The sequence below is a fragment of the Sorex araneus genome, chromosome 1, assembly GCF_027595985.1.
Source record: "Sorex araneus isolate mSorAra2 chromosome 1, mSorAra2.pri, whole genome shotgun sequence".
Lineage (NCBI taxonomy): Eukaryota > Metazoa > Chordata > Mammalia > Eulipotyphla > Soricidae > Sorex > Sorex araneus.
In genome coordinates, this window is record NC_073302.1 from 36343270 (window position 1) to 36401893 (window position 58624).

The following is a 58624-nucleotide window of genomic DNA, read 5'->3' on the forward strand; positions in this document are numbered from 1 at the left end:
GGGATCATATTTGGAGGTGCTGGGGTGGGGAGGGGCTACTCCCTGCATGGTGCTCAGCAGTCTCTCCCAGTATTGCTGAGAGGATTGTGCGGTACTGGGGAGTAAACCCAGGCCTCCTGCATGCAGTCTGCATTCTAGGTGTTAGACTGTCCCGGACCCCATTGAAGTCTTGTTCATGGACAAAATTCTTGAGGCAAAGGAAAGGGGTGAAAGGTGATACAAGTCTGGGAACTAATTTAGGTGTGTGGTTTTTGTTTTTATTTATTTATTGATTGCTTTTTGGGTCACACCTGGCAATGCACAGGAGTCATTCCCGGCTCATGCACTTAGGAATTATCCCTGGCGGTGCTCAAGGGACCATATGGGATGCTGGGATTCGAACCCAGGTCGGCCGCGTGCAAGGCAAACGCCCTACCCGCTGTGCTATCACTCCAGCGCCCTGTTTTTTTGTTTTTTTTTTTTTTTAATTTTGGGAGCTATACCCTTTGGTCCTCAGGGATCACTCCTGGTGATAATCCTATGAGGATTGAATCAGGGATTGAATTTAGGTCAGCTGTGTGTCCTAACTGCTGTACTGTCTCTCAGGCCCCCTAAGCTCTGAGAGCTCGTAGGAGTTTTGGGTGAGAGGAAGAAGTGGAGACTCATACACATCAGGCTCGAGACACGCTGAGCATGTCAGGACAGCTCTGGGAGAGGGGAAGGTCCTGGGTGCTGGAGCAATGGCACAGTGGGCAAGGCATTTGCTTTGCAGCAGCCCATATAGTCCCCCGAGTTCAGAGCCAGGACTAACCCCTGAGCATTGCTGGGTGTGGTCCAAAAACCTGAAGGGAAAAAAACAAAACAAAACAGGAAGGGGCTGAAGCGATAGCACAGCGGGTAGGGCATTTGCCTTGCACGCGGCCGACCCGGCTTCAATTCCCAGCATCCCATATGGTCTCCCAAGCACCGCCAGGAGTAATTCCTGAGTGCAAAGCCAGCAATAACCCCTGCGCATCGCCAGGTGTAATCCAGAAAGCCAAAACAAAACCAAAAACAAACAAACAAAAAAACCAGGAAAGTTCCTGAAGGGTCTCGGGAAGTGGAAAGTAGCAGCCAGGGAGCAGAAGTTGGGAAATGATTCTTCTCTAGGGGTCTGTCTTCCAGGAGCCCTACATTTTCTCTGCAGGCCTCCTTATTGTCTCCTGGGGGAGTTATGAAATTTCTCAGCAGGGATAGACATGGGAAAGGAAACTAGACTGACTTACTCTAAGCCTAGCGCTTTTCAGGACACGAAGGGGTGTCTGTGCTCAGTGGGGAACTAGAACAGGACGACATCATTTGCTTTTTTTTTTTTTTTTTTTTTTTTGCTTTTTGGGTCTCACCCGGCGATGCACAGGGGTTACTCCTGGCTTTGCACTCAGGAGTTACTCCTGGCGGTGCTCAGGGGACCACATGGGATGCTGGGGATCGAACCTGGGTCGGCCGCGTGCAAGGCAAACGCCCTACCCGCTGTGCTATCGCTCCAGCCCCTGCTTTTTTTTTTTTTTTTTTCTTTTTGGGTCACACCTGGCGATGCACAAGGGTTACTCCTGGCTCTACACTCAGGAATTACTCCTGGCGGTGCTCAGAGGACCATATGGGATGCTGGGAATCGAACTCGGGTTGGCGGCGTGCAAGCCAAACGCCCTACCTTTCTGTGCTATCACTCCAACCCCCATCATTTGCTTATTTTGTGTGTGGTTTCGGTGCTGCACTTGAAAGCTCTCAGGGATTACTCCTGGCTCTGTGCTCATGGATTGCTGCTGAACTCAGGGAACCACATGGGGTGCTGGGGGGGTGGGGGGATCCAATCCAGGTCAGTCACATGTGAGGCAAGTGCCTTACCTACTGGACGATCTTTCCAACCCGGGAGGTGACCCTTTGGGCTGGAAGTTTCAGCTTAAACATTGACACTCCTTCAGACCCATCTGATTACCCATTTAAAGGAGGTTCCAATGCTAGGGAGATGGCACAGGTGTTAAGGTGCTGCTCTGACAGTAGAAATAACATCTGTACCTCTATATTTATTGCAGCACTGTTCACAATAGCCAAAATATGGAAACAACCCGAGTGCCCTAAAATAGATGACTGGTTAAAGAAACTTTGGTACATCTACACAATGGAATACTATGCAGCTGTTAGGAGAGATGAAGTCATGAAATTTGCTTATAAATGGATAAACATGGAGAGTATCATGCTAAGTGAAATGAGTCAGAAAGAGAGGGACAGACATAGAGGGACTGCACTCATTTGTGGAGTGTAGGGTAGCATCACATAAGGCTGACACCCAAGGACAGTAGATACAAGGGCCAATGGGGTTTGCCCCATCGCTGGAAGCCTGCTTCATGAGCAGAGGGGAGAAGGCAGATGGAATAGAGAAGGGATCACTAAGAAAATGATGGCTGGAGGAACAAGTTGGTATGGGAGATGCATGCCGACAGTAGATAATGGACCAAACATGATGACCTCTCAGTGTCTGTGTTGCAAGCTATAATGTCCAAAAGGAGAGAGAGAGTATGGGGAATATTGTCTGCCACGGAGGCAGGGGGAGGGTGGGAAAGGGGGGGTATACCGGGGATATTGGTGGTGGGGAATGTGCACTGGTGGAGGGATGGGTGTTTGATCATTGTGAGATTGTAACCCAAACATGAAAGCTTGTAACTATCTCAATAAATTAAAAAAAAAAGTGCTGCTCTGTACATGCCAGGCCAGGGTCCCTCCCCCAGTGCTACATAAGGTCCCCTGCGCACTGCCAGGAGTCATCCCTGAGTATAGAGCCAAGAGTAAGCCCTGAGCACCACTCATGTGGCTTGAAACAACACAAAAGTAGATTCGTATGTGGATCTCTTGTTTTCTCCATTGTCCTTGATTTTCTTCTCCATGATATTACGTACATGTGTGACTAGGGTGTTCTTGTTTTGTTTTGTTCAACTGCAAACTGTATTTTACTATATACCCCAAGTATGGGCAAGGGACCACATATTTGCTGTTCCCTCCTGACCCGGTCCCTGGCCCACAAGAGACTTTCAGGAATGACTTACTGAATTTGTTGGGCAGCAGTTGTAAAATGGGGGTAGAAAAAAAAAAAGTATCTGCCAAGTCAGAACTGTTCCATTGAGAAAGTATGAGTGAGCTTTGCCCCACCTCTCCACACCCCCGCCCTGTGTGATGGATGGGCTTTTTCTCTCTGGAGACGGGTCACCGTGATACGTATGTCACACAGCTGACAACACGGAGGGAACAGGAGAGGGTGTGCCTAGAAATGAAACAACTGAGAATCTGGAGAGACGCAGAAACTTCCGGGCCACTGGACGCCCAGGCGGCTCCTTGGCAGCTGGGTCCAGAGAGCTTGGGGGAAGTCAGCACTTCACTTCTTCCTCAATGGAACTTTCCAGAAAGCAGGTTTCAAGAGCCAGTCAGGGAGTGGCCATGTTTACCCAGGAGGCTGACTGTGGCCTGAGAAGTACAGGCTTGTAGCCGGTTATGTGTCATCTTGGCCATCTGTCCTTGGCTGAAGTGCTGGCTCCTTCCAAAGCTGCTTGCTCTGGCACCTTTCACTGTGAGGAAGTCCTGGGCTTGCCGCTTGCGATATGGCCCTGCTGGACACAGTCACAGCACCAGTCACCATTGCTGCCTGAGACCCAGTTCATGCACCGGCTGGTTCCTGATCTGGAGGAGGCCAGAGTCTAGAGAGAATAACAGTCACAGGGAGAGGAAGCCCCCATTCAGGGTGATGAGTTAAAGAAGGGGGTCCGATGGGAACCCTGAGAAGGCTGTCGGGGGAAATTAGAGCCAGTTCAGAGAGGAAGTGACTTTGACACTGACGGACTTGCAAACGGTGGCCGGGGAGAGCTCAGTCTGAAGGGTCAGAGGTCTGGGGGGCGTGGAGGAGTGGCGGCGCTTGCCTTGTCCTCAGCCCACCATGCTTTGACTCCCTGGTGCCACAGGTGTGGTCCCCTGAGTACCACCAGGAGTGATCCCGGGCCGCAGAGCAGCAGTGAGCCCTGAGCATGACCAGGTGTGGCCCCGCACACAAAACACGGTGGCACATGCTCTGGGAGCCAGCGTGCAGTCTCCCGAGAGAGCAGCCTCTGGTTTCCTTGGAACGGGGAAAGCACCCAGTCCAGCACACCCAGGGGGATGCAGTCTCCTCTCCTGTGCTTGCTCCCTCCAGGGCTCCAGGCACGACCTTTCAGAACCCAACACTGGGACCCCCAGGGGTCATTTCTGAACTTGAGTATCGACTTTTATTATGAAAAAAAATAATAACGTGGCAGAATTTCTCCTGGATCCCAAGCAAGGTTGAATCATCAGGGGCCCCCTGAAGGGGGCTAGGTGAGCCCAGCCTCCCCGAAAATAGAGTCCCAGCAACTGAAAACCCCACACTCCACAATTGCTGCTGCTATGATCCTGGCCAAACTCCACTGCTCGGATGAGCCTCATCCAGAAATTAATCTGATGACAAACTTAGATATGCGGGTTTTGTGACTGAAATCTCCAGGCTTTCAGAGTCAGGGATGGGCTACCTCCACGCTCCCCACCCCCCACCGCCCGCCATCTCCTTGTACCTCTGGAAGCCCCCGTCAGTCACACAACATGCCCCAAAGCAATCATCCAGTTAAAACTTAACTCCAGGGGCTAGAGAGATAGCACAGCGGGTAGGGCGTTTGCCTTGCACGAGGTCCACCTGGGTTTGATTCCCAGCATCCCATATGGTCCCCTGAGAACCACCAGGGGTAATTCCTGAATGCAGAGCCAGGAGTAACCCCTGTGCATCGCCAGGTGTGACCCAAAAAGCAAAACAAAAACAAAAAAACTTAATTTCAGCTCTATCACCCCGCTAAAAAATCCAGACTTCCTTGAGCAACAACTCAAAGTCTACAACACTGATAAACCAGGAGTAGCATAGGCAGACTGGATGGGATGTTATGTAAAAGGCAGCTAATCTCGATTAACAAAATAGAAAGACAGAAGGCTTAACCTGTAACACCAGTAATCTTTCATACAAGGGCTTAATGACTCCATGGTGAGATACAACAATCTTCACTAATTTTCTTCTAAGGAAACATTTTTTTAATCATCTTTTTAGCAAATTATTGATAGCAAGCAATATAAAATAAATTATTGAGGGCCTTCTATGGGGGGGAGACTTAGGGAGTGGTTGGGAAATTTTGAAATAATGGTAGTGGGATCTGGGCTAGAGCGATAGCACAGCAGGTAGGCCGTTTGCCTTGCACGCGGCCAACCCGGGTTCGATTTCTCTGCTCCTCTCAGAGAGCCCAGCAAACTACGAGAGTATCCGCCCGCAAGGCAGAGGCTGGCAAGCTCCCCGTGGCGTATTTGATACGCCAAAAACAGTAATAACAAGTCTCACAACAAAGATGTTACTGGTAGTGGGATTGGTGTTGGTATATTCAATGTCTGTAACTAAACTGATTTTTTTTTTCTTTTTGGGTCACACCCGGCGATGCACAGGGGTTATTCCTGACTCATACACTCAGGAATTACTCCTGGTGGTGCTTAGGGGACCATATTGGATGCTGGGAATCGAACCTGGATCAGCAGCATGCAAGGCACATGCCCTACCCGCTGTGCTATCGCTCCAGCCCCTAAACTGATGTCTTAATAAAGGTATAAAACACAGAAAATAGGGGGCTGGAGCAATAGCACAGCGGGTAGGGTGTTTGCCTTGCACACAGCGAACCCGTGTTCGAATCCCAGCATCCCATATGGTCCCCTGAGCACCGCCAGGGGTAATTCTTGAGTGCAAAGCCAGGAGTAACCCCTGTGCATTGCCAGGCATGACCCAAAAAGAAAAAAAAATCCACGGAAAATAAAAATTAAAAAAATAATAAACTACCTCCCTTAGAACACCAGATCTATCCTCGGTGGCCTCCAGGCCGACTTCCACAGGTTTCTCCTCATTTTAAGGACTTCCCTGGGCCTTTGACTGGGCTGTGTGTGTGTGTGTCCTCCCTCAGGACACATCCTAGTTTCTGACACCTGCTTCTGGGCCTTCCCCTCCATTTCTTCAGGGCAGCAGGCCAAAGCACTTCCTGCCACGTTGTCTCTGAGCACCTGTCTTCCACTGCCCCTCCCGCTAATCCTCACCCCCGCCCCCACAGTTTTTACACACTGTGATTTAGAGTTGTTCATGATGCAGTTTGTTACAGGCATTCAATATTCCAACCCCAACCCCACAAGCTTGTCACCTTCCCTCCACCACTGTCTCCACTTTCCCAGCCACCCCTCAAGCCTGCCCCCCCCAGAGCAGGGCCACAGTCATTTATTTTATATTGCTTGTAACTACTAAACAGCTAGTGAAATGATCAAAAAAAATACTTCAGTAAAAGAAAATTTGTGAAAATTGTTGTATCTCACAACGAGGACAGTCAGGTTGTTGTCTGAGGGTTCACCAAGATGTTGTTGCAGATCAAGTCTTCTGTGTTAATGTTTTCACTGGTCAAGATTGGTCGGCTTCTGTGTTTTTTTTTTTTCTTTTTGGGTCACACCTGGAGATGCACAGGGATTACTCCTGGCTCATGCACTCAGGAATTACTGCTGGCAGTGCTCAGGGGACCATATGGGATGCTGAGAATCGAACCTGGGTCAGCGGCGTGCAAAGCAAACGCCCTACCCGCTGTGTTATCACTCCAGCCCCTTGGTCAGCTTCTGGGTTACATTCCCATGCAATCTGGTGTGCTCCTACTGGGATGTCAGTATTATAGAGTTTGGAGATGTCGCTCCAGAAAATCCAGAATATTTAACTGGGCATTCTGGCAGCAGGCATGAATGTTGGGGTACGAAGGTGGCTGCCAGGACTCTTTGGGTAGGGCGGGAACTTGGCCCACCCCATCCCAGAATCGCCCCAGAGGTCTCTGGAAGGACCAGGTGTGGGGAAAATTTTTGTGGCTTTTTGATCTCTTTTGACATTTATTTAGGAGTCTCTAGATCAGGCCTGGTAGATGACCTTACATGGCCAGGGTGGTGAGATGTGGGAGTGGCTGCAGGGGCTTTCAGAGAAGTTCCGGGAGGTGGGGTGTCCTCCACCTTTTCCACTCGCAGATGACCTCTTGCTCTCAGCTTCAGACCTGCCTCCTTGTCCCAGAAGCAGCTTCACCTGCTGTTTATGCCAACACGCCCCAAACCGACCCTTCTATCTTCCTCCTCTCTGTTGTTGGTACTTGGTTGACAATTCTGAATGATCTGCCGGAAAAGTGATTTTATTTTGCTCTCCCCCCTTCAAACTGTTGCTTCTCAATTTTGTGTGCAAGCACCGAAGAGAGGCAGTGTGTGTGTGTGGGGGGGGGGGGGGGGGAGGGAGAGGGCCTTCTAATCATCCAGGGCTTTCTGGATGGCATTGAACAAGTTAGTGGAACTTTTTATGCTTGTTTTGGGGGCATACCCACCAGTGCTAAGTCCTGGATCTGTGATCACTCTTGGCTCTGCGCTCGGTGATCACTCCTGGCAGTGCTCAGGGAACTATATGGGGTGCTGGGGATTGAATCCGGGTAGGGCATAAGCAAAGCAAATGCGTTAACTCGCTGCATTCTCTGTAGCCCAGAAACCTCTTTACTTTTCTTTCTATCTTTTCTTTTCTTTAACAGTTGGAAAGCTACCGCTTACTGAAAGCTTCCCACAAAGCCAGCTACTGTGTCGGGTTTTTCTACACACCACCTCCCGGATCTTATACTTCCCGGTTGGGGAGATAAAGGAAACTCTGAGGAACGCAGTCTTCTGGATCCCGGGTTGCTGCCGGCTAGGCTTGAAGTCCCCGTAGGACCAGTTTCTCCTGCCGCTCCCCCTGCCACGGCTGCCACCTGTCTGCCTCCTTCCGGACGTTGGCAAGCAGGTGTGCTCTCGGGGACCCGAAGAGCCCCCGGCGCGCGGACGCCGCGGCCCCAGCCCGCGCCCAGCTCCGTAGGATCCGCTTCCCGGTCCGTCTCCGGGCGCCCCGCGGAGACTCCGCCCCCTGCTCCCATTGGCTGGCGAGAGCGAGGCGCGGCGCGCGGATTGGCTGCGCGGCCGGGTGACGTGGCGGGGCCGGCGTGTGAGTGTCGCGGCGCTGCGGGCCCCCGGGGCAGAGGTGGCGGCGGCGGGCGGGGGAGCCGAGTCAGACGCTGCAGAGCCGGAGCGCGAGCCGCCACGATGCCGTTAGAACTGGAGCTGTGTCCCGGGCGCTGGGTGGGCGGGCGGCACCCGTGCTTCATCATCGCCGAGATCGGCCAGAACCACCAGGGCGATCTGGACGTGGCCAAGCGCATGATCCGCATGGCCAAGGTGAGAGGAGAGTGCTGGAAACGGAAGAAGGCTGGAGCGCCCCGGGGTGCCTGTGGGTGGTGGTGGAAGGGTGCGGGGAAAGGGCCACTCTGGGGCGGGGCCCAAAGCGGAGTGGGCGTGGCCTCTCATGGGGGCGGGCCTGGAAATGCTAAGTGGGCGTGGCATCTCGTGTGGGCGGAGCCTGGAGGACCGTTGGGTGGGCGGGGCCTCGTCTAGGGACAGGGCCAGTAAAGCGGGATGGGCGGGGCCGGCGGGGCCTCGTATGGGCCTCGGGGCGGAGCCACCTTCCTCCGCGCGCGCTTTCCCCCCATTCACTCGGGCGTCCCACTTGCCACATTCTTTCCTGAATCCTAAGGAATCTCATCTTCGCACCGCCACCCCCCTGACTTTTGGCATGATCCCAAACTGCCTCTTAACCCAACCTCCTTCGTCCCCTCCTGGCGATTGATTGATTGATTGATTGATTGATTGATCGGATCTCCTTCTGCCCAACCCCTTCGTGGCTCCCTGCTGCCCGTGGAATAGAGTGGAAACCCTTTAGCATAAACTTATCCTAATGACCTGGCCCTACTTAATGCTTTTTACATCCCTGACGTCTTCCAGTGACGACCTGGACTTATTTCCAGGTATTGCCGGAAGCGCTTGGAACTCCGTGTGACAGGTTATATTCCTTGTGTTTGGAGTAGGAAATGATGAAAATGCCAGAATTCGAGGAATGCAAATCCCTCCTCCTGCTTACCAGCTGTGTGAACATGGCCTGGGCTACTGAGTCTCTGTGAGCCTCGTTTCCTCATTTGAAGACTAAGCTTAATAATTGTAGTTCCTGTTTCATCAAATTGTGAGGATCCAGTTAAATCACTTTTCCTTTCTTTGGTTTTTGGCAGCGTTCAGGGGTTACACCTGGCTATACACTCAGGAATTAGTCCTCACGGTGCTGGGGGACCGTATGGGATGCAGGGATGGAACCTGGGTGGGCTGCATGCAAGGCAGGTACCCTAACCACTGTCGGATCACTCCCACCCCTGAAATCACTCTAATTTTAAAGTTCTTAACCCAGCCTCCTTCACCCCCCTTCTGGTGATTGATTGATTGATTGATTGATTGATCAGATTTACTTCTGCCTGACATGCAACACCTCAGATTCAGTTAATGTTAGCTATTAGTGATTAGATGTGGATGAATATTCTTCTTCCTGCTTTTGATAAATCACCCCTGCTCAGGTCTACTTGGGGCTAACCCCCATCCCCATCCCCACCCCATAAGCTCTAGGCTCCAGTAACTTCCCATAGAACTACATTGTCATGATCTCTCTGTTAAACTGTGAGCCCCTAAGATGGGGGTAATTATGTTCTTCATGTCACCCCCAGATCCCAGCACAAAACCTGTGCCTTGATATTGTTTGGTGATTGCTCATTCCATGTTTTTCTTTCTTTCCCTGTTAGTGCTGTTTCTCCAACTCCATTACACGAAATTGGTTTTTTTCTTACTTATTTTTGGATGAACTGGATTTGTGAAGGGCACAGTGGGTAGGGCATTTGCCTTGCACGTGGCCTACCTGAGTTTGATTCCTCCGTTCCTCTCGGAGAGCCTTGCAAGCTACCGAGAGTATCCCGCCCGCACGGCAGAGCCTGACAAGCTACCCGTGGCGTATTCAATATGCCAAAAACAGTAACAACAGGGGCTGGAGCAATAGCACAGTGGGTAGGGCGTTTTTCCTTGCGTGCGGCCGACCCGGGTTCAATTCCCAGCATCCCATATGGTCCCCTGGGCACCACCAGGGGTGATTCCTGAGTGCAGAGCCAGGAGTAACCTCTGTGCATTGCCGGGTATGACCCAAAAACAAAAAAACAAAAACCAAAAAAAACAGTAACAACAAGTCTCAAAAAGGAGTTGTTACTGGTGCCCGCTCGAGCAAATCAATGAGCAACAGGATGACAGTGACATTGATACTGAATCATGAAAATAATGTTTTTTTTGGGATAGGGGGTTGGGTTTGGCAGTACTCAGTGACTATTCCTGAGCCAGGAGTAATTCTTAGTGGTGCTCAGTGCTCTGAGATCCCGATTTGGTCATTGGTACCACATGGTCCCCAGAATCTCACCAGTTAAGCCCTGGAGGCCCTGTAACTGCTGAATGTGGCCTTGGAGACCCCCTTGGAGTCCCCCCACTAGAGTGGCCCAGGTTAGTTCTGGACCCACAAGGCCCAAGAAGCACTGCATCCTCACACCCTGGCAGTGAATTGCCTGTTGACTGATTGTCCCCAGGAAGGATCCCCAGGCCTCCTGAGCACCTCTTAGGGACCCTCTACCCCTGAATTGACCCACCAGAGTCACGATTACTGGGAGAGAGTGGAAGAGCACATGCCTTGTATTCTCAAGACCCTAAGTTCATTCCTTGATAGATACCGTGTTCTCTCTGCCCCGCCACTGCCACACGTAACCTTGATGTCCCAACTCTCCCCTGCCACCACCAAGCCCCACTGGGCGGGGGGGTGACCCATTTTAAGGAGTGATACCAATTACTAACTTTTTAATTTTTTTTTTTTTTTTTTTGCTTTTTGGGTCACACCCAGTGATGCTCAGGGCTTATTCCTCACTCTGCACACAGGAATCACTCCTGGCAATGCTGGGGACCATGTGGGAGGCCAGGGATCGAACCCGGGTCAGCCTCATGTAAGGCTCTATCCTCTGTACTATCGCTCCGGCCCCTGCTAACAATTTTTTTTTTTTTTTTTTGCTTTTTGGGTCACACCTGGCGATGCACAGGGGTTACTCCTGGCTCTGCACTCAGGAATTACCCCTGGCTGTGCTCAGGGGACCATATGGGATGCTGGGATTTGAACCCGGGTCAGCCGCGTGCAAGGCAAACACCCTACCCGCTGTGCTATCTCTCCAGCCCCCCTGCTAACAATTTTTGAGTGCTTGCTGTTTTCTCAAGTGCTGCATGGAGTGGCTTTAAAATGCACCATCTCATTGAATGCCTGCGTGGCCACAAGGGTAGGTGAGGTAGGTTTCTTCTGAGCGGCTCACAGCAGTCAGGAAAACGCTGGCACATCATACCCAAGTCCAGAGCTCTCGGAGTTTTGCTTTTTGCCCCAGGACCTCTTCATGGTGCCTGTCGAAAAGCACCATATAAGGGCTCTGCCATCCATATAGTCCCCTGATCCCTACCCGCTGTGCTATTGCCCCAGCCCATGTAAAAATATTATTTAATGTATTGATTTTGCTGGGCTGGAGCAATAGTGCAGCAGGTAGGGCATTTGCCTTGCACGCAGATGACCCAGGTTCGATTCCTCTGCCCCTCTCACTGAGCCTGGCAGCTACTGAGAATATTGCGCCTGCACGGCAGAGCCTGGCAAGGTACCTGTGGCATATTCAATATGCCAAAAACAGTAACAACAAGTCTCACAATGGAGACGTTATTGGTGCCCGCTCGAGCAAATCGATGACAGTGATGATGACCGTGATTGATTTTGGTGGGGCTCAAACCCGGGGCCCGACCCTGGCCTGGCCTTTTTGTTTTGCGTCTTGAAAGGGTAGAACAGAGGGACAGCATCCCCCAGCCCTGCCCCCCCCACATCCCCAAACCATTTTTCCCTTTAAGACCCCCTTGCTTCTCCTGCTCTCCCTCTTTCTTCTTCGGCGGTTCTTCACACTTCCCCTGCCCGTCGGCGTCTTCAGAGAGACACGCTCACTGCTGTGCCCCCCACCCCACCCCATTTCTCTCCCGCCCCGTGTTGCAGGAGTGCGGCGCCGACTGTGCCAAGTTTCAGAAGAGTGAGCTGGAGCACAAGTTCAACCGGAAGGCCCTGGAGCGGCCCTACACGTCCAAGCACTCCTGGGGCAAGACCTACGGGGAGCACAAGCGGCACCTGGAGTTCAGCCACGCCCAGTACAAGGAGCTGCAGAGCTACGCCCAGGAGGTGGGCATCTTCTTCACCGCCTCGGGCATGGACGAGGTGAGCCCTCCCCTCCCTCTGCGGCCGCTGCTTCCTCCCGCCTCAGGGACGGCCCGCCCGTGGCCCCCTGGTGGCTTTCGTGTGGCAGTCCGGGCGCCGGCCCTTGCTCCCTGGAAACGTTTGTGTATTTTCTGGACCTAAGACTTGCCCAGAGCCTTTCTTTTTTCTTTTTTTATCTGGAGTGAGGTGAAGAGTTGGGTCACACCTGGCAGTGCTCCAGGGCTCGGGGTACCCCTGGCACTGTCCTTGGGCCTCCTCGTGGTGCTTGAGGGACTGTGTGGTGCTGGGGGCAGCATTCCATTCGAAGGCAAGGTGCCTTCACCTTGTGTCAGCTCTTCACCTTCACCCCGGTCCTAGCTCTTCGGCCCCTCCCTGCAGCATTAACCAGGTAAGCGCAGACTGGGGCCGGGGGAGGGGGTTGCAGAGAGGAGGTTTCCGGGAGGAGGGTGGGCAGCAGCCCTTGGTTCTCACAGGAGCCCTGTGCTGAGTGCGAGTGACCGAGGGGTGGGGTGGCAACCAGGATACCTGTGCTTATATCCTGGAAGAGTCCAGCTGGTGCCAAGACTCCGGGCATCTGCTCAGTGCCCTGCCCACGGGCACGTCCTGGTTGCCGAGCCAGAAGGTGGCTCAGGTGACAAGTGCATGCTTCGCAGGCACAGCCCGAGTACAGTCTCCACAGGGGGGCCATCCCAGCCCCCAGCACACTAGGTATAGCCCTGGTGACCCCCAAGCACTGCCATTTTTCTCTATTTATTTATTTATTTTTTGCTTTTTGGGTCACACCTGGCGAAGCACAAGGGTTACTCCTGGCTCTGCACTCAGGAATTACTCCTGGTGGTGCTCAGGGGACCCTATGGGATGCCGGGATTGAACTCAGGTCGGCCGCATGCAAGGCAAACGCCCTGCCCACTGTGCTATTACTTCAGCCCCTGCCTTCTTTCTCTTTCTCCCTCTCTCCCTCCCTCCCTTCTTTTCTTCATATCTTCCTTCCTTCCTTCCTTCTTCCTTCCTTCCTTCCTTTGTATTTTTTTTTTCCGGGGGAGGGGTGGGGCACACCCAGCAGGGCTCACTGCTCAGGGGGTCATTCTTGTGTGTGTGTGTGTGTGTGTGTGTGTGTGTGTGTGTGTGTGTTGGGATTTTTTTGTTTGTTCTTTTTTTCACATCCAGGGGTTACTCCTGGCTCTGCACTCAAGGAATCACTCCTAGTGGCACATGGGGGACCATATGGGATGCTGGGGCTCAAACTTGGGTCAGCTGCATGCAAGGCAAGCTCCCTACCGTGATCACTCTGAGTGCAGCGATCTCTCACATATGTGGTGCAGGGGATTGTGGCAGGATTGGGCATGTGCAAGTCAGTGCCTTAAGCCCTGTGTCTCCAGCCCCTCTGGGGTCACTCGTGTTGTTTTTTATTAACATCTTCTTAAATGTACGAAAGGACATTGCTAAACCACGCAAGTGACAGAAAGGAAAGAGAAAAGCAATATAAGATGGTTAGTGCTTGATGGAGTTGGGTGTGCCTCAGGAGCACTGTGGTGGGAGTAACTCAATAAACCTAAGCTCCCTGCGGGAGGAGCAAGGACAACCCAGTGTTATCCAACAGTGGACTTTTTCTGTTCTTGTACTTCCAACCTACTTTGGTTTTTGTGTTGATGGATCTTTCTTCCTTTGACACACATGGCTCTGAAACTCAAAACCAGGTTGCTGAAGCCACAGAGGTGGCCCAAAGGACCACAGTACCTACTGTGGGTGGGGGAGGCAAGTCTGTCCCCAGCACCACGTGTGGCGCCCACAGCACTGCCTGGAGTAAGCCTTGAGCACAGAGCCACGGGTGGCCCTGAACAACACCAGGTCTAAGCCAAAAAACGAACAAACAAATTTATAACCCCAAAATAAGATTTCAAGACACCAGCCGGGGATATGGCTCAGAGCTAAAAAGCATATGCCTTGAATGCAGGAGGCCTGAGTTCCTTCCCCAGCACAGCAAAATAAATAAATAAATAATAATAAATTAAATTTTAAAAACCAATAGGTCTGCCCAACCACTCCGAGCCTAGCACGACTCTGCCTGCCAGTTGGAGTGTTTCATTCATTTCCGTTACATCTAATGTGGATGGGAAGAGAAGGTGTACATCTACTGTTTTTGCTAGTCGTGTTCATTGTCTTTTGTTCTTTTCTCTTTTCTTCCTCTATTACTATACTCTTTTTTTGTCAAGTAGACATTTTCTAGCGGACCATTGTAATGTCCTTGTATCTTCTTTTTACAATGTAATTTTGGGCTCATTTCTCATCAGCTATCACAGGAATTAAGCTATAGCACATCGGGTAGGGTGTTTGCCTTGCACGCGGCCGACCCAGGTTTGATTTCTCCGTCCCTCTCGGAGAGCCCATCATGTGAAGGCTGTCACTCTGGCGTTAGTGAGTGGGGATGCGCTCCACTCCAGCTGTGAGGGTGGAATAAGACCAATCAGGCTGGAACCATAGCACAGCGGGGAGTGCGTTTGCCTTGCACAAGGCCAACCCCGGGTTCGATCTCTGGCATCCCATATGGTCCCCTGATCACTGCCAGGAATAATTCCTGAGTGCAGAGCCAGGAGTAAGAGCCAGGAGTAACCCCTGAGCACATCTCCGGATGTGACCCAAAAAGAAAAAAAAAAAAAAAGACCCTGACCTCCGACTTCCAAACGCCATCATCAGAGACACTCCCACTGCAGCACCTTTGTCCAAGGCAAGCTGCAAAAACAGGCTCAACATCCAGGTTGGTCCACGGAGTCTTCAACACCTTATGTTTATGATTCACTACTGTGATATAATAGGTGCTTAAAACAATTTTTTTAAAAAATGAGGTTTGGGGCCAACTCCAGCTGTGCTCAGGGATCAATTCTGGTGGTGCTCAAGGGATCGTGTCTGGTGCAGTGGTTTGAACCCAGGTCAGTGGGGTGCAAGGCAAGTGCCTTACCCACTGTACTGTCTCTCCACCTCCTCCTCGAAGCTCGAGGTCCTTCCCTGGGGGCGCAAAGGAACCAGTCTCAGTACTTGCCATTGTTTCTCTCTCCTCCCCTCGACATGGATGCGGGGCACAGTTTCTTTGTTGTTATTTTCTTTCCAGAACACGCTTTTCAGTCCCCACCCCCAATTTTTTCTGCACGCGTTATGATTCTATGTGACCACTTCCTGCCGGGTTCCAGGTGAGTCTCTGTCTCCGGGATCCTGTGCCGGCTGCCCGGTTCCCCCACAGGGTGGAGCCACAGACCTTTTCCTTCACATGTGGTCCTCTCAGTCAGGGGTGCCTCACCTGCTTTCACATTTACGCTGACGCTTTGGAGCACCTTGTTTTCACTCCAGGCTCAGAGTAGAACTCCCAACTTTCCAAACCTATCCCTCAGACACCTTCACCTTTTTTTTTTTTCTTTTTGGGTCACACCCGGCGATGCTCAGGGGTTACTCCTGGCAGTGCTCAGGGGACCATATGGGATGCTGGGAATCGAACCCGGGTCGGCCGCGTGCAAGGCAAACGCCCTACCCGCTGTGCTATCGCTCCAGCCCCACCTTCACCTTTCCTTACAGAATGCTCAAACTCAGTGTTCTCAGGTCTCCTGATGCTCCTTCCTCAAAGGAGAATCTGGCATGAGGGTCCTGTTCCCAACGAGCTGAGAGCCTAACGCAAAGGGGGGAGGTGGGTGGGAAGCATATACTCTAATGAACGCAACACAAAAAACAGGGCAGCCTGAATTAGGAGACTGTTGTTAGGGCTGGGGGTGTGGGAGAAGGGGCACCTAAAGGAAGTCGTTCTCTTGGGTGCAGGTCAGCCACCTCCTGGCTGTCTCCTGGATTGCTGCAGGTGACGGAGACCCACCCGTGGAGAGGCACGGGGAGTTTGGGGCTGCTGAAGTCTGCCACGAGCACCTCTGCACGCAGCGCAGGAGTTCAGGGTGAGCGAGGGGATTGCTCTCTGCAGGGCAGGCAGGTCAGTCCTTCCTCGCCTCCGCCCGGGTGATGAGGGCTCGGTTCGCCTGCCCTCGCAGCAGAGACTTGCAGGAAGGAGGTGAATCGTGAAGCCACACAGCTGGGAGGGCGCTTGCCCTGCACGTGTCTGACTTGATTCCGTACCTGGGTCTCTGTAGCCCACCAGGAGTGATCTCTGAGCACTGCCAGGTGTGGCTCCAAACCCAAACCAAAGCAGGAAAGACAGAGGGAAAGGGGACGAGACACGCTCAAGGGGGGCATTGGAAGTACATGTCTCTAGGGGAGCAGCAGGGGTGCAGGTGGATCCCCCCTAGCAGAGGGTGTCCCAGCCTAAGCTGAGGTGTGGATGAGCCCCTAAAGGGGGATGCCTGCGTTTGCTGCTGCCGTGTGGCGTGCTGTAGCCCCCCTCCCTCCTTGGGCTCTCTATTAATAAAGTTATCAAGGAGGAGAGTGTGGAACTGTCAAGGGTCTTTGATGTCTTCAGTGTGGCCTTTCTTGGGTGGGGAAAGGGAAGGAGCCACACCCGGCAGTGCTTAGGGCTTGCTCCTAGCTCTGTGCTCAGGGATCATTCCTGGTGGGGCCAGGGATGGAACACAGGTCAGCCATATGCAAGGCAAGCGCCTTAACCTGCTGTTGGTGCCTGCAGAAGCTTCTCGGTGCAGCCAATGCCCAGGGTGGTACTTCTGCCCCTCAAAGGGTCTCTGGCGTTCTCAGTGGGTTTCTGTGTTTCACAGACCTCCGTGCACACCTTCGGGCTGCTTTGGCTTGGAGACATGGTGATTTTTCTTCTTTTTTCTTTTGATCCACATTGCCAGGGCCTGACCTGTCCTCTGCCTGCAGCTCTGTCAATAATAATTTCAGTTGCACAATGTTCCGATACCACACACACCGCCAGTGTCTCAACGTCCCTTCCCACCCCAAACCCCTCCTCACTTGGCAAACTTAAAAAAAAAATTATTATAGTTTGGGTCAGGTGTTTGCCATAATGTTAATGCTCCCCATCCCCTCCCCCTCACCAGAGCACCCAAGATCCTCCATCAGTGCCCTTCGATTACTTCCCGTTATTGTTTCTACCAACGCTCTACCCCTCAACTTGGCATTCGCAGTTCTGTAATCTGGGACCAGGGGGTTATTATCATTGGAAACCTTCCAGTCCCGTGACTGTCAGAGAGATGGCATGAGTGGAAGCATGTAGCGTTTACCCTCCCTCTGGCTCAACTGCATTGATCGCAAAGCCCTCCAGTTCCATCCAGTTTGCAGCAAGTGGCATGATTTTGTCTTTTTTTTTTTTTTGGGGGGTCACACTCGGCGATACTCAGGGGTTACTCCTGGCAGTGCTCGGGGAACCATATAGAATGCCGGGGATTGAACCCGGGTTGGCTGTGTGCCAGGCAAATGCCCTCCCCTGCTGTACTATTGCTCCAGCCCCTTGTCTTTTTTTTTTCTCCACACACACTCAGGGGAGCTCAGAGTTTACTCCTGGCAGGCCTCGGGGGACCATGTGTGGTGCTGGGGGTCAGCCAGGTGCACAGACAAGTGACCTTACCCACTATCCTGGTGCTCCCGCCCAGGATGGAAGGATCTGGATTCTTCTGTAGCTGCATCCAGATGGCAGTTGTCTGGGTGGCCACAAGGTGGGGCTGGTTCACCAGGAGGACATGGGAAGCCTGTGCCTTTCCCGTCCCAGCAGGGATGCGAGCTGCCCTCCGCAGCCTAGAAAGCTGCTCTCAGGCCAGTCTTTAGGGTTGGCCACGAGGGAGGCCATTCTGAGTGCAGCCACTTGACTGGAGTGACTTCTCGCCTGGCCTGTGGGCAACACAGGGACCTTCAAGCAGAAGCAGGCTGATTTTTTTTTCTTTTTTTTTGCTTTTTGGGTCACACCCAGCGATGCTCAGAGGTTACTCCTGGCTTTGCACTCAGCAATTACTCCTGGCGGTGCTCGGGGGACCATATGGGATGCTGGGGATCGAACCCAGGTCGGCCTCGTGCAAGGCAAACACCCTACCCGCTGTGCTATCGCTCCGGCCCCACAGGCTGATTTGTTTAGGGGGAGCCATGCCCTATCCCCCCCGGACCCCTCATGCTCAGTGCTTTCTTGTCACTCTGCTTTCAGGAATCACTCCTGTCCGGCTCAGGGCACTATGGGGTGGGGGGGGGGGTGCCAGGGACTGAACCCGGGTTGGCCACATGCAAGGCAAGTGCCTTACCCCCTGCACTATTGTCCAGCCCCAGAAGCAAGTTGATTTCGAGGCAGCAGACAAAAGGGTCTTTCCATCCTTTTCCTTTGCACCCCGCCTGCTGGAGTTTCAGGCCTGGCCTGGTAGCTACTCAGGAGGTGATTCTGGGACGGATTTACCGAGTACAGACTCTCGGGCACTGACGGAATCAGAGTTTGCATCTCATTAGAGCCCCGAGAGGCTCCTGCGCAGAGTTTATTGGGAGGAGACTGCCCGAGCTTATCTGGTCTTCAGACTTATTTCTGAAATAATTGGTATTTCATGAGCTCAGTTCTATCCACTTCTGATCATACGAGTGTGTGTGCATGTGCGCGTGCGTGCGTGCGCTCGCTCACGAGTGATGTCGGGAATTGACCCCAGGACTTCACATTTGCAAGGCCAGTGCGCTGACGTTAAGCTGCATCCCCTGCCCATCCCTTCTTGTATAATCTTTACTTTGATAATTTCCCCCTCCTTCCCCTGCACCGTTGCCGCCATGTGTGTGAGGCTCGCCAGGGCAGTGCGTTGGGCCCCGAGGCTCCCACGGTTGGCCGCAGTGCACGTGGGGGTGGTGTGTCGCTGCATTCTCATGCAGGCGCTCTCCGTGGTCCCACTGGGATGGGGTGCTTGCAGGCCTTCTTCAGGGGCCACGCCCCTCTCAGCTGTGGTGCTCACCCAATCCTGGCTGCAGTGCGGGAGTCAAAGACAGCTGAATTGCCAGGGGGCAGCTGGCGTGGCAGTACTGTAGCACTGTCATCCATTGTTCGTCAATTTGCTCCAGCGGGCACCAGTAACGTCTCCATTGTGAGACTTGTTACTGTTTTTGCCATATCCAATACACCATAGGGAGCTTGCCAGGCTCTTCTGTGAGGGCGGGATACTCTCGGTAGCTTGCCGGGCTCTCTGAGAGGGGCAGAGGAATCAAACCCGGCTCGGCTGCATGCAGGGCAAACACCCTACCCATTGTGCTATCACTCACCTGAGGTTAAACTCCCACCTTCCACTCGGATCCAGGCCCCCCCACGGCCACTGAGCTGTCCCTACGGGGCGCCCAGCGTGTCACTTTGCAATTTTCACATGTTTTGAACATGTGAGGCCCTGAGTTTCATCCCTGGCACCACAAAATAAATGAATAGAGTGAAAGGTTTGGGAGTTTTTATAATTCGACAGCAAACATTTCTCTCTCTTTTTTTTTGGGGGGGGGGGTCATACCTGGTGATGCACAGGGGTTAACTCTGCTCGGGGGACCATGTGGGAATTCCCATGCTGGGAATCGAACCCGGGTTGGTCGCATGCAAGGCAAACGCCCTAGGTGCTTTGCTATCACTCCAACCCCAGCAAACATTTCATTTTTTTTTTCCTTCTGGCTTTTGGACCACACCTGTTGTGCTCAGGGCTTACTCCCGGCTCTGCGCTCAGTGATCACTTCTGGAGGGCTCAGAACCACGTGGGGTGCTGAGGACTGAACCCGGGCTGGCTGTGTGTAGGACAAGTGCCCCACAGGTACTGTTGCTCCCGCTCCACGGTCTCATTCTTTTGTTTTGCTTTGTTTGGGGCCACTCTGGGCTCTGTGCCCAGGGGTCACTCCTGTGAGGCGGGAGGCAACCCATATGGGATTCCAGGGAGTGAACCTGGGCCAGCCTCATGCAAGGCACCTGCCCGACCCACTGTGTTATCATTCGGGTCCCCCAAGATTTACTCTTACATATCTGCCACACCCTCCATTCCTTCCGCTATGATTGGCTGTCATGGGCCAGTATCCTGAGGGGAGCCCGTGAGTCCTGGCTAAGGGGAAGAGGGCCCCTGAGGGTCCCCTCAAAGAGGAACTGAGGTTTGCTTTTTTCCTGTGGGCAACCTGCTGGGGACTGACAGGGCTTGGCTTGTGGGTCCTGTGTGGTCGTGGTGTCGGGCTGGCTGTGCTGCGCTCTGTGTCTGCTCAGGGCAAGGCCTGAGGCTGGCCCCGGGTACAGGGTCAGGCACCGGGGACCATGTTCCTTTTCTCACTGCCTGTATTTCTGGGTCAAGATGAGCTCGAGGGGCCGGAGCAATAGTCCAGCAGGGAGGGCGTTTGCCTTGCACACAGCTGACCCAGGGCTGATCCCCGGCATCCCATGTGGTCCCCTGAGCACTTCCAGGAGTGATTCCTGAGTGTAGAGCTAGGAGTAAGCCCTGAGCATCGCCGGGTGTGACCAAAAAGCAAAAAAAAAATAAAATAAAATCTTCTCATGATGTTTTTGTGTGGCGCTGGTACCTTAGGAAGGGCTGGCTGGCCTGGACTGTGATTTCTTTGATTTTTTTTTTGGGGGGGGGGAGTGGGGAGCACACCTGGAAGTGCTCAGGGCTTTCTCCTGGCTCTGCACTCAGGGATCACTCCTGGCAGGGCTCAGAGACCATGTGGGGTGTCGGGGATCGGATCCGGGTGGGCCGAGAACAAGGCGAGCATCCTCCCCACTGTGCTGTCGCCCTGGCCCAGGCCTGTGGAAGTATATACACATTCCTGTCTGCGTCTCAAGCAGGTGTCTTTGCACGAACACGCACAAGTGCACAGGTGGGCACCAACAACAGGACGTCTGAATCTGGGCGTGATGACCATCTGCTTTCAAGAGTTTTTTTATTATTTTGGACCACACCTAGCAGTGCTCAGGAGTTGTTCCTGGCTCTGCATGTAGGAATTTCTTCTGGCAGTACTTGGAGGGTACTGTGTATGTAGGATGCTGTGGATCAAACTCTGGTCAGCTGCATACAAGGCAGATGCTCCGTCACCTGCTGTACTATCACTCTGGCCCCCTCAAGATGTCCCAGTGCCTCCCCTTGGGCTTGTCTGTGGAGGGGCTGTGTTCTTGAGCAAAGGTGAGAAAGAGTTTCTTCTTCGATTTCTGTAGATGGCGGTTGAGTTCCTGCATGAACTGAACGTTCCATTTTTCAAAGTTGGATCTGGGGACACTAACAATTTTCCTTATCTGGAAAAGACGGCCAAGAAAGGTGAGTGCTGCATTTCTGCCCTCAGATGAGGACCCAAACCTTCAATCGTTTTTACTTCTGTAGCAACTAATGAGTCTTATGAAAACAGACTTTAGGAACCTTTTCCCATTCAGCATACATTGAGTGTGTAAATACTTCCTCGGGTACTGAAAAGGAAACAGGTGAAGGATCAGATGGTTTTATAAGGATTTTCTGGTAGGGCTGGAGTGGGTGGGACATCTGGCACACAGCTAACCTGGGTTCTATCCCCATCACTATGTGTGGTCCCCTGAGTGCCTCCAGAGGTGATCCCTGAGCACAGTTGGGTGTGGCTGAAAAGCTTGGGGAAAAAATGTAGGGGGAGCGTCAAGGATGGAACTTAGGGCCTTGTCCATGCTAGGCACTCAGCTACAAACATCCCAGCACCTTGTAAGAATTCTGTTTGTGGGGCTGGAGCAATAACAGAGCAGATAGGGTGTTTGCCTTGCATGAGGCCGACCCGGGTTTGATTCCCAGCATCCCATAGGGTCCCCTGAGCACCTCCAGGAGTAAGTCCTGAGTGCAGAGCCCGGAGTGACCCCTGTGCATTGCCGGGTGTGACCCAAAAAGCAAAAAAAAAAAAAAAAAGAATTTTGTTTGTTTGGAGGCCACACGCAGTGGTGCTCAGAACTTACTCCTGGCTCTATACTCAGAAACACTCCTGGCATGTGCGGGTGTGGGGGGCTATATGAGATGCTGGGGATCAGATGTGGGTATGCCGCATGCAAGGCCAATGCCCTACCTGCTTGGACTATCTCTTTGGCCTAACTTCTAAGGATTTTTTGTTACAGCTTTTGAGCCATACCCAGCCTTACTGGGAGTAGGTACTCAGGGGTCACTCCTGCTGGTGCTCAGCGCAGAGGCGGGGGTGGAATGTGGACCCCTCCACCCCCAGCACCTGCAGACCATGCATTCTGGCCCTCTGAACCATCTTTAAAAAAAGGTGAGATAAATCACATAGAGGAGTATGGCGCAGATTCTGTGGAGGCTGTGAGTTTTGAGAAACATTCTGTATGATATTATAACAACGATCTTATTCGCTCTGTTGGGAGTATTGAGGCTCAGCGGAGTGGAGTACCCAGAACCCGCACACCCCAGTTTGTAAGGTGGTTTTACAAGGTGCCTCTGGCATCGGCGACTCACAGCGACCCCCGCCCTAAGCAGGCCCCCTCTGACCGATCGACTGTGATGCCTCCTGCTTTTGTCCCAGGAGGCGGCAGCTGTGGGCTCCATGGGGACGCACAGTGTGGGATACAGCCACACACTGTGCGTCCCCTGCCCCTGGCCAATGCCTGCCCCTCCCTCCCCTCCCCCCAACCCCCCGTCAACTGGGCTGAAGCCCTGTTGGGTTTTTTTTTTTTTTTTGCTTTTTTGGATTACAGCCAGCGATGCACACGGGTTACTCCTGGCTCTGTACTCAGGAACTACTCCTGGTGGTGCTCGGGGGACCATACGGGATGCTGGGAATCGAACCCAGGTTGGCCGAGTGTGAGGCAAATGCCCTCCCTGCTATGCTATCGCTCCAGCCCCTGAAGCCCTCTTTGGAGAGCCACTCACTCAGCTCAGCTGCCCGGGTCAGCCCCCACCCAGGCAGTGCTGATGCGCGGGGTTGGGCTCCGCAGGCCGCCCCATGGTCATCTCCAGCGGCATGCAGTCCATGGACACCATGAAGCAAGTCTACCAGATCGTGAAGCCCCTGAACCCCAACTTCTGCTTCCTACAGTGCACCAGCGCCTACCCGCTCCCGCCGGAGGACGTCAACCTGCGGGTCATCTCGGTGAGTGGCCGGGACGGTGCTGGCCGCCCAGGGCGCTCCTCCCTCAGGGGTTGAGTGTGGGTCAGGTTTGGGGGCCATGAGCTGCCCCAGCTTGGTGATGCTTAGAGAACCGGGGAGGCTGTGGGATGCGGCCGCAGGGCACGGCCTCTCACCTTTGTCCAGCCCGGATACAACCTGCTTCCTGACCGGAACTGTAGCCAGTTTCGATGTGCTTTGAATCAGAGCATGTGGCCGGAAAGTCTCTCTCACAGTATCAAACCAGAACCGCTGTGTAGCTAAGGGAGCATGCTGCAGAGAGCCTTTATAAAGGACACGTCTGCGGTCCTTCTTACTTCTCCCAGGACAAAGTAAGGAGTCCACAGTAATTACCTGTATACATTGTCTCACACACACACATATAGCACACACGCATAGAGAGAATACATATATGGAGAGAATATATATATATATGTGTATATATATGGAGAAATAGAGAATAGATATACATATACATATATATATACACACACATATATATGGAGATAGAGGCAGGGGTTTCTGGGGCGGGAGGCCATAGTACAGGGGTTGAGCCATGTGCTTTGCATATAGGCAGCCCCAATTTGATCTCTGGTATTGCATATGGTCCAGGTGATCCCTGCGCAGAGCCACAAGTAAGCCCTCAGCACCACTGGTGCGGCCCCAAAACCAAAACCAAAAAGGCAATCAATCATTTTTAATTTTGCAAAATACCATTTTCAAAACATCAGAAACTTTACCATTCTGAGTGAGTGGTAGAGCAAAAGGGGTGAGTGGAAGTAGATTTTTGTACATTTTACCATATAGTTTTCATATTTAACACAGAATTTTATTATTTTTATTATTATTATTATTATTATTATTATTATTTTGCTTCTTGGGTCACACCCAGCGATGCTCAGAGGTTACTCCTGGCTCTGCACTCAGGAATTACTCCTGGCGGTGCTTGGGGGACAATATGGGATGCCAGCGATTGAACCCGGGTCGGTCACATGCAAGGCAAACGCCCTACCCGCTGTGCTATCACTCCAGCCCCTTTATTATTATTATTATTTTAAATTTTTTTATTTTTTTGCTTTTTGGGTCACACCCGGCAATGCACAGGGGTCACTCCTGGCTCTGCACTCAGGAATTATTCCTGGCGGTGCTCAGGGGACCATATGGGATGCTGGGATTCGAACCCAGGTCGGCTGCGTGCAAGTCAAACGCCCTACCCGCTGTTCTATTGCTCCAGCCCCGAATTTTATTATTTTTTGGTATGTTTTGGTTTTGGGGACACAGCAATTCTCCTGGCTTTGTTTCAGGGAATCACTGTTTTTTTTTTAAGATCATTTTTTGTTTTGTTTTTGTTTTGTTTGTTTGTTTGGGGGACCATACCCTGGCTTTGCACTCAGGGATCACTCTTGGCAGGGCTCAGGGGACCATATGGGATGCTGGGGATTGAACACAGGTCGGTCTCAGGCAAGGCAAGAGCCCTACCCGCTGTACTGTCTGTCCAGCCCTGAATATAGGATTGTATTTGTTTTGGTTTGGGAGGAGCACTCCCAATTATGCCCTGAATTAACTCCTGGCTCTACACACAGAAATTACTCCTGGTGGTGCTAGAGGTACCCTAGGGGTTGCCCCGGGGATCAAACCCAGGTTGTTCATATGCAGGAAAAATGCCCTTCCCACTGAACTGTCTCCCCAGCCCTACGTGCCTTTTTTTTTTTTTTTTTTGCTTTTTGGGTCACACCCAGCGATGCTCAGAGGTTACTCCTGGCTCTGCACTCAGGAATTACTCCTGGCAGTGCTCAGGGGACCATATGGGATGCTGGGAATCAAATCCGGGTTGGCTATGTGCAAGGCAAATGCCCTACCTGCTGTGCTATCACTCCAGCCCCCCACGTGCCTTTTCAATCGAGACTTTGCCTCTTAGTTCTGGCAGCCTCTGCTCTGTTGCCTGCTCACCGCTAAATCATGTTATTTAAAACCATTAAGCATGCTTTTTATTAGACATGATTTTTCAGAAGCTCAAGCAGCTCTAAATTATCGAACACAGGAAGTAAACTTGTCTGGGCTCGCTCCTCGAGCCCGTGTCCTCCCTGGAACACGCACCTCAGTGCTGATCTCGATGTTTCTTTGCTTGCCTGTTTCTGCGCTGGAGAAGCCTGTGCTCTCTCTTGAATATGTATTTCTCCCTTTCCTCCCTCTAACATCTTTTGTTTGTTTATTTTGGCGTTTGGGCCACATCAGCAATGCTCAGAGTTTGCTCCTGGCTCTGTGCACAGGAGTTACTCCTGATGGTGTTTGGGAGCCGGTAAGGGATTCCTGGGGTCAAACCTGGGTTGGCCGTGTGCAAGGCAAATGCCCTACCTGCTGTATGATCACATTCCTGCCTCCCCCTCATTTTTATAAATAAATTGCAATAAAATGCATCTTGCTTCACACACACACACACACACACACACACACACACACACACACACACACACAAAATAAAAGTGAATTCCTCTATAACCTCCCCCCCCGCCCCAAGACTGCCGTGATTAATAATTGTGTGGGGACCCCAGATCCTTCCTCCAATTCTTTCTCTATGGAGCCTCGTCCCCCTTCCCTACTGCACCTCCCAGGGCCCACATCTCCCACTCAAGAGTGACGGTGCCAGCCCATATTCCAGCAGGTTCCACAGCCGACTTCTCTGCCCTGCGGCCGGCACACCCTTTTGTCATCACACCCCCAAAACCAGTCTCTGTCCTGTTCTCTCCATGAGCCCCGTCTGGGGCTTACTGCTCTCCCCAAACTCTGTCCACGCTCCCCGGCACGGCTCACAAGGCTTAGAAGACCCTCTTTCGCCCAGTGAATTATAGATCGCTGGTTAATTATTTAGCCTCTCCACCAAAGGATTGTGGTGAGATCGAGCGGTCTGTATTATTGATGATAATATTTGCACAGAGCATAATTTTCAACAGCTCGGGCTAATTAAGTGTGACCGACGGCTGTTTGGATGCGTTTACGCCTTTGGTTGGAGTTCAGTGATGATTCCTGGCACCATGGGACATTCCTCAGAGCAGGCATTACTGGGGAGCACTGGCAGTGTGGGCAGTGCGCCGAGTGCTTTCCAGGCGTCTCCAGCCCCCAGCGGAGAGCGGCCTGAGGACCCGGGGACTGCCTGCGGTCCCACAGGGGAGCCTGGCTCCCACGCAGAACACAGCCTCGAACCTCTTCCTTTCACCCCCTCCCCCTCCCACCCCCGTTTTAAAGGAGTATCAGAAGCTCTTCCCTGACATCCCCATTGGGTACTCCGGGCACGAGACGGGCATCGCCATCTCGGTGGCCGCCGTGGCGCTGGGAGCCAAGGTGTTAGAGCGCCACGTGACTCTGGACAAGACCTGGAAGGGCAGTGACCACTCGGCCTCCCTGGAGCCCGGGGAGCTGGCGGAGCTGGTGCGGTCCGTGCGCCTCGTGGAGAGGGCCCTGGGCTCCCCGACCAAGCAGCTGCTGCCCTGCGAGATGGCCTGCAACGAGAAGGTGGGTTCCGCCAGTCCTGCAGGGGGCGGGTGGGGGGTGGGGGGCACCTAATCTGGGAGGACTCCTCAAGGACTCCTGGCAGGCAGAGCCAGTACCAACCTGAGCCCAGGCGTGTGGCAGGAGTGGAGAGAACGCTGTGCCAGTCTGCTGTGTCTGGGGGGAGCCTTAATGGTTTCTCTAGCCACTGAGGAGCAGGTGACAGTTTCCCGCCGTGTCCCCGAAGCCGATGGCTTGCCGGGGTCTTCTCGTTTGAGAGGCGGCAGGAAGGTGAGGGCTGCCTGAATCTGGGGTTCCCTGGAATAATGAAGACTTGAGAGATGCTTGGGGATCCCATCAGACAGTGGGAGAAAGTCCTGTGATGCAGCGGCGTCCCTGCAGCAGCAAAGGTTCTGGAAGGTTCTAGAAGGTTCTGTTGGCTGCCCATAGTTGGTGGAGGATGGGGCCGGCACTTCCTTAGCATCATTACTGGTGGCACTGACCTTCAAGACAGATGACAGCGAGGCCAAGGAAAACGGCCGCACACTGACCGCAAGAGCTGGGAGACAGGGGCCTGGACCTGTCTTGCCTCTGAGGCAGAGAGCCAGGCACCCGGGGCTGGTGGGCTGCAGGTGGCCCCCTCGTCAGCTTTCCTCTAGAGGCAAGGATTAGACGCCTGGCATGAGTGACGGTGTTGTCATCTTTTATTCTAGTGTGTCCCCATCCTCTATGCAGCCGATCACCAGTGAAAGATGCGCACCCAGTTCACCAGGGGAGGAGCCCAGTGCGGGGGCCAGGGAGACAGGGCAGGGCGTCAGGGCACTGGCCTTGCATGCAGACTGACTCGATCCCCAGCACCCCATAGGGTCCCCCGAGCCATGCCAGGAGTAAACCCTGAGCATGGCCAGGTGTGGCCCCCAAGCCCACCTCCTCCTAAGGAAAGCATGAGGAACAAATGACCCAAGAGAGGAAAGGGGAGCCGGAAAGCGTCCTCGCTGCAGCGAGCCCTTCATCGGGTTGGCGCCTTGGGCTGCCCGAGGGAAGGGTGGCCTGCGGGAGGTGCCCGGCCCAGCACCGATTGGGTCCTGGCTCTGGATTGGAAACGGGAGGGGTTCCATTGGAAACCACAGGGAGTCGTGCAGTGGTGTAGGAGATGGCTTCGAAGAATGGATAGGAACGCTGAGCGTGAGCTGCAGGTCTGATCATGCCCCTCGCCCACGCTTCCTGGGAGCCCCCATATGCCGTACACTCAGCAACCCCAGAGCCCTCGTCTCCCCCATTCATGCCTCTCACGGCTCAGGCCCAGCAGTGACAAATGTTCGGCCTCTCAGCCTCCCCAGGCCCAGAACACCATCTCACTTGTTGAAATTAGATGGCAGCGGTCGTCCCACCCTTGATGGAGTGAGAGTTAAAGCCCCGGGCAGCTGGCTGACGAGAGACACTCTCACCGCCCTTTATCTGGAGCCAGCTTGTGCCTGGCTGGCAGGGATTTGGACTTAGCCCTCTGCTCTGCTCATCAGCACATAGTTCCTACCCCCCCCCCGCCCCCGCTCCCGAACTGTGGGCTGACCTCGCCACTCAGGCAGCGGGGAGAGCAGCCCTGCCCCCAGTCCCACGGCGCCTCGTGCAGGCCGGTCGGGGCCCTCGGGGAAAAGAGCAGCGGGCACCAGCCACCAGTGTGGGGCAGCCACTGAGTCTTTGGGTCTGTCCACAGCTGGGCAAGTCGGTGGTGGCCAAAGTGAAAATTCCGGAAGGCACCATTCTAACCCTGGACATGCTCACCGTGAAGGTGGGTGAGCCTAAAGGCTACCCCCCTGAAGACATCTTCAGCCTGGTGGGCAAGAAGGTCCTGGTCACCGTGGAGGAAGACGACACCATCATGGAAGACTCGGTAGAAAATCACGGCAAAAAGATCAAGTCTTAGGAGCCGGAGTGATGGGACAATGAGTAAGGCGCTTGCCTTGCATGTGGCCGGCCCAGGTTCTATCCCTGGCACCCTGTATGGCGCCCCGAGCACAGCCAGGAGTGATACCTGAGTGCAGAGCCAGGAGTAAGCCCTGAGCACTGCTGGGTGTGGCCCCAGCCTTCCCACCACCACCGGTCCACCTCCCCTATATACCCCCAAATCAAGATTCAAAATAAAAGGCCATTTTTCTGAATTCTGAAGTGCCTTGCTGCTACCATCTGGTGTCAACTGGTGGGGGTGGGGGTGCTGGTAGGGTCCCCAGGGACTCAGCTTTCACTCACCCCCTGTCTTGGGGAACAAGCCCAGTGGGGCTGATGGAGGGGCTGCCCTCAGCCACCACCCTACCCTCCAGACTCTGGGGAACTTGGGTCCTCCTCACTCAGTCTCGGTTTTGACTGCCCACAAAGACATCCCCTGAGGTCAGAGCGTCCCTCTCTCCCAGTTGCTCCCCAATCCCCCTGTGCACCCCTGAGCTCTGAGTCCCGTCCGTGGTGCAGAGACCACTGGTCAAAGGGTCTGGGACGAGCGGCGGGGCGGGGTGGGGGGGCGGGGGGAGCAGAGCAATGCCACATGCACATATCCTGCCGTGGGCATGGAGAGGGACAGGGCACACGTCTCTCATTTCCACGACAGCGAGGGCCACCAGGCCCCTTTTTGAAACAGCCCAGTGCCCTCCCTCCCGGGGCCTCACACCGGGGCAGCTTAGTGGCTCACACTAAGGTCAGGGGATATGGCTGGCCCCTGGGAAAGTCAAGCAGCACAAGAGACATGGCAAGTGTGAGTTTCCATGTATTTGCAGCCTGTGACAACTCTTGAGTTTTGTGTCAGTGCCCATGTCAGCCTTTGCCAAATCTAGAATGTAACTACAAACCTGGTTATCAGGGAATAACGTGCACTGGATCAGTAGCAGCTTTCCACAATGTCATCTCTCCACTTTTTTTTTTTTTTTTTTGCTTACATGCTAGGAATTGAACCCCACCTTTTGTTCTTTTTCTTGGGGGAGGGCGGTGGTCATACCTGGCGGTGTCAGGGACTGTTTCAGACTCTGTGCCAGGGGTAGCTCCCAGCAGTGCTTGAGGACCACATGAACCCACTCAAAGCCTGGTCAGCCCCCTGATCTCTCTCTGGCTCGGCCTCTTTGTGTTGAACCAATGCTGGGATTAATGATTTTTTAAATTTTTTTAAGTGTGAGTTCAGATACTTGCTCTTCATATTGGATCTTGGTTAGTGTCACTCCTTTGATCAAAGTGTGTGTGAGGGGCCGGGGAGACAGCTCAGGTCTTGCACGTGCAGGAGCCTGAATTCTCTCCTTGGCATTGCTTCGGCCTCTGCCCCGACCCACCACTCACGGTGCCCCAGCACTGTCGGGCCCTGTATTTTCCTGACAGTCTGTGCATCTCTCTTGAGATGCACAAATAAGCCTTTGAAGTTGAACTGGGAGTGCAGGGTGGATCCATAGGTGGGTCTCCTGGCTCCCCAGAGTGGCATGGGTGGGCACCCTGGATTGGACTCATCTACAGAGGGTCCATAAACCCAGGGTGCCAAGAACTGCTGTGTGAACCATTGCTGGCCAGTGTTGACTCATTTCTCTCAAGAAGCTGATCTTGGCTGATAAAACCCATATGCTAGGGAGGAGCAATGGTACAGCCAGTAAGGTGCTTGGCTTGCATGTGGCCCGCCTGGGTTTCATCCCTGCCAACCCATATGGCCCCCCGAGTACTACCAGCACATTCCTAAGTGTAGTACCAGGAGTAAGTAGAAGTATCATTTGGCTTTCTTTTGTTTTTGTTTGTTTTTGCTTTTTGGGTCACACGTGGCGATGCTCAGGGGTTACTCCTGGCTCTGCACTCAGGAATCACTCCTGATGTGCTCAGGGGACCATATGGGATGCTGGGAATCAAACCCGGGTCGGCCTTGTGCAAGGCAAACGCCCTACCTGTCGTGCTATCACTCCACCCCCAGTATCATTTGTGGACCACAGAAACCAACAAACCAAAAGAGCCCCAAACACTTCCATCACTCGTTTTCCTAGAGCAATACAGGTGCCATTTATGACAGTATCAGACTTGGGGACTGGAGCAATAGCACAGCGGGTAGGGCGTTTGCCTTGCAAGCGGCCAACCCAGGTTCGATTCCCAGCATCCCATATGATCCCCTGAGCACCGCCAGGAGTAATTCCTGAGTGCAGAGCCAGGAGTAACCCCTGTGCATCGCCGGGTGTGACCCAAAAAGCAAAAAAAAAAAGACAATATCAGACTAGGTGGTGGGCAGAGACATGGCGTAGGAGGAAGTTGTGTGTCCAGGCCTGCACACCGGGTGTGAACTCCAGCAGTTTCCCAAGGGCCCTGTCATTGGCCACCAGCCCTGGCTGGCTGGGATGCTGGAAGGACCCAGAAGATCAGGGAGGCCCAGCGTTGGAAGTGCCCCGAGATCACAGGACAACTCAGAGGACATGCCCTTTGGCTAGAGGACTGTGTGAGTGGGGCGAGGGAGAAAAGGTCAGCCCATGCTTGGGCTGTCTGTGTGGGCCTCCCAGGGGCCACATGTGGCCAGTGGCAGCTGTCACCTAAGGCCACTCTGAGGACTAAGCACTCCTCAGACTCTTGTGGACCAGGCAGGTGAATTCAGAACACACCCCTGCCTCCCCCCACCACTGCACTGAGCAACCTGCCAGGTGAACTGACGTCACCCGGGGCCCCTTGGAGGAGTGATCACGTCAGGCATGGGCAGTTTCCCTGCCGTGCCCCACGTGTCTGACCCGCTGAGGTTTACCACGAGGCACAGGCCGTGTGGCCAGGAAACCCGGGAGCAGGGAAGGGCTTAGCATCCTTCTATGGACTTGGCTGTTTAGTCAGGGGGGAGCTTGGAACCCCGGGAGGGTCCCCAGCAGAACATGGCACACTCGGACCTGGGCACTTCCTCCTCTTCCTATACCAAGGCTTCCCCAGCAGGCCGAGGGGAGGGAAACACCATGTGCTGTCTGCTAGGCAGTGCCCCCGCAAGGCCGCTGCTCCCCAGCCAGTGTGGACTGCAGACAGGGCAGCCCCTCATAGCTGACAGCAGTGAGAACCAACGTGGCCTCGGACTCCCGGGCGGAAACAGTGGCGGGCAGGGCATCGCCCCCGAATCAAGAGCTCCATCCCCCTCAGCAGCCGCGCACCCCCTTCCCAAGTCACCCCCCGCCATTTCCCATTTCACCTGTGGCCCCTGACTGGCGCAGCCAGAAGGATGTCGGAGGGAACGGGCGAGGAGCAAGGCTGGTGAGGGCACGGGGAGCAGCCCCAGCTCCCGGTGGAGAACAAGCACAAAAGGGCCAAGTTTTCCATCTTTTATTCCAAGAAACCTCGGTCTAGCAGGCACGGCAGCGAGCCTGGAGATTCCAACACACTCTGGCAGGGGGCCACATTAGTTTTGGCTCACGGGAGCCTCACAGCACCGGCAGAGGGGGAATACCCCCACCCCTGGGAATAGTGCTCTGGGACAGGGGGAAAAAACTAGCCTGAGTTTCCATGATTTGGGGCTGAGCTAGAGATAGGGGCTTAGCATCCGCCTTTGCAAAAGCGGGCACTCGAGAAAGGCCAGTTTTCATGCTGTTAGTTCCAGCACTTCCTTCCTGACATGAATTCTAAACAAGTCCCCCTCAGAGTGAGTCACGTCAGAACTCCCCTCGGAAGGTCACCAGGGGAGCCCCAAGTCCCACAGTGTAACTGGGCAAAAGCAAAGCATCAGAGATGACAAGGAGAGGAAGGTCGGGAGTGTCACACGCGTTACACTGGCCAGGGTTCCACAAGCAGGCCACTTATTCTGGGTCTCAGTCTCACCTGGCGGGTCCGAGGGCTGGGGTGAGGACCACATGAGTTAATAGCTGGAAAATGTCATGTCACCTCTGCGCCTGACAGACTCTGAGCGCTCTTCGTACCAGGGCCCTGCGCTGTGGGTCTGGGGATAAGGCTTAGATGTCAGCGGGGAGAGGGGGGAGCTCCAGCGGCCCCGCCCTCCTCTGTTGGACAGTTTGGTGGTGCCCTCCCCGGCTGAATGAGTCCCCCGATTCTCTGCTCTTCTAGAGTGGAGATTACTCGGGACGTGATTGAAATGATTTCATTACAACTCAAAGGCACTTTTCGGGGGCTGGAGCGATTGCAGAGCGGGTAGCGCGTTTGCCTTGCACGTGGCCTACATGGGTTCAATTCCCAGCATCCCATATGGTCCCTCAAGCATCGCCAGGAGTAATTCCTGAGTGCATGAGCCAGGAGTAACCCCTGAGCAATGCCGGATGTGACCCAAAAAGCAAAAAAAAAAAAAAGGCACTTTTTTGGGTCCCTTGACTCTACAAGCCTCCCACATGAAGTGCCCCTTTTATGTCAAAGGCACTGAGAAATGGGTGCGTTTGTACTGGGTGAGACTCCGCTGTGCTCTGTGAGCCCGGGCCGACCATGAGAGGGACTTAGTTTCGCATGGCCCTCGCCCCGTCTGCAGATTCAACACTGAAGACACTTACACAGTTGTTCTACACTGTAAGACGCGGACCTTTCAGAGAAGAACCTGGAATAGAGCCCTTCCCTAGAGGAGCTGGCCTTCCTGCTTCCCCACGCGTCCATCTCTCCAACAGGGCCCTCTGGGGCAACATCTGTACCCAACCGACTAGGGGAGCACAGGGGTGCCCGGGCTGCCCCAACCCACCCAGCCCCCCTCACAGTTGCTGAGGGACATGATTTCTTCTCAGCACTCCTTGAGAAATAAGTAATAAAATCTTGCAAAGCTCCGATCTGGGACCGGGTCTAGCCAGATTCTTGCCTGGGAGTCGGAGGCTGAGCTGGGCACACCAGAAAGGAATCAGACCTCGGCCCAAAGCAACTTTCCCCCAGTGCACCGTGAGGTGAGGTGGGGTCCTCCAGGAGCCCCCCCCCCCCCAGTGCAGCTCTCATGACCCCACTCACTGCTTGCAGGGGGCTTTCTGAGCTGCTCAGGAGGGACAGGGATCAGTGCTCCCAAGCCAATGGGAAAGTCCACTCAGGAGACTGCTGGCTCTATGCTGGGAGGCTCCTGCGGCCCTGGTGCTTGGAGAAGACTGAGGCAGGTAAAGAGAGGAAAGTTTCCTGCAAGCATGCAAGGAGTGGGTGGGTGAGGCACCAGCAAAGGAAAGGCCTGGGTCTGGAAAGAACAATAGGACAACGGAAAGAGGTGCAGAGGTTTCTTTGCTAATGCAGAACGCTTTCCTCCCCCCTCGCAGAACCTCTCCGTAGAGAGGGGCAGGCCAGGTTGGGGGCAGCTCCCTCCGGCGCTTAGAGGACCAGACACAGTGGCCTCGGAGTCATGTAGCTGAGTCCTGCGCGCAGGTGACACACGAAGAAGCTGAAGTCGATCCGGGTCGTCCACACCAGGGATAGACGAGTCGGGGCCTCTTGCTAGTCCAGGGCTGCGGGAGCGCAGCGGGGATGGCTTGGGTGGACGCGCAGGAGGCAGGTGGCCCGGGCAGCGGGGCTGGGGGCGGAGAGGGGGCGCCCGCGCAGCTGCACACACTGCGGCGGGGTGGAGCGCGGCGGCGCGGGCCCCTAGGGCAGCCGGGGGATGGTGATGGCCCCTTCCCAGAGCCGCAGGGCCGGGTACAGGGGCTCCTGGAAGGAGGCGCGGAAGGAGTGCAGGTGGCTCATGCCGCCCGTCACGTCGTAGAAGGCCAGGACGCCCGCCTCGTAATCCAGGAAGACGCCGAGGCGGTCGGGGTCGTCGCGGGGCCGCAGGCGGCAGCGCTGGCCGTCGTGGAAGGCCCAGTACTCCAGGTCGTAGCGCTTGAGGCACCAGGACTGGCGGTTGCAGCCCAGGCGGCTGGCGGCCGAGCTCCCGCGGCGCCGCAGCGAGCCGTAGGCCGCGCCCACCCACCAGCCCACGCCCGCCTCCTGCAGGTCCACCTCCCAGTAGTGGCGGCCCGCAGAGAAGCAGTCGCGGCTCAGCACCTGCCACAGCTCGTCGAAGCGCTGCGCGGACGCGGGTCCCAGGCGACCCAGCAGGCCGCAGTGCACCGTCAGTCGGTCGGACGACAGGCGAAGGCGCGAGTGCATCGTGTCCCCGTCCAGCGTGGGCGTGCGCGCGTCTGCGGGGGTCGGGGACAACAGGACACTCCTGATGGCCCGGGGCGGAGCCAGCCGGGAAGCCCGTCCCGTCCCTGGGTGTAGGCCCCGCCCCAGGACGCAGGACCCGCCCCTGGGTATAGGCCCCGCCCCAAGGACACAGACCCCGCCCCTGGGATGCAGTCCCAACCCTTGTATGCAGGCCCCGCCCTGATATAGGCCCCGCCCCTGGGACACAGGCCCCGCCCCTGGGTGTAGGCCCCATCCCCTGGGCTCAGGATTCGTGCCCAGAGCTCCCCCAGATCCCCCCATTTCGGCCCCCACGGCTCGCCCCCACTATTCACTAAGAAAGCTGGGAAAACTCGCCTGCCACCCTAATGACCTCGGGGGAGGTGGCTGAGGGATACATAGAGAAGAAATGTTTCTGCACACCTTTTGGATGGTCTAAATGTCTGTGCCGGGTCTGAGTGATAATATAGAAGGTAGAGCTTTTGCCTTGCATGCAGCCGACCCAGATTCAATTCCTGGCATTCCATATGGTCCCCTGAGCAACACCTGGAGTAATTCCTGAGTGCAGAGCCAGGAGTAACCCCTGAGCATCGCTGGGTGTAACCCAAAAAGCTAAATAAATAAATAAATGTTTGTGTCATGGGGTTTATCAACAATATGTTAAACAGTGTCATGGAGAAAAAAACTCAATGAAATGAACGCCTCACCAAAAATATTTCATCCGGCTAAACTCTCTCTCAAACTTGAACAATACACTATTTCACAGAGAAACAACAGTTCAGGAACTTCATAGACTCAAAACCAAACTTAAAAGTTTTGAGCGATAGCACAGTGGGTAGGGCGTTTGCCTTGCACGCAGCCTGCCCGGGTTCGATTCTCATATGGTCCCCTAAGCACTCCAGGGGAGGTTCCTGAGTGCAGAGCCAGGAGTGACCCCTGTGCATTGCCAGGTGTGACCCAAAAAGCAAAAGCAAAAAAAAAAAAAAAAACCTTAAAAAAAGGACTAAAGGGGCTACTGTGAGACAAAAAAAATCCCTACAAGCACAACAATCCCCTACAGAAAGATGGCAGAAAACCCATGACAATAATCTCCCTCAATGTCAATGGTCTAAATGCACTAATTAAGAGACACAGAGGCAAAATGGATTCGGAAACTAACCCAACATTCTGCTGCCTACAAGAAACACATCTAAACACTTAGAGCAAACACAGACTTAAAGTCAAAGGATGGAAAACAATCCTGCAAGCAAAGAAGCTGGGGTGGCCATACTAGTATCCGACAACATAGACTTCAGGTTGAAAAAGATTAGAAGGGACAGTAAAGAGGCTGGAGAGATAGCACAGCGGGTAGGGCGTTTGCCTTGCACGAGGCCAACCCAAGTTCGATTCCCAGCATCCCATATGGTCACCCAAGCACCGCCAGGAGTAATTCCTGAGTGCATGAGCCAGCAGTAACCACTGTGCATCGCTGGGTGTGACCCAAAAAGAAAAAAAAAAGGGACAGCGAAGACCAATTTTTACTAGTCAAGGGATATGTACAGCAGGAAGATATCACACTCCTAAATGTGTACGTACCTAATGAGGGACTAACTAAATACTTAAAACAACTGCTAACAGATTTTAACAAGGATATAGCTAACAACACAATAGTAGTTGGAGACTTCAACACTGCCCTATCATCTCTAGATAGATCTACAAGATTAAAACTCATAAAGGAAACCCTGGCTTTGAGGGAAGAGATAGGAGAGAGAGGGCTAATAGATCTATACAGGGCTTTGCATCCCAAAAGAAAGAATACACATTTTTTTTTTCCCAGTGCACATGGAACATTTTCCAAAATAGACCATGTGCTGGGTCACAAAACATATCTCAATAGAATCAGGAAGATATAAATTGTATCAACTACCTTTGCAGACCATGATGCATTGAAGATAGAAGTCAACCATGCATAGACTGCTAGTGGGAATGCCGAATGGCTCAGCCCTTTTGGAAAATAGAATGGATGCTTCTCAAAAAATTAGAAATCGATCTCCCATTTGACCTAGCAATACTATCCCAGAGATCCAAAAAAGTACAGTAGAAATGACATCTGCACTTACATGTTCATTTCAGCACTGTTTACAATAGACAGAATCTGGAAAAAACCCGAGTGCCCGGAAACAGATGACTGGTTAAAGAAACTTTGGTATATCTACACAATGGAATACTATGCAGCTGTTAGAAAAGATGAAGTCATGAAATTTGCATATAAGTGGATCAACATGGAAAGTATCATGTTAAGTGAAATGAGTCAGAAAGAGAGAGACAGACATAGAAAGATTGCTCTCATCTGTGGAATATAAAATAACAAAGTGGGAGACTAACACCCAAGAATTGTAGAGATAAGGATCAGGAGGTCTGTCCCACAGCTTGGAAACTGGCCTCACATGCTGGGGGAAAAGGCAGCTCAGATAGAGAAGGGAACACCAAGTAGAGGATGTTGGGAGGACCCCTTCGGGTTGGAAGATGTGAGCTGAAAGTAGACTATGGACCAAACATGAAGGCCACTCAATACCTCTACTGCAAACCACAACACCCAAAAGGAGAGAGAGAGCAAAAGGGAATGCCCTGCCACAGAGGCAGGGTGGGAGTGGTGGGAGGGATGCTGGGAGCATTGGTGGTGGAAAATGGGCACTAGTGGAGGCATGGGCACTCGATCATTGTATGACTGAAACGCAAGCACAAAAGTTTGTAAGTCTGTAACGGTACCCCCCATGATGATTCACTAATTAAAAAAATTTGAAAAAAAATGTGTTACGGAAAACTCCTTTCGTCACTGTTTCCATATGTCCGTCTTTAATTTACCTGCCACCTTATCTGCTTACTGAAACATTGGTATCACACCACATATGCTTTTTGAGTAATCTGTTTTATGAAAATATATTGATGTATTATGAAGTTTTGATGAAGTTTTGATTATGAAGTCTTTTTTTAAATTTTTATTAGTAAATCACCGTGAGGTACAGTTACAAACTTATGAACTTTCATGTTTGTATTTGGTTTACATCCCTCCACCAGTGCCCATTCTCCTCCACCAATGTTCCTTGTATCCCTCCCACCACCCCCACCCCAACCCCCACCATCCCACCCTGCCTCTGTGGCAGGGCATTCCCTTTTGTTCTCTCTCCTGTTGGATGTTGTAGTTTGCAATAGAGGTATTGGGTGGCCATCATGTTCAGGTCTATAGTCTATTTTTGGTACTCGGCTTTCAACTCAAGTGGGTCCTCCCAACATTCTTTACTAAGTGTTCCCTTCTCGGTCTCTGCTGCCTTTTCAGATTATGAAGTCTTGATGTTTGTAGACTTTGTTGTATGTATGGATTATGACTTATCCTAACCCTTTCCAATACCCTCCTTTAAAACACAATACCTCTTATTTTTAATTTCTGGGCCATACTTCTGATGCTCAGAGGTTACTCCTGATGGTGTTATTCCTGATGGTGCTTGTGGGACCATATAGGATGCTGAGGATCGAAGCCAGGTCGGCTGCATGCAAGGTGAGCTCCCTATCCACTGTACTATGACTCCAGCCTCCTAGAAAAATAATGTCTTTCAAAGGACTGCTAAAAAGTTGTTTGAGGGCCGAAGAAATGTAACAGTGATTAAAGTGTTTGCTTTGCATACAGCCAACCCCACTTTGATCTCTGGCACTGCATATAGTTCTCTGGACCATTGTGATACCTAGCCAGGAGTAATCTAGGAGCACGGCCTGGTGTAGTCCCCAAACAAAATAGTAGAAAAAACCCTCCCAGGCTGGAGCAGGTGTACAGTGGTAGGCTGTTTGCCTTGCATGCGGCCAACCAGGTCCAATCCCTGGCATCCCATTTGGTCCCCCAAATGCCATCATGAGTAATTCTTCAGTGCAGAGCCAGGAGCAACCCCTGAGCATTGCCGGATGTAGCCCCCAAAGCAAACAAAACCATCCTGCCCCTCCAAAGAAAGACTTATGATAACACTGCTGTTATCACATCTTTTATTGTATTTGTATTCTTTTAACCGTACGGGGACCAAAGTTCAGACCTCACACATGCAGGGCAAGTGCTCTAGGACTGAGCTCCTGATAGCGATTATGCATTTATATATTTAAATATACATGTAGATACCCTGCCTTTTGAACTCTATTACTGTTTTATGTTGAGGTCACACCTGGAAGTGCTCAGGGACTACTCAGTTCTGGGGTTCCTTTGAGCTATCTCCCTAATGCCTATGCACTTTTTTTTTCTTTTTGGGTCACACCCAGCAATGCACAGGGGTTACTCCTGGCTCTGCACTCAGGAATTATTCCTGGCGGTGCTCAGGGGACCCTATGGGATGCTGGGAATCGAACCCGGTTCGGCCGTGTGCAAGGCAAATGCCCCACCCACTGTGCTATTGCTCCAGCCCAATTTTTTAAAAAGGAAAGAATCCTAAAATATTGCCAAATTGACCTCCAGGAAGGCAGCAGCGATTTAAACTTCCTAAAATAAGTCCCTTTTGCATATTACATATAGAGATATGCAAGTCCCAGGAAGCAGCTCAAGGGGCTGGCGCCTACGCCTTTCCTGTATGCCAGGCTCTGAGCTCAACCCTCAGCACCACACACCTGACCCCCGCACCCCCAGGTCACCGTGGTCCCCCACCATTGTCAGAAGTGGCCCTGGGTCCCCTAAGCACTCTAGGAAGCCCCTTGCTAATCACAGGACCTAGACCCAGGGGTTGCTCGGCTTTAGCAGATATTGCCAATCATTTTGTTTGTTTGCTTTTTGCTTTTTGGGTCACACCTGGCAATGCTCAGGGTTACTCCTGGCTCTGCACTCAGGAATTACTCCTGGCGGTGCTCGGGGGACCATATGGGATGCCAGGGATTGAACCCAGGTCGGCTGTGTGCAAGGCAAACGCCCTACCCGCTGTGCTATCGCTCCGGCCTTGCCAATCATTTTTCTCAGTAATGAATTGGAGTTTTCTATAAAGAGGCCTTGTAAATTTTTTGTTAGATATATTCCTGTTATTTTTAAAATTTCTATAGAAAACGAAATAGAATTTCACTTTCTAATTGTTTACAGTATATAAAAATAAATTGTGTACTGGCATTACGCATTCAGCACCTGTTCTAAATTCACTTAATGACTCTAATTTATCTAGATTAGGGAGTTTCTGTAAATAATCACGTTGTCTGTAACTAGTGATCTATTTTCCCCTTTTCTGATCCCTACAGCTTCACATTCTTGCCTCAAGACCCAGGGCAGGACATTTGGAATAATTCTGTATCAGAACAATACGGCCTGACAGAGGGGGTGCATTTGGTGGTACAGCATTTCCCTTACACGCATGATGCCCTGGGTTCAGTCTGGGGGTTGGTGGGGAGCAGGGAGCAGAGACACCTGTGTGCATTCAAAGACATGCATGAGAACTTTTGTTGCAACCTGAGTCAGGAGAAGACGGTGCAAAGTAGGCTATACAGTGTCCATATGATGGAACACTACATTGAACAGGCTCCATCAACAGTATGGATCTCACAAATACAAAGCCTGCAATTGGAATAACCAAGTCACATATAAAGGTCACAAACTGGCAAAATCTGTGGTGTTATAGAAGAAAGGAGAGAGGTGTTATCCTGGGGATAGTGACGAGGAGGAGATACAAGGAAGGCTTCTAGGGAGCTGGAATTTTTTATTTCTTGGTCTGAACGAGGCTAAGGACTATATTAACTTAAAAGATCATTTCGGGCTAGAGAGACAGTACAGGGAGTTAGGTGGTTGCCCTGCATGTGGCCTACTAGGGTTTGATCCCTGCCATCATGTAGGGTCCCCCAAGGTCTGCCAGGAGTAAGCCCTGAGTACCTGTGGGTATACCCCAACCTTCCCCACCAATCCCCCCATGAAAATCATTCAGTTGCACTCCCTCCCTTTAATTTGTGCCCTCTTTTTATGTATATAATATTTTAATTAAAATCTACTTTAAAAAGCATATCTAATAATTCTTTTTTTGGGGGGGCACACTTAGCAGTGCTTAGGGATCACTCCCAATGGGCTCAGGGGACCATTTAGGGAGCCAGAGACTGAACATATGTTGGGATGTGCAAGGCAAGTGCCCTACCCACTGCACTATCTCTCGGGCCCTAGCAATTCTACTTTTGAGAAATTATTCCTAAAATATAATTTTAAAAGCCACTCTCGGAGAGCCCAGCAAGCTACCGAGAGTATCCCGCCCACATGGCAGAGCCTGCCAAGCTACCCGTGGCATATGCGATATGCCAAAAACAGTAACAAGTCTTACAGTGGAGACGTTACTAGTGCCTGCTCGAGCAAATCGATGAACAATGGGATGACAGTGCAATGCAATGGAGTGCTACTAAGGAATATATACCCCTTCACTCATTAATTCAGCAACTATGTCCACAAACTGTTTTACTTTTATCTATTTATTTTTGGAGGCTTGGGAGCCATGTCCAGTTTTGCTCAGGGCTTACTCTTGGCTCAGGGATCACTTCTGGTAGTACTTGAGGAGCTATATATAGTGCTGGGGACCAATTCCTGGTTAGCTGCATGTAAGGCAAGTGCCCTGCTATCTGTACTATCTTTCCTCACATCAGCATTTCAGAAATAAAAATAAAAGGCAGCCTAAATATCCAACATTATGAGACTTAAATTATTATTATTCAATGGAATACTCTGCACCCTTTAACTGGTATACTACTTATACTGAAATGATTGCTCAAGCTATACTTTTCTTTCTTTATTTTTACTTTTTGGGTGACACCCAGCAATGCTCAGGGGTTACTTCTGGCTCTGCACTCAGGAATTATTCCTGGTGGTGCTTGGGGGACCACATGGGATGCCGCGGACTGAACCTGGGTCGGCCGAGGTTGCAAGGCAAACACCCTACCCGCTGTCCTATCACTCCCACCCCTCAAGCTATACTTTCAAATACAAAAATTATAAAAGCTGATCCCACTAAAAATCTATGTGCTTTTAAAATGTCCAAAAGATCATACTCCAAAATATTAATAGTATATATCTCCAGGAAAGGCAACTCTTTCCTACTATGTAGCTGTAATTTCTAATTTTCTATAGGAATCGTGTATTTCATGGAAATTAAGAGGATACACGATGTCCACAATGTATCAGCAAGTGAAAAAAAAACACATTGCCAAACAATATGTATGGTATGTTACCATGTTTGCAAACTACATATGTATGTGCCATTGACTGTAGGTACACATTGCTCTGCCAAAGAAAACTGAAAGGACAAATAATAATAGCTGTCTGTTGGAGAGCTGTGAGTTCTTTTAAAGACTTTGCTTTTGTTTTCTGGGACCGGGAATATGACATGCACCTTGCCTGTGTGAGACCGTGGGGTCCATAGATGCCATCCTGTCCAGCACCACCACACATGGCCTGAGAGGCCCCCACAAAACAATTAAAATCTCTTTGCTGTTGTTGGTTTTTTTTTTTGTGTGTGTGTGTGTGTGCTTTTTTGGGTCACACCCAGCAATGCTCAGGGGTCACTCCTGGCTCTGCACTCAGGAATTACCCCTGGCCGTGCTCAGGGGATCATATGGGATGCTGGGAATCGAACCCGGGTCAGCCACGTACAAGGCAAATGCCCTACCCACTGTGCTATCACTCTAGCCCCATGTTGTTTTCTAATTTGTCTCCAGTGGACACGCATTCTTCCTGATGTTAAAGTACTGAGTGGGGGCCAGAGCCATAGCACAGCGGGTAGGGTGTTTGCCTTTGTCTTGCATGCAGCCGACCCGGGTTCAATCCCTGGCATCCCATATGGTTTCCCAAGCACTGCCAGGAGTGACTCCTGAGTGCAGAGTCAGGAGTAACCCCTGAGCGTTGCTGGTTGTTAGCCCCCACCCAAAATAAAAGTACTGAGGATAAAGGTGTTTTAAAGAGAGGGGAAGTACGGTTGGGGGGGCAGCCATGTCCATGGGCACCATCGATCGCTCTCCCTTCCATCCCCCGCAGCCCACCTCCCTTATCCACTCTACCCATCTCTAAATTCTTACATTTCAGGAAGAGTGATCGCTCTGGCGTGGGCCCCGTCTTCAACAGGGAGCCGGGCTTGGCGCTGGAGGAGCCCGAGAGCTGACAGTTCACATCTGGAACAGATCGTAAAGCTTGAGTGACGCACAAATGAGGAAACACGGAGATGATGACCAAACAGGGGATAGATTCCTCCTCTATTTAATTATTTAATTTTTGGGGTCATGTCCATGTCATGCAAGGCGATACCCTACCCACCGGACTGTGTCTCCCACCCCAATCTCACCCATCCTGTAAGGGCGGCTAAGTGCTTCCTCCCCGAAGGCCTTCTCTGCAGCCCCAGAGCCCCTTCCAGCTCTGTCTCTGTGCCCACTGTAGTCCGCCAGTGTCAGTGGCGTGGCATGGGTGGCCCAGGTCTCGCCTCTGGTACCTGGCTTGGTGCTCAGGATGCTGGCGCTGCTGTCTCCTCCTCCCCCCTACCCCCCCACCTCGAGGGCTCCCCGGGGTCGGCCTTGGCTTCCCATTCAGGCACCAGATGTGAGCACACCTGGTGGTGGTTTTGTGTGTTCCTGCTTGGGGACAGAGGGAAGCCATGAGAGGAGGGATCTAGGGGCTGGAGCGATAGCACAGCGGGGAGGGTGTTTGCCTTGCATGCAGCCAACCCGGGTTCAATTCCCAGCATCCCATATGGTCCCCTGAGCACTGCTAGGAGTAATTCCTGAGCATGCAGAGCCAGGAGTAACCCCTGTGCACCGCTGGGTGTGACCCCAAAAATCACTGTCACTGTCATCCCATTGCTCATCAATTTGTTCGAGCGGACACCAGTAATGTCCCCAGAACCCCGCCAGGAGTCATCCCTGAGTGCAGAGCCAGGAGTAACCCTTGAGCACTGTTGGGTGTACCCCCAACCCCCGCTGCTGTGTTTCCCCCCCAAAAAAAAATAAAAGGATGGGCAAGATTTGGAGGAGGAAAAGGCTTTTCCAAGCGAGGTACACAGAAGGTGCCTGAGGGCAGACTAAGCTCTCCCTGATGGGAAATAGGGGGCGGTGAGAGTGGGCACAGGGGTCCTGCTCGGAGTCTGTCCACACTGGAATTCACCTCCTGCCCAGAGACACAGCCCCAGCCCCACCCCAGTACTTGCTCCCAGCCCTCCTCCCGGAGGTCTCTGCAAAGGTGGCCTGTGGATATCCCAGTCTGCCCACAAATCTAGAATCATCCGTCCAATTGCCGACCCTCCTGTCCTAGCATCGCCACAGAGACAGCCAGACCTGATACCTCTAACAGGTCCAACATTTCACTGCCTCTAATATCTAGATATAATACATGTTGTATATGATATAAAACACACATTACATAACACATGATGTTTGTAACATACAAAATTATCATGATCTATAATCTATATATATATATACTATATATTGGGGGTCCCCTACGTGGTGCTCAGGAGGCCCAGGCATCCCACCATTGACTCTTGGCCAAGCAGATCCCGGTCTCAGTGCCTGAGGATGCAGTCACTGGACACCCCGGGTACTTCCCTGTCCAGTTTTAACACCTGTCTCATCTCTTGATTGCTTTTCTAGAACTACCACCTGATCCATGAAGCACCACAGTGTTTTTTTTTGTTTTTTAAATTCAAACTGGGGCTTCCTTTAACCTTTTGCTGAAAACAGCATCATGAAGGGGACAAAGTTAGGCACGCCACTCCTGTTGGCTCATGCTGTTTGGGATAAACAGACTGACCATTTTAATTTTTTTTTTCCTGTTTGGGTCACACCCAGCGATGCACAGGTGTTACTCCTGGCTTTGCACTCAGGAATTACTCCTGGTGGTACTTGGGGGGCCAGATGGGATGCTGGAAATCGAACCCGGGTCGGCTGCATGCAAGGCAAATGCCCTACCCACTGTGCTATCGCTCCAGTCCCTCAATTCATTCTTCTGCATAACTAGGGCCACTGTTTAGCCGGATCCAGCAGAGCGTGAGACCGCTGAATGCGAAAGCTGCAGTTTAGTAGAATCCAGGGAGCAGCTCTCTGCCCTGCTCTGCCCTGGCGCGTGCGGGGCCATGGCCTGACCCCGGCAGGCCTCCTGAGCACTCTCCCAAGTGAGCTGAGCTTCCGAGCTCCGCCACTCTGTAACGCGTCAACGCATCCAGTGTGGGAAATGCAGCACAGGACAGCAGACGGGTGACCCCCTCCGCACCCCCACTACAGAAGCTGATCCCCTGCGTTCTCTGCCTGTCCGCACCTTTCTCCTGCAGCCTGACGGATCGCTCAGCAAAGGGCCATGCAAGCGCGTTCCAGCCCCGCTTCCCCGCCCTCTCCGCCAGCTGTTCTTCACAGACCACAGTGGGGCTCCTCGGACAGCCCTGGGCCCTGGGCATCCCGTCCAGTCTCCGAACCACAGCCTGCTTCCATCTCTCTTCCTGTCCCTCCCACCACCACCACGGCCCGGGGCCTTTCCTTCAGCGGGCCAGGCCTCTCTTACCCAGGGCGTGGGCCCTTTGTGCCCAGCGAGAGCAGACGCCTGGCGCCTAAGCCTGAGCGCCATTCCGAGTGTAGCACACAGGAGGACCGATGGGGCCTTCCAGCCTTTCGGAGAGGAGCTGAGCCATCACATCCTACAGAAGTGCAATCACAGGCGGGTGCAGCCAGGGGCCTGCTGGGACCCGGTGCAGGAGCCTGTGGCTGGGTTCGGCCTCTGTGCAAGCTGCCCTCCATGCCCCAGCCCTGCTATACTGCCGAGCGCACGGGCCTCCCCTGTGGGTCAGCGCACACAAACCCCTCTTAGGCAGGCCGCCTACTGTCCCTGTCTCCTTCCCTGGTGTCCGCCCAGGGCTGGGCTCTGGCCCAGAGCACGGCTGCTGAGCACTCTTGTCAGTCCCCCACACCCCCGACGCACTGTGCTTTGTTCCGTCCTCTGTTCTGCCTGGTGGGGAACAGAAGGGAGGGCTCAGGGGATGTTCCGGAGACATCCTTAGAGCAGGGAAGAAGGAGTGAATGAAACCAACCAAAAGATGTATGCTAGGATACTAGAGAGAGCTGGACCCAAAGGGGTTTTGTCATGAGCCCTCCTGCCCCCCTCCACAGGCGCTGGGGATGGCTTCGAGGGAGACCCCAGGGGAGCAGTGAGCCCAGGAGGCAGGCTGGAGAGGGGAAACGGTCAGACAGAGGAAGAGAGAGGAGGGGGAGCCTCAAGCAAGTGAAGGGAGGTGCCCCAGGTCCCTGGGAACGAGGGAGGCTGTGAGAGAGGACAAAGGGGCGTGGTCAGAGGGTCTGCACACCCCTCCATCCACCGGCCTCTGTGCATCGGGGGCAGCCAGGACCCGGCGCAGGTCACCCAGGAACTCACTCTCTTTGAGGCGCACTTCTAGGGAGTTCTGCAATGTGCTCCGCATGGCTTCGGCCAGGTCCTTGTAGAAAATCTTCACGGGCTCGAAGGAGAAGGGCACGGGGTGGCACAGCTCGCCCAGGCACATGTGGCGCTTCAGCTCTTGCTCAGCGGCCGTGTAGCCCTGCAAGGGCATGAGGGGGCTCTGGGAGCTGCCGGCCGCAGCCCGGGCCCCTCTGCTGCAGCGCAGCCCAGCTCTCACCCGGGCCCGCCCACGAGCACAAAACGGCACCATCCACCCCATCCCCACCCTCACCCTGCACCCACTGAGTGCTCTTTGGTGCCACGTGCTCGGGGTCGAGGGAGGAGTCTAGGGTCCGTCCCTGTTCTTTAGTCACTTCACAAGGGGCACTTAGGGGGACAATAGGGAGAGGTCAGATTTTCTGAGGATGGAGTCTTGGGGACATGTCCAAAGGGCTTCTCTCTCTCCCCCCCCCGCCTTTTTTTTTCTTTTTTGGTCATACTAGGTGGTATGACCTAGTACTCAGGGCTTCCTCCTGGCTCTACACCTCTCAGAAACTACTGGTGGGGTTTGGTGGTCTACATGTGGTGCCGGGGATGGAACTCAGGCCCGCTGTGTGCAAGGCAAGTGCCTCTCCCGCTGTCCTGTGGCTCCAGCGGGCTGCTCCTTCTTAAACACACTTTCTGTGCTCAGTGTGGCTTTGCTGCGAAGGAGCTGGCACTCAGGATTAGATGCGGAGGACAGGGTGCGCTGGGGCGGGGCGGTGCACACCCTGACATCCTGCTCTGCGGGGGCCCAGCCTTCCTCCTCACTTCCTGGCCCCTCAGCAGCTGTAAGTTCACCGGTGGTACAGGGCAGGAAAAGGATGCCACGTGGGGTCAGAGCAATCGTACAGCGGGTAGGACATTGCTTGCACATTGCCGAACTGAGTTCAACCCTTGGCATCCCACGTGGTCCCCTGAGCCCACCAGGAGTTATCTCTGAGCACCACCAAGTGTGGCCCACCCCCTGCCCCCAGCAAAAAAGAAAAAGAAAAAGGATGTTATGAAGCGAGCCAACATGATTGGCTCCCAAATCCCCAGAAGCCATAGCAGAGGGCAGAGGAGAGACCGGCATGGGAGGGAAACCCACGGAGTGCCACAGCGGCCGTATCCCTGTCATCAGCCCTGGGAAAGGCCCGGGACAGGTGGGGATCGGGGAAGCAAGAGAGCTGGGCTGTGGATCAGAGGGACCGGGTTCTCTGCCAGCTGTGGCCGCGGAGTGACCTCTGAGTCTGGGTTTCTCACTGGAACCCCAGGGTGGTGATCTCAACTGTTCTGGTATTTACTGGAGTGAGGATCTATGCTGGAACACAGAGGCCCCCCCCCAAAAAAAAAAAAAAAACACTGTGGCTGTGTTTTTTTCCCCCCTTTTATTTTAGGGATGGGTTGGCACATCTGGCTGTGCTTGGACATACTCCTGGCTCTGTGCTCTGGGATCACCCCTGGCAGTGCTCCGGGACCCCTTATGGGATGTTGAGGATCAAACCTGGGTCAGCTGCGTGCAAGGCAAACGCCCTACCCGCTGCTGGATTTATATCACTCCAGCCCCAGGGGGCTGTGATTTAAATAGCCCACAGAGAGCATCTATCTTCCCAGCCACTCACATCTGCCTCATGTGCAGGCAGGAAGTGTCTCCCGTGGACACAGCAGTCCCCGGGCCTGTCCTTGGCAAGCACAGACTGTGCTCAGCACCACAGGGATGGCCAGGATGGAAGGGGTGGCAGGGAGGGCTCCGCCGAATTACCTGCAGTAGCTGCACAGGGTTGGGCTCCTGGCTGATGCGCCAGACCCGGTTGGAGAGGCCGTGAATAATATCCATTTGCTCCCCACAGGACTCGATTTGCTCTCTGAACACCTGGAGGGTGAGCTGCATGTTTCTGTCAATGAACTTCTTGGCTGTCTTTTCCTCTTCATCAAGAAGTTGTCTGAGCTCAGAGAATTTCACCGTCAGCCACTGTTTACTTGAATCTGCCTGCGCCTAAGGAGAAACCAACTGCAGATGATACATTGCCAGAGTAAGCCCCGGGGGCAGACACGACTATAGTAACTTTTAGAAAGTGGGTTAGCAAGTCCCTGTACAAGACAAACTACAAAGAAAACTCAAGCTTTCTGGAGCTGGGAGAGCGTAAGTGACGGAGCCCCTGTGTGAGGCCTTGAGTTTCAGTTTGATCCCTGGCACCACGTGCCCTGCCCTTCAACACTGCAGCGTGTGACCACTTAAACAAAACAAACCAAACGTCAAACTTCGCAATTTCCTAAGCATAAGCTGAAACCAACTGGAAGACGAAAGGAGAAATAAAAGATCCTTTTGTAAAATACTGGAGAAAGTAGCAAAATTTCTAAAAATATTGTAGCAAAACTTAAAAGGTGTAAATAAGGTAAAACATTTTGCACAAAAACCTTTAGAAAACTAAAATATGAACTCATGGAAGAAATGCAACTTAACCCTGGTTGGGAAGAGTTATTTACTATAAAGGTGCTTCTTGGGGCCAGAGCGAGAGTACAAAGGGGTAGGGTGCTTATTTAACAACTTCAAATAAAGGGCTGGAGAAATAGTACAGCGGGTAGGGCGTTTGCCTTGCAGGCGGCCAACCTGGGACCAACCCCCAGCACCCCATATGGTTCCCCGAGCACCACCAAGAGTGACTCGAGTGTAGAGCCAGGAGTAACCCCTGAGCACCAGTGGGTGTGGCCCCAAAACTGTCACTGTCGCTATCATCCTATTGCTCATCGATTTGCTCGAGCGAACACCAGTAACGTCTTCACTGTGAGACTTGTTACTGTTTTTGGCATATCGAATACGCCACGGGGAGCTTGCCAGGCTCCCAACTCAGTTCTGTTCCAGTGTCTACAGGGCACTTTATAAAGAATGTACAGCACAAACATTAGCAACCCACAATGCAGAAATAATTGATTTATAAAAAATGTCAGATGTACACAGATGAAGAGGATTATGCAATATGGATTAGCAAGGAGAAGACTGGGGGAATTCTGGCCAGGAAACCAGGAAATGTGTTGTCTGGTTTATTTTGCTTTGGTTTAAGGTGAAATTTGAGCCGTGCTGGAAGCACTGGTGTGTGGGCCCGGGGCCGGGCAAGCTGGGATGGGTCTAGGAGCCTGGGAAGGGCCAAGAGCCGGAGCAGCCCCTAAGTCTGGGCTGTAGGTTGTGGGGAGGAAGGAGTGTGTGTACTTGTTCACATGCATACACATGCAGGCTGCTCGACACGGCTGTTACACACACAAACACACTGAGACAGAAACACAGACACACATGGACATATATAGACATACACAGAGATAGGAACATATACTGTCTGTCTGTCTGTCACACTGTCGTCCCATTGTTCATCGATTTGCTCGAGCGGGCACCAGTAACATCTCCATTGTGAGATTTGTTGTTAGTGTTTTTGGCATATCGAATACGCCACAGGGAGCTTGCCAATCTCTGCTGTGCAGGCGGGACACTCTTGGTAGCTTGCCGGGCTCTCCGAGAGGAATCGAACCCGGGTCGGCCGCATGCAAGGCAAATGCCCTACCCGCTGTGCTATTGCTCCAGTATTAGGAACATATACAGACCCACACACAAAAACATGACTCACATATAAACACGTGAACACACAGACACACAAGGACACACACAGAGACACACAAACACACACGAAAACACACAGATGCCGAGATACACAGACATACATGGACACAGACACACACAACAACAGACACACATACGGACCCACACAGACACAGATGGACACCCAGATACACAGGGACACACACAGAGATGTACAGACATACACAGACACACACAGAGATGCAGAGATACACAGACAGACGGACACAGACACAGACACACACAGGTCGCTGTTCTGTGGAGCCATCTCTGCCCAGTCTCTGAGTCTCTTCTCCCAGACAGTGAGAAGCCAGTGAGAAACGAGGAGAGCAGTATTGCTGGACACTGGACATGCCAGGACACCCCTGAAGGCGAGCTGCCCCCCACCGAGGACACTGGATCAACCTCATACATGGGGTGGGAAGGGTCAAAGGGAAGGTCTAGGTCAGGAGCAGGTCTGGTTGAACCCTGCCCCTGTTTCCAGCCTGGTGAAGACTGGGCCATATCACCCCTCTGGCCCCCTGGCCCTTGCTTGGTCCCCTGTAGCCCGGGTGGGTCACAAGAGAGGGCACAGCGGGGAGCTGAAGCTCTAAATTTCACGCCCCAGGGGCTACTGGCTCTGCTGCCAGTCCACAGACAGCCACTCAGGCCCACTGTCTCTGCAGGGCCGACTCCCACAATCTCCCCGTCCAGGCTGGGTGATCCTGGGGAGGAGGACCCCGAGGGAGCGAGGTGGGACAGAGAAGGGAGAAGCTAGGCTCCCGGCAGTGCAGCATCCCCGAGACCCCCTCCCCACTGCAGCACCCAGGAAGGGCACCCTGGCCCCGGCTCTCTGCCTGCACCACCCATCCACACTTTGTCCACATGGTAGCGGGGGGTGCCGGCGTTCTCGGAGGCTTTTCCTCTTCCACGTGGCCTCCCGTGTTCACTCTCCTCTCCCAGAATCCCCCCGTGGTTTCTGCCCCTCTAGGTGGAGTGGCTAGAGCCCAGCCCCACCTTAGCCTCAGGGCCTGCCCTGCCCTGCTTTGTGACCGAAGAAAGACACGTTATTTCCTCTTCCTGGGTAGACGGTCTAAATCCCTCCCCGTGCTAAAAACAACAGATGTCTGAAAGCATGCACACACTGAGTAAGTCTCTCCCTCTGCCTGGATTCGGGAGACAGCAATCAGCTTCAGGTACATTTACTATGAATTCTATTTACCCACCCCTTTCACTGATAAAGGTTCCAGAGGGCAGACTGCCACCACCGGGCAGAGTCGGAAAGAACTTAACCAACTCTGTGATCAGTCATCTCCTCCCAGCTGGAGTGCAAAGGGAGGGTGGCACTCCCCACACCTGCACCTATGGAACCCCAGAGGTGGCATGATGGGGGCAGAGAGCCACCCTTCGGGGATGTCACAGAAAGCTATACTCACAGGAACTCGTGGCCTGGACCTTGGACGTGCTTTAGAAAGGATGTGTGTGTGTGTGTGTGTGTGTGTGTGTGTGTGTGTGTGTGTGTGTGTGTGTGTGACCACAGGTTTCTAAACAGCAGACTTTGGACCCATAATGGGTTCAGTCTATTTACAGAGCTGTTTGATGGACTCATTTTTCAATGGGGTGACCTCTCTCCCCCGAGTACTGCCTTTTCGTGCCAGTAAGCAGAGTTGCCCCTGAACTACACCCTCCCTAAGAACCCCTGAACGTCCAGGACGCCCCAGGCCGCCCCTCCAAACCTGCTCTGCCCTATCTGAGGCCAGTCTTCATTTCCGGTGGCTCCTCCTGGGGGCTAGCGTGGGTCTGAGTGGAAATGCGGGCCTCTGAAGGGAACCGAGAGGAAACACCCACTTGCCTTGAGCTTTTCGGCAGCGTCCTCTATCTGGGCTATGTTGCCGGCCTGCTGCTGCTGCCTGGTCTCCAAGTGCTTTAGACATTCTTGGGTGAGTTTCTGCAGGGAAAGGAGGGGAGAGGGCTCAGTACTTTCTCTTTCGCAATACAGGCCTGGCTCCTGAACTAACTTCCCTGCAGCACACAGTGATCCAAACAGCCAACAAGCATTTGCCACTGTGGCCAGGGTAAGGTGGGGAGCTGTTACCCCAGGTAGAAGCCATAGCCTCACCTTCCAGAAGCACACTGGTACCCCATGGTGGGGTCTAAACTTTCTTTTTTTAAAAATTTTTTTAGTGAATCACCATGTGAAAAGTTACAAAGCTTTCAGGCTTAAGTCTCAGTCACACAATGATCAAACACCCATCCCTTCACCAGTGCACATGTTCCACCACCAAGAACCCCAGTATACCTCCCCTCCCACCCCCAACCCCTGCCTGTGTGGCTGATGATTTTCACTTTACTTTCTCTTTACTTTGATTACATTCAATATTTCAACAGAAAACTCACTATTATTATTTGGAATTTCCCTCCAAAAATCAGATCTGCTGAAGAGGCAGCATTTGATAATTTGTTTTCCACTGCTGAGAATGAAGAGATATGAGGTCGTGCGGCTGCAACAGCGGCCACATGGATTTGGATTTCTGTATTTTAGTATTTTAGTAACTAAGTCCGAGAAATTTCTGCCAGAAATTGCATCATTGCAAGCTCGTACCGCTGTTTAGTGAGCCTTACAAGATGGTGGTCGTCACGCCGCCACCAGGGAAAGGAAAAGCCAAGAGAGTAAAACCTTTCCTCTCCCAGGGCGGCATGGGGCCGTAGCTTAGTTGACAGTCTAGAGGCATTTCTGCAAGAAGCTGCTGGTGCCGAAAGTAGTTATTTGGCCTCGGGGATCATGGGCGTTCAGCAACGGAGAGGCCGCACATGTGCAGCTGCTCGGGTCACATCTGGGCGGAGAGCGATGGGGTCTAAGCCCAGCTCCTTTCCACTCTCTAAAGGCACCCGGCTTCCTGGTGCCAGGTAGTCACAGGGGGCTTCTGTCTTGGTACCTGCAAGGCTCATTTCAATGGCACCTCCCTCAGGAAGTCTTCCTAGACACTTCCTGTCACTGGATACCAGGTCTTTGAGTCCCTGATTGCCACACTCAACCAGCCTCACTAGTGTCACTGTCTGTTCTCCATCTCGAGCCCTCTGACCTTGGGAACTCCTCCAGGTCAGAGGAGGAGTCATCTGCTATGGAACAGCACTCAGGGCACAAGGTAAGTGTGGAATGGTGTGGAGGGCCGCACACACAGAGCTCAGTTTGAGTGGTTGGCCGAGTGGGGATAAGGCAGTTCACAGAGGTGAGGGGCAGGGTGTCCCTGCGGCACGGGGCAAGACTTGCTGGCAGCCTGGCTCCCCTCACTCTGGATAACAGCCTACAGAGCCACGTTTTGAAGCCGGGATTCAGCCACGTGCCCATATTCACCCTGGGAGTCAAAGGTTGCCACCTTGATGAGGCATGCCTCTGAGGTCAAAGGTCACCATGCAGGGGGCTGGAGCGATAGCTCAGCGGGTAGGGCGTTTGCCTTGCACACGGTCGACCCGGGTTCGATTCCCAGCATCCCATACGGTCCCCTGAGCACCGCCAGGAGTGATTCCTGAGTGCATGAGCCAGGAGTAACCGCTGTGCATCGCCGGGTGTGACCCAAAAAGTGAAGAAAAAAAAAAAAAAAGGTTACCATGCAGCTGCTCTGGGCCACGTGAAATTTGCTGGGAATGGAAATTGGTAGAGGACTCTGGTGGGTGGCAAGGGGGCCGGATTACACCAGAACCTCAGACCGGTTGAGCCACAGGTGGGGACAGGTCCCTAGAATCTTTGGCCACTTTCAGGATTTAGCCCAGGGAGTCAGGGTGCCAAAGCACCTGGTGGAGGGCAACCCAGCTGGTGACGGAAGAATAGGGGGGCTGGCATCAACCTCCTTTTCCGGATGAAAACTGCATTTTTCTGGGTGAGAAATCGGTGGCAGTGGGGATGGAGAGGTAGAGTACAGGGGGGTAGTGTGCTCCCCTTGCCTGCGGCCCACCCGGGTTCAGCCCCAGGCTTCCCATATGATCCCCTGAGCACCACCAGGTGTGATGCCTGAGAGCAGAACCAAGGAGTAATCCTTGAGCACTGGCAGATGTGGCCCGGAACAAAAACATGGAAGCTGTGTCGCCCCACCCCCATTTGGGGTCAGGAGTGGTGTGGGGGAGGGACCCCTGTGGGTGGCGCTGAGGCTGTATCCTCCATTCTTGCCCCCCATTAGGCACCTTCAGGAGAGAGTCAGAGGGGGGCGTGGGGCTTTCTGGGGGCAAGTAGCCATTTATTTGTCTTGGGGCCACACGCAGAGGTGCTCAGAGCTTCCTCCTGGCTCTGCACTCAGGAAGCACTCCTGGGGGTTGGGGGGAGGTATCATGTGGGGCGCCGGGGATCCACGCCAGATCGGACCGCGTGTAAGGCAAGCGCCCTACCCACTGTGCTATCTCACTAACCCTCCAGCTTCTAAGTAGAAAGGCCTTTGCGCTTTCTCTCACTTAGAGAGAGGCCCAGCCGCAGGGCAGCGTGGTGGGGCTCGCCCGGGTCGGTGAGGTCAAGGTTATCTTAGTCCCAAATGCACACTGACAAACCCACCTCTCCGGAAGCCGAGGGGACTGTCCCCTGCCCCCGCCCCGCCCCCGCTCCGGGCCGGTCTCGGATCCGAACCTCGCGCTCACCGGGGTCCTAGAGGAGTCCCCGGCGGGCTCTGCGCGCGACCCTCCCTTTGCTGCCTGCGCGCCCCCCGCGCCCCACCTGCACGCGCGCCGCCTCGTCGAGCGCCAGGCGCACGGGGTGGCCGCGGTGCGCCCCCAGCACCGGGCAGAGCGTGCACACGCAGCGGCGACACTGGCGACAGAAGAGCTCGGCCGCGCGCTCGCCGTGGTCGGGGCAGCGCCAGGCGCGCGCGTTCTGCGCCTCGGCGGGCTCCGGCTCGGTGCCGGGGGCCCCGTCGCTCATCCCCGCGGGCCCGCAGCAGCCGCCGCGCAGGGAGAAACTCCGCGGAGACGCGGGGAATCGAAACCGGGTCCCCGGAGGGGGTGGTGGTGGTGACGGCCGCGGGCGGAGCGACTCCCGGGGGTGACAGGCGTGGCCGCCGCCGGTGGCTCTTCCGCCCAGCGTTCATAGCGGGCGCAACGGCGGGCCGGGGCTGGGCCTGAAGGGAACCACGATAAGAACCGACAAATGGGGGCTGGAGCGATAAGGCGTTTGCCTTGCACGCGACCGACCCGGATTCAATTCCCAGCATCCCACATGGTCCCCTGAGCACCGCCAGGAGTGATTCCTGAGTGCAAAGCCAGGAGTAACCCCTGAGCATCGCCGGATGTGACCCAAAAAGAAAAAAAAAAAAAGAACCCACAAACGTTGGGGGTCAGGGTGGAAACATTCGAAATATGGTGGTGAGAAGGTGTAATGGTGTAATGGTGGGTGGGATTGGTGGTGGGAATATTAAACGTAATACATTGTTGTCAACAACTTTAGCACTGTAGCACTGTCATCTCGCTGTTAATTGATTTGCTCGTGCAGGCACCAGTAACATCTCCATTGTGAGACTTGTTGTTACTGTTTTTGGCATATCGAATATGCTACGGTAGTTTGCCAGGCTTTGCCTACTCTTGGTAGCTTGCGGGGCTCTCTGAGAGGGATGGAGGAATCGAACCCATGTTGGCTGTGTGAAAGGCAAACCCCCTACCCTCAGAACTATCATTATTATTATTATTATTATTATTATTTGGGGGGCACATCCGGCAGTGCTCAGGGCTTACTCCTGACTCTGCACTCAGGGATCACTCCTGGCAGGTTTGGGGTACCATACAGGATGCTGTGGGGATTGAACTCAGGTCAGTCGTGTGCAAGACAAATGTCCTACCTGCTGTACTATTTAAAAAGAGAATAAACCCGCTATAATACACAGTGAGAATGATTTGAATACTTCTTCAGAATTTAGCTCTTTACCACGATTCAGTAATAGGAGATAACAGAGACCTTTTTTTTTTTTTTTCCTTTTTGGGTTACATCCAGTGATACACAGGGGTTGCTCCTGGCTCATACATTCAGGAATTACTGCTGGTGGTGCTCAGGGATGGGATGTTGGGTATTGAACCCGGGTTGGCTGCATGCAAGGCAAACGCCCTACCTGCTGTGCTCTAGCCCCTAGACAGACACCTGTCTTAAACTCGGTGATACAGAATGACTTCTAATAATAAAATTTGTTAATCAGGAAAAAAGTTACAAATAAAAAGAAGGGGTCGCACCTAGTGGGTTAACTGTATGGAGCTGCTCTTTTGCTGGGTGGGACCAACTCTTTGCCGTTGCCTGCTTTTGGGTGCTAATTATCTTGGTGGGTCTTGCTGTGCTGGAGGGTGGGGTGGGTGATGGTCTCTCCAGAAAGCCTGCCTCTGGGGCTTGCAAAGCAGGCGCTTTGCCCTGTGGATGCTCTCCCAGGCCTGGAATAAGTTGCTGTGACAAGATCACTCTGAAGCCGGATGTTAAGTCTCATCTCTCTGAATGACATCCCTCATCTGTGGTATTTAGAATAACTGAATGAGGGAGGGCAATGTTGCAAAGGAGGGATGCCCTGATCACCCTGATCATAGCATATAGGGAGGAGAAGGAAAGAGTGGAGGGGAGACGGATGAGAAGCAACAGGGGCCAGGTCAGGGGCCCTAGGGACAAAGGTTGTGTTAAGTGACCGATAGAGCCAAATGCCCAAACCACAGAGTCAACAACACTGAAATCAAGAGACCCAAACTTTAACAACCGAGCTGAGAAAGGTGCCTGTCAAGAGGGCAGGCTGGGTCGGGGAAGGTGGGGAGCGGGGAACCAGGAAACATTGGTGGGGAAAGTTGGCACTGCTGGTGGGAATGGTGCTGCAGTAACACTGCACTGTAGCACGGTTGTCCCGTTGTTCATCAGTTTGCTCAAGCGGGCACCAGTAACGTCTCCATTGTGAGGCTTGTTGTTACTGTTTTTGGCATATTGAATACAGCACGGGGAGCTTGCCAGGCTCTGCCATGCAGGCAGGATACTCTCGGTAGCTTGCCAGGCTCTCCCAGAGGGACGGAGGAATCGAACCCAGGTCAGCTGCATGCAAGGCAAACGCCCTACCCGCTATGCTATTGTGTGCAGGATAATGTCAGCAAAATTGTGCATGAGGACAAATATATAACAGCCACCCTCCACCCCCACTTGACACCCAGGCTCCCCCAGTGGCATCCAGCACTTAACGGCTATCTCTCTAAATGCAGGAAGTCTGGGCTCGCTCTTCAACCCTGTGGTCTCCCTGGAACACACATCTTGCTTGCTTGTCTCTGTGTGTCTTTGCTTGTGGCTTTTTTGCACTTTGCAGAAGCCTGTGTTCTCTCTTGAACATGGATTTCCCCCCTCCTCCTCGCCCCCTCACATCTAAGGGTTGTTAAATAAAATAAAAACTAACTTACTTCAGGCTGGAGCGATAGTACGGTGGTACTATCACTTTGTATTGCTTTGTACTTGGCTGACTTAGATTTGATTTTTTTTTTAATTTTATTGAATCACCGTGAGATAGTTACAAGCTTTCATGTTTGGGTTACAATCTCACAATGATCAAACACCCATCCCTCCACCAGTGCACATTCCCCACCACCAATATCCCGGGTATACCCCCCCCCTTTCCCACTCTCCCCCTGCCTCTATGGCAGACAGCATTCCCCATACTTTCTCTTTACTTTTGGGCATTATGGCTTGCAACACAGACACTGGGAGGTCATCATGTTTGGTCCATTATCTACTTTCGGCATGCATCTGCCATCCCAACTGGTTCCTCCAGCCATCAGATTTGATTTCTGACCCCCAAACCCACCAAGAGTGATTCCTGAGCACGGAGTTCAGGAGTAACTCCTGAGCAGCGCCATATGTGGCCCAAGAGCCAAAAGAACAAAAAACAAAAAACCCAAACTGAACCCCCAAAATGATCTTGCTTCACTAAATGCCCAAGAAGACTTAGTTCATCTTCCTGCACTGCAGGGAGAACCTTACCGCTGCTGGCGAAGGTCCTCCCGCCTCCCCGGGAACCTTCGTGCAGCTTCCACGCTAACAAGAGGCACGTCCCAGTTTCTACCAGACACTGACTGACTGGCTCTCCCGGCTCCCACGAGGGCACCTCGGTGATATTTGCACTGTCTCTCTCTTTACCTCCCCCTTGCTGGGAACAATAGTCATGCAAACCACCATCACCGGTTTGGAGTATATTCTTAGTATATTCTTTATTTCTTGACTTGTTAGATACATTTCTTTCTGTTTTGGAGCCACACCTAGGGGTGCTGGGGAGGGGTGGGGTTTGGGCAGAGGCAGGACTGCCTCCTGCACACGCAGTATGCAAGCAGCCCAGCAAGCAGTCATTCTTTGGATACGTTATTCTGGATAAGTTATTCTGTTAGCAACCGGCCATCAGTCCATAGGTTTTTGGCAAAGACAGTCATCCTCCCAGCACTCCGAACAAAATACCTGCCCTTTTCCCAGAACATATAAACTTTCTCACAATTCTGAGAAACACGTGGAAAGCCAGTTGTTGTTAGGCAAATTGTAAATTGGTACGATGTCTCAGTTCCCACCAAACTTAAACTGCCACCATGGAAAATAGCCTGGAGGTTCATCAAGGAATCAAAAATAAAATTTCATCTATCCCTCATATAAACACATATCCAAAGAATTGAAAAAACAACAATAACAACTATTTCAGAACAGTACTGATAGTGCAGTGGTAGGGTGTTTGCTTTTCATTGGGCTTATCTGGGTTTGATCCCTAGCATCCCGTATAGTTCCCCAAGCCCACCAGGAGTAATTCCTGAATACAGAGCCAGGAGTAACCCCTGAGCATTTCTGGGTGTGTCCCAAACACCAAAAGAACAAAACACCGCCCCCCCCCCAAAAAAAAACACCAACAAACAGAAAAAC

General features: G+C 53.0%; 2 protein-coding genes across 2 annotated transcripts; one reads left to right on the top strand and one right to left on the bottom strand.

Annotated features, from left to right (window-relative positions):
- The first annotated feature begins 8068 nt into the window (after positions 1-8068).
- On the top strand, positions 8069-28872 carry NANS (N-acetylneuraminate synthase). Its single transcript, XM_004600254.2, has 6 exons — positions 8069-8298; positions 12041-12256; positions 21318-21417; positions 23058-23212; positions 26471-26737; positions 28428-28872. The coding sequence occupies exons 1-6, from the start codon at positions 8167-8169 to the stop codon at positions 28635-28637; spliced, it is 1080 nt and encodes a 359-aa protein (XP_004600311.1). The 5' UTR covers positions 8069-8166; the 3' UTR covers positions 28638-28872.
- A 4684-nt stretch (positions 28873-33556) lies between these two features.
- TRIM14 (tripartite motif containing 14) lies at positions 33557-54649 on the bottom strand. Its single transcript, XM_004600422.2, has 6 exons — positions 54446-54649; positions 51599-51694; positions 47902-48135; positions 46116-46278; positions 42788-42880; positions 33557-34767 (listed from the first exon to the last, which is right to left on the bottom strand). Exons 1-6 carry the CDS (start codon positions 54647-54649, stop codon positions 34232-34234), a joined length of 1326 nt encoding a protein of 441 aa, XP_004600479.2. The 3' UTR covers positions 33557-34231.
- Positions 54650-58624: the final 3975 nt, after the last annotated feature.

Coding starts and splice junctions, on each gene's coding strand:
- NANS (XM_004600254.2), top strand. CDS start 8,167: ATGCCGTTAGAACTGGAGCTGTGTCCCGGGCGCTGGGTGGGCGGGCGG. Junction 23,213..26,470: donor TCAACCTGCGGGTCATCTCG/GTGAGTGGCCGG, acceptor CCCGTTTTAAAG/GAGTATCAGAAGCTCTTCCC. Junction 26,738..28,427: donor AGATGGCCTGCAACGAGAAG/GTGGGTTCCGCC, acceptor GTCTGTCCACAG/CTGGGCAAGTCGGTGGTGGC.
- TRIM14 (XM_004600422.2), bottom strand. CDS start 54,649: ATGAGCGACGGGGCCCCCGGCACCGAGCCGGAGCCCGCCGAGGCGCAG. Junction 51,695..54,445: donor ACGAGGCGGCGCGCGTGCAG/GTGGGGCGCGGG, acceptor CTTTCCCTGCAG/AAACTCACCCAAGAATGTCT. Junction 48,136..51,598: donor ACGCTGCCGAAAAGCTCAAG/GCAAGTGGGTGT, acceptor GTTTCTCCTTAG/GCGCAGGCAGATTCAAGTAA.